This window comes from Clarias gariepinus, chromosome 20, assembly GCF_024256425.1.
Source record: "Clarias gariepinus isolate MV-2021 ecotype Netherlands chromosome 20, CGAR_prim_01v2, whole genome shotgun sequence".
Classification (NCBI taxonomy): Eukaryota; Metazoa; Chordata; class Actinopteri; order Siluriformes; family Clariidae; genus Clarias; species Clarias gariepinus.
This window is the reverse complement of record NC_071119.1, coordinates 27,394,395-27,466,483: the sequence shown is the minus strand read 5'-3', so window position 1 is coordinate 27,466,483 and position 72,089 is coordinate 27,394,395. Positions and strand designations below refer to the sequence as shown.

The following is a 72,089-nucleotide window of genomic DNA, read 5'->3' as shown; positions in this document are numbered from 1 at the left end:
TCATAAGAGTCTCATGCATCTCTGTGTCACTGCAACTCATAACAGAACCTGTGGCTAGCTGTATGTAGGGCAGTACGCTGGTGTGTATGAATGCGGTTTGTGCTGTTCGGTGGAACAAAAGTCTGTGTGAAAGTGTATGTGGTGTTTGGACTGTTTCTTCTCACATGCATAAAACTAGAACTCCAAAGTAGAACACACCACTGAGGTGAAAACACACTTGAGAATAAAACCGTGTTGGAATAAAAAGCCTCACCAACACCACAGAGCAGATCTAACCTCCATAAAACAATAAAATTTCAAGTTGAATTCATTTTTTTAAATAATTTTATTCATAGTGTTATTATTATAGTGTTAAAAAACACAGTTAACACTTTAATACCATTAACAAACAGAATAATCTGTTATTTTATTTCTATAATTTTACTAAATGTGCTGCTCAGAAATACTGTATGTTGTTGCCATAGTAACCATCCATCAGCATCATTTAACCTGTTTTAGATTAATATTTAACACAGGCAGAGATAACAAAGAAAGGCCTGACAGCACACACACACACACACACACACACACACCTAGTTGTTAACTAATAACAAAAGCATCATTATGTGATCAGTAATTACAGACCAGCTGCTTCTCAGTTCAAACATCTGGTTTGTGAGACATCTGGTCTTAATCCTGCACTAAACATGTTACTGAAGCTAAAAGGAGTCGGAGTTTAAAAAGGTTAGCTAGAGCAGTGACCTGGAAAAGTAAATGTAAATGAGGATGAAGTACAATCAATTATTTATATAAATTAGAGGCAAAAAAAAAAAAAAACACCTGAACTTCTATTTAATTGTTAATTTTTTTTAAGTATTAATAGAATACAGAACAAAATAAAACACACTGTGAACATTCAGGGTCTCGTGCATGTGATTGTTCGAAAGGAAGGACAGAGCGGGTCTTGCAGTCGGAGAGACAGGAAATGTAAAACACCACAACCCAAAATATCAACCAAGTCACGAACTCACACACATTTTCACACGAGACTAAAACATTCTACTAGACAACATGAAAATACGACACACTCAGAGATATTAATGTTAATCTGGACATTTAAATTCTGTATAAAATAAATACAAGACTCAAGGAGATCTGAGACATCAGGGCTTGTGCACATTTTATGTTGAAATGAAGTTTAGACTTTTCACAGTCACGTCACTGCAATCAGTCACTTCCTTTAGACTTCACATGAGTAAACACGAGCTGACCAGCGAAACTTCTTGTTTACTCAGTACGTGGGCGCACATGCCACTGAAAGATCCCCAAAGGATGAGTTAAGTCGTGGTTAAGTTGTTTTTAGTCGGATTCAGATCAATGTGAAAGATGATAACAGAAAACTCTACTGGAAGAGATTTTGTGGTGGATAAAAATAGAAATAAAATATATTTCTAATAATTTTTAATACATAACTGCATCCTTTCAGACATAACACATTTAGAGGGAGAAACTTTTAAACTTACTTAATTTACGTAAACTCAAAGACATACAGTATGACTATGATTATAAAGTGTTGTTGTGATTGACAGTTGAGAGAAAGTAAGCCCCTCCCACCCAGAGGACACTGACAAGTTTTACTCTCTTGGCTCCCGGGTGGCTGTTTCATCATCAGGATTTAAACTGGTGTCACTCAGGACCAAACACTTATATATCAAAACAATATACAGTATATCCAAACAACCTACATACATTCTAAACAAATACATTACAGATTATTCAGGAGAAACACAGTGAGGAAGGTAAATACAGTCATTATGGTGGTGATGAAAATTCAATAACACTGAGCTAAAGAGGAAGAAACACTGGAAAATATCAAGATTAGACCCAGAGTGTTTCTGACTGACTCTGTGAATCATGGACCAGATATATCTTATATCAGATGTTTTAAAAATATAGATTTAAAAAGAGATGATTATGGTCTAATACACATGAGTGATTATAATGAGAGTTATCTACACATGCAGACACACAGCTGAATGTTCAGTGTTACATTAATACTCTGCTGTCGAAGCGTCTTCTGCTTTCAGCTTCTTCTGACTTGCTCTTCCTGACATTCTGTGGTTTATGACGTGAGGTCTGAATGCCTTCCACATTACTGCACTGTAGATGATAAACTGATATTCTGTCTCAGAAACAGAACCTCCACTGATCCATCAGGGTGTGTGTGAAGCTTGACCATGTGACCTGTGCTATAATTCAGTAACAAAGCCACTGTGTATTAAAGAAGCTCTAATCATAAGTGTCTCTGCATGATGTGTCACATAACCCTGTTTTACAGGAGGACAAATCATCAGGAGTGTGTGGGTAAGATTAAAGAATATCACAGTATATTATGTATAAATATTAAACATTGTATTCTTTTAATCTTTTATGAGGAATTTCCTGTCTGACTCCATTTCCCAGAATGCACCTCTGATTAAAAACATGGCTGACATGACCTCCCAACCTGCGTTTCATTCTGAAGTGTACTTCACAAGGACACTCCCTAGTTCCTACTCCCTGCTCCACTACAGAGAAGGTCAGTGAAGTGAACTTCCCTCTATAAACTCCACCATTCAGATCACCCTGTATGGTCAGTTCTTCTTCCCTGATAATTGTCTCATCCTCTGAATACCTGTTTGAACATGACCCGCCCCTTTACCTGATTCTGTCTCTGATATTGTGCTTAGGATTTGTCTCTGCTTGTTATTTTGAATAAAAACATTCACCTTCATGCCACCTGCCCTGTCTCTGCACACGGCCCTGAACACCCGGATAAAAAACCAGTTCAGTGAGTTTCTCCCGCCTTTTTAACGACCTGCAAATTCTGTACAATCCAGTTGTTATTATCAGTTAATCCACATTAATATGGGCGTAGCTGCTGATCACGCTTCCCGTTACTGTACAATTATATTACAGAATGTGAAATGGACCACTGTTATAGTTTAAAGCATGAATGAGCAGACTATTGAAATATTCCCTGTTTTTAAATATAAATTAGGATTAGATTCCTGTTAAACTGTGGGATTTATGGGGACGTACAGGCAGACTGGAAACACACAACACTGTCCTCATCAACTACAAACTGATGTGTTTACTGATCCAACAAAGAGTTAATGTTACTCTGCATTAAAAATTATTTTTTGTGATTTTTTGCTTTAAGCGATAATTATCATGTTTTATACAATGTTCATTATAATCTCTGGGGAAATCATATGATCATGTGACTTATTTCTTAACTTCTAAAGTGAAATCAACAAGCCCAGACACACACTGAGTCTTACAGTCAGAACAGTGTGTTAGTGCAGGAACATTACAAACCGAAAGTATGAGACTGATGATGGGAAACACTCTCTCAACATGTTCCAGCCTGTGGCTGTTTGGGAAACAGGAAGCAGCTGGAAGCCTTTCGTCTTTGTCTCTAACTGAGACAATCTGCTGGAAATGTCTTTCGTTAGACCATTTATAGACGTGATAACCTGATAGAGGTATAGATCACCCTGTGACGTCTCTCTCTCTCTCTCTCTCTCTCTCTCTCTCACACACACACACACAGACACACACACACAGACACACACACACACATACACATACACACACACACACACACACATTAAAGGAGAAGTAGGGACAGACACCAGACTGCAGCAATCATCAACTTTACTCTTTTTTATTTTCCACAAGACCTGTAAAGTCCTCAAATTAGTCCTAAACTGATTTTGTTTACACAAACTTCTAAATCCAGACACCCAAGTCCAGTCTGGTATTGAACTTTCTACAAGACACTCTGTGCAGTGGCACTACAAATAGAATAATTACTGACAATCTGTAGATTGTAACAAATACAACACAATTACAGACTTTAAACATTATGTTATACACACTGACACATGCTGATTCACATTAAAAGATATAATAAATGATTACTAACTCGTCTGTTTGCTCAGTGCATTACTGACACGTCCTTTAATCTCTGTGGTGTGATTTATTTGGGTCAGAGCTCCTGTAGATTTCTTTTATTTCGACGTCTTCATGACACAACAACAGTTTAGTTCAGGAAATACAGTCACAAGGTTAAAACCAGAGACATTTCAACATAAAGGCCTGTAACACTCACAGTCAGAACTGTTCTCTGTTTTAGTCACGTGAAAAACATCACAATGGAATTATGTAAAGCATTTATATCACAGATTATTTAAATAAAGATAAAGATCATAACCAGTGGATTTGAAATGTAAATGATTTCTCACCAGGAGAGTTTTTAAAGGTGCAGCTGATGGCTGGATCTGAGTCACAGAAGCCTCTGAACACTAACCACCTAAAATTAATATCTACAGAAGCCCCATGTTCAATCATCTTGTCCTCAGTAACTTTGCTCTCAGTGAGGGAAAATCTCCATCCATCCCCTGAACTGCACTGCTGTATAATACAGGCTGGTTTTACTGTCCAGTTTTAAAGAATTGCATGAAGAGTTCATTGGTTTATCTGGTTTATTCTGGTCAGGATGGAGGTGGATCCCAGGAACACTGGACATGAATCAGGAATCCACTCTGGATGGGTCACCAGGACTCCACACACATTCACACACTCATTTACACCAAGAACCAGTTAATCTCAGCCACTGCACTCACTATCTAAGTTAAATGTATTTCATATCTGTTAGTGTTGAGCCTTTAGAGGGAAGTCGAGAATGATGTATTAATCATAACACTGGAGTGTGTGTGTTCATATCACAAGTCTAAAACTGATGAATAGAGACTAAATGACTTTAGGATGAGAATATTAGCTGTTCAAATTGTTACTGTTCTACGGCGATGGTTGGAACAGTGTTGTTTATGGACAGTAACACTGTTACTCAGGGCTGCTGTGTTTATAAGGAAATGTTTAGGATGTTGTAGATGGAATAATGTTCCACTCTGACAGTGACGTCTGAATTAACTCGTCCTCTCTTTAGGAATTGTTGGAGCTGGTATCATGTGATCAGGTGATATTTACAGAGTGACTGATGATGGTGTTTTTAATCCTCTTCTATAAGATCCTCCTCCTCTTCTATACACCTCCATATCTCCATTTATATATTCATTTTTATTTAATGCATTTTATATTATAATTCACACAGATTTACTGCATGGTTGTTTGACTGAAAATGAAATTAATGTCCTGTGTATTTCCCCTCTACACCCCCAAATAATTAACAATAAATACTAAATGACTATTTAATTAAAAACCAAAGGGTGCACTGACTTTTGCACAGACTGTTTTGTACTAAATAGTGTGAAGTGTTAGTGCTCCCACTAAACCCATGTGAGAGACATTTTATAAATGAATCCTGCCGTCCCCAGAGCTGAAGGGAAGCGTCACTGAGCATGTAGAGACTGAACACGCTGAGACAGGAGGGTTTCTACAGGAGGCTTCAGTTCTCTAAGCTAACAGTGTGAGGAAGGCTGTGTACTGCAGCTCCATACAGCATGGACTTTAACTGCTTTGTGCTCTGAATTCCTCACTCACACTGATGTTCGGGACAAAGGGGAAACGTCTGGCTGAGAAACGCTGACTATGGATTAGGAAATGATGAAGATTTTACCAGGAAACAGGATTCTCTGGACTTTTCTTCTCCTGCTGTGCTGTAAGTTTACACCTTTTCGTTCACAACAGAAGAAACTGGAAGTGTAAATATAAAGAGTTTATAAATGAGAAACTCAGGTTTAATACTTGGTGTGTTGGATGTAGTGAGTTTTGCTCAGTTTTGAGCTGAACAGCAGTTTAGAGCTGTGTGTTAATGAGTCCTCTAAAGATCACGCTACACACACTCTATTCCTCCATAAACACACACACACACACACACTTCTTTTGTTTCCTTTGTATTACACTAAACTCTACTTTTCCTGTCACTGTTTCCTCTCTACAGAACATCACGTATTCCTGTAGTTTATATCTCTTCTCTTGTTCTGTGAGTGAGTTTTACCCTGAACATGACTTCAACATCACAGGAAGCTTCAGGAAACACTTTAGATCCTTCCATTAGATGTATAGCCATAGTATAGGCACAGAAGGTTTATTGGAAAACGCTGTGCTGTAAATTTTAAATACAGTCTGTAACAATTTCCCCAGTGGTGTTTAATCCACTCACTGTCACTTTATTAGGAACTCCTTTATATCTGCAGATAAAAAGAACAGAATATAAAATATATAATATAGAAAAAATATATATTAAAAAAAACCTAGCTGTACAAAATATACACAGTAATGACTGTTTGGTGCTTGAGGGGTTTTGCAAATGGACTTGATACAATACTATTATTGCGAGAACTATTCCAGACCAGCTGATCTCCATGTCCTAAAATAATAACTGACTGTTGGTGTTATATAATTACCATTACAATAACGTGTTATTTTATAGTTTGAAATCCCCAGTATTGTTGCAGGATGTAGAAAATAAATCACTAAACTAAAACAAAGACATTTGCAAGTGATCCCAAACCTTTGAGCATTGATGAAGAACTTTGTTTCAGGTTCACATCAGATAGGAGGAAGAGTCTGACCTCTGTGACTTTGAGAATGGCATGATTGTAGGTTCTAGATGGGCTGGTTTGAATATTTCATCTTCTGCTGGGATTTTCACACAAAAATGCTTTTAATGTTTGTAAAGAATGTAATAAACAACAAATAACATTAATCAGGGCTGTAACACCTAGTTGATGACAGAGAGGAGAATGACCAAAGGAAGTCTATAGCAACTTAAATAGCACTTTATTATCAGTCTCCAGTGAATAATTAGTGCTTATGGTACCAACATCTGTACCCTGAACAAAGCAAGAGAGATCACACCGTTTCTTCATTTTGATGTTAAATGTAAACATTCAATGAAACTCCTGACCTGTACAGTATCTGTATGACTTTGGCTTTGTGCATACGGTTACTGAGTAGATGTACAGGTGTTCCCAAACAATAATATTTTTTGGGAACACCTTTTAATAAAAAGGACAGTGTATATTGTTAGCTTTAGTGTAACATCTGCCAATGCATGCAATGCTAAGCATTTCACTACATTTCATACTGTGTAAGACTGTGTATGTGACAAATAAAATTTGAATTTGAATGCACTATTATAATATAATGAAAATGTAAAACACTACAATACACTATTATCTTCTGGTTATATCAGAGTCATGGGTGGCTTTGTGCACAGAGGCATTGTCATGCTAGAGCAGGTTTGGCTCTTAGTGAAGGGAAACTGCAAAGCTACTGCACACAGAGACATTCTACACAATTGTGTCTTCAAGACTTTGTGATAACAGTTTGGGGAAGATCCAGACATGGGTGTGGAGTTTAGGGGTACACATACTTTTGGGCATTTAGTGTGTCATACTTTGGAAGTTTAAATAAGCATTGAGAGAACATCTGTATATCTGTATAGTTTGTATGTGATGATGTTTGTTGGTGAAATAATGAATCTGAATCTGTGGTGCAGGTTTACTGTGTGCAGCTGGAGACGAGACGGTCACACTGCAGGAAGTGGAAGGAACCACTATAACTCTCCATACTGGGATAACTGGGATTCAAAGTGATGCTCATATTGTCTGGTTTTATGGACCTGAAAAAGCAGAGGAGAAGATATTAAACAGTCAGGTGTTTAAAGGAGAAACTGTTACAGAAATCAGTGAGAGATTTAAAGAGCGACTGCAGCTGGACAGAATCAGTGGAGCTTTAACCATCAGGAACATCAGCAGGAATCATTCTGGAGTTTATTTATTACACGTCATCGCTGGACGTCTCTCATCTAAGACTTTCAGTGTCAGTGTTTATGGTGAGTAAAAGTGTGAGTGAAACGTGTTCCAGTGTCTCTATGTAACTTTAATCAATAAGGTATTATTGGAGGTTTATTATTAAATTTTAAACCACAGTGCTGTAAACACCTGAATGTGTGTTTGGTCAGAAGGTGTTGATTAATTCTCTATAACAGCAGCTCTGACAGTAGTGTAACTACACATCACAGGTTTATATTAATGCACTCCTGGTGTTGTGTAACACTGAGAGGAATTCATTACAGAACATCTGTTTATGTCTGTTTTGTGGATATTAAATATATAATGACTATAAATATTTGAATGACTTTTTATATTTATTGCTGTGGTGTAAGAGGAATAAACATGAAGATGTTCTAACAGTAACTCTGTTATTTTTAACTATTTCGTGGCTTCATCTGTCTTCTAAAGCTGTTGTTTCTAATCTTTTTTATATTTGTTTCTGTCTTTTAGCTCCAGTATCAACTCCAGTAATAAAAAATCTAAGAGAAAGACAAAGTGTTTCACCCACAGAGGAGTGTTTCCCCCTGTGCACTGTGGAGAATGGAGAAGATGTGACGTTATCCTGGTACAGAGGGACTGAGAGACTCAATATCACCAATAACACAGATCTCAGTGTTAACCTCAGTCTCACACTGCAAATACACAACCAGGACATTAACACTAACACTTACACCTGTGTGTCTGCAAACCCTGTCAGCAATAAAACAACTTCTCTCAGCATCACACAGCTCTGTGATCATCACCCAGGTACGGCAGAGTCTTTAACACACACAGTGGAGTATTAGTTCAGTGCAGTGTCATAGTACAGGGTTCATTAATATTATATATGAGAATCTCTGAGGGGTTTCAGTGTGTGTTTTATGTAAAGCTGGACAATATGAGATTATACTGATATCATTATAATTTATACCAGAATATTATTTTCTGAAATATTGTGATGTATTTAAACAACAATAAAAAACTTTCAAAATTGTGTACTGATTCTGTGAAAGTATAAAATGTTAAATTTAATCATGACTTTGTAGGACTTAATCATTTCTGTAGACACTGTGTGTATCATGAAATACTAAAAAGTACTACATTTCATTACATTTATAAATGTTTTGTCATTTTCAGATAAAAAAAGAGAGCGTTCCCGTTTTCTGCTTCCTGTCGTGATATCTGTTGGAGGTCTCATCCTGATATTAGTAATATTATCACCTCTGTTTATTCAGAGAATAAAAGAAAAGCAACAAGGTAAGAATGAGATCTCTTCTGTGTTTTGTAAACTCTTTATGTCTTCCATGTTTATTAGAATTAATCAGATGTTTCATGTATCTTTAGTTTCTGATAAATCTGAGGATCTGACTTACTCTGATGTGAAGAGAGTTAAAGCGGTAAGTGTTTAAATAAAACTTGTGTAAATGATCACGATGTGAAATGCATTAGAGGTTTTGGTGTAAAACTCACATTTGTTCCACAGGAGTGATAAAGTCTCACCCTGATTCAGATACTGAAATATACTGTTGTGTCTTACAGGAAGAAAACTGGAGTGTGACGTGTGTTGAAGAGAACGGCTCAGTGGTGTACTCAGAGGTGAAGAGATCCTAATAACTCCACACATCACTGGATCATTTTAACTCTATTGATATTATAAACATTATACTTTTTATTTCCTACATAATTGGTCCTAAATATTCACTGTATGTTTAACCATAAACCATTTCCATTAGTGTTTAAAATGTGATTCTGTATAATAACTATTAGTTTTATAGGAAATAGATTTCAGTCGTGATCTCGTGTCTAAACTTGTCCTCCTGCTGGTTAAACTCGTGTTTGTCTCGTCACGTCACAACTGTGTGTACAAACAGATTAATGTGTGTGATCTGAGCCGTGCTGAGAAACCCTGTAGGGGTTAGGGCGTGTCCTCAGGACTCAGTGTTTAATATCAGTTTAATATTTGCATCTGATCATTATATAAACCTGAATATCAGCTTTAAAGTTAGATGAAAACCAAGTGATAAAAACAGCAGGCGCATCAACAACGCTTTAGAGTTTTTACTGGAACATCAGTTTTATTTAGTGAATCAGCAGCTTCAGGTTTCATCTGTGTCTCAGTGTTCACGCGTCTCACATTACAGCCGTATTGTTCAGATCAGATACAGAGCGAGCTGTTAGAGAAGTGTGTGTGTGTGTGTGTGACTGTTTGTCTCTGTCCTCACATTTATATTGTAGTTGATAGTTTTTATTTATTTATTTATAATCAGATCCAGTAATCTGAGCTCAGGATTGAATTAGGCATCAAAGCTTCCTGCTGTATTTTACCTTTAAAACTAAACTCCAGCCTGTTAAAGCTCCTGACTGAGAGAGAGACAGATCTTATTTAAGCTCTTATTTACTGTTGCTGTTCATTTGTTTATTAAATTAACACGTGTACTGCAGTTCCTGAGAAACCTGATAGTCTGCTCTTCTTCCTGTAACACGGCTTGTTCTGGCTTAGTGTCGCTCCAACAAACAGAACTACAGCAGAGAGAAACTTCAGAGAGATTGTATTATATGTAAAAAGTGCAGTGTTTTAATAAAAATGTAAATGTGTAAATTTTCTTTTGGTATTTTTACTTTAAGGTTTATTAAAATGCTGAGCTCCAGTTTGTGAATTAATAATCAAATGAAACTTTTAGTGAGTAAGTCAACACTAAACCAGTCAGGCTGTAAAGTTCCTCTCAATAAAATAGAGTTTTTCATGGGTAAAGGTAAAAACTCAAAACTAAACAATAACATAAAATTCTATAACACACAACACTGCCCCCTGCTGTTCATGTACAGTACTGTGTAAAACCAACATTATTTATCTTTATACACACACAGTCTTAGCTGTTTATCTGTTGTTTTTGGGATTAAAATGTAATAAAAAGGAGAAACACCCAGATTTCCTAACTTTTATCTTTAAATGTTAAAGGGAATAAATGTTTTTTAGAAGTGATCAGTAATGGAAGAGTTTCCAGATAAACCCATAATGGAGGCTGATCTGGTTTAATAAACAGGAGTAAAGTGAGAATTAAAGTGTCCAGAGGAACTGTGTTAGATTCTCCAAGATACAGAAAAAAAACTCACAGCTGGTTTCTGTATAAAACTGTACAACAGTGAACCTGAGAGAAGTTTAGGATTAAAGTCAGAGTTACAACAAACACTGATTTACTTTATTATTCTTTAGTGTAAAGTAGCCTTTATGTAGAAACTTAATTTATTTAATTGATTTTAAAAACATGTACACAGAACTGTACAGACTTTTATATCTCAGGAAAAATCTCTTTAAAACATAGTTTTTCACCTGTATAAGGATTTTTTTAACTTAAATCCGTTAAGCAAACCACAAGTAAATACCTAAACTCACATAACTTTTAATTAGATTTAGACTTTAAATTATTTTTTTCTTTTTTAATGCTTTCTTTGTACCAGATAACAAGCAGAAAGAGTTTTTAAAATCATGTTTTGTAAATAAACATTGTAATGTAAATATTTTATAACACAAACTCTTATTATAACTCAGTAATTGTTATAATCAGGTATTTCACATGTATATTATTCTCAGTGTGTTTAATGTCATGACTGTAGATGTAAATACAGTAAAATAAAGAGTTTCTCTATGAGAAGAGAGAGAGCTGATAAACAGTGTGTCGTACCGTAAAGAGCTCAGTGCCGCCTCCAGCTCAGACCATGACGAGGTTCCTTTAAATCACATCCCTGGGAGGACACTGCTGTAGAAATGGTCAACAATTAGCATTGTTCTGTAGCAGAAAATCAGGTCTCTGGAATGTTTGAAGCGGTTTATCAACATGACTTTCATTCTTTCTCTACACTGAGAGAGTACGGAGCCCCCCAGGGGTCATGAGGGGGAAAAAAGAACAAACAGAGCACACGGATTAATAAATCATGCGCTCGGATTAATAAATCATGCGCTCGATTAATAAATCGTGTGCGCGGAATAATGAACCGAGAGCTCGGAATAAAATATCCGTGCGTGCGGACTAATAAACCTTGCGCGCGGAATAATAAAACCGTGTGCGCGGATTAATAAACTTTGAGCACTAAATAATAAACAGTGCGGGCGGAATAATAAACTGAGCGCGCTGATTGGTTTACACGTCTGGATTCGAAGTTATGACCTGGTCGGACATGAACGGAGAGGAAGGAGCTCATACAGCCAGCACAACAACTTTAAGGTATGTAACCAACTTTTAACGTAATATTTACCCATTTAACTTAATTTTAAAGGTTTGTGGATAAGTTTGCATGTTCCACACATTTTATGAGGCTTTCCTGTGCCCCATCTTTTGCTCCAGGCTATCTTTAAAATGCAAATATAGTGTAACAACACCATGCTTCCCCCGAACACACACACACACACACACACACACACACACACTATGATATTCTGCGATCTCATTTTCCATAAGGCTGTTGTTTACTTCAATCGGTTCCGGACCGCGCTGAAGTTGGTTTAAAGTTGGACCTTGGATATTCGCGCGCCGGCTTCCAGATCCTGATTTGCGGCGGAGAATAAATATTAATATAATATTTATAATATGAATATTATTCATATTCAGTCAGTAATTTACAGACAGTCATTAACTCGCGCAGTAGACGAGGTTCGGTCGCCGGACTCTGACAGCGAAGCCGGAGCGCGAATGTCCAACTTCATACCAACGTCACCGCGGGCTAGTCCGGTTTTGGTTATACTTTAACATTATGTATGCTGAATGTAACAATACACAGTCTGTCCTTGCGTTTCTCACAAAAAATATCATGTCACATATGCGGAGTGAATATTTTTTATATTATGTTTAATACCCCGATCTCACCTATGCGGTTTCGCGCAGTGGCCGTAAATACGGTTCATCATGATTACGTTTCATGCATCATGTCATTACATTTCCATCTTTCCACGCGAAAAACCCGGATACCACCGCGAGTCAACCAGTATACAGTAGGTGTATAAAGGGATGCACAGATTGGTCTAAAAGATGCATTCCGACAGACTGACTGAACAGTTCGTGCTTTTTTATGTGTGTATTTGCCGTTTTTGGACAGAATGGATCAGGGATTTCTAGACTTTCTGCAACAACAGCGTGAGTTGGATCAGGGCATCATCTCCGTGTTTGTAAATGAAAAGGTAAGTGCATCGCAATTAGAAGGTTTCACAAACAACTTTTTTTTTGTTTTTAGACTCTAGTATTGACCTTTTTATATTGCTCTATTCCCACATTATACTGTATAAACGTAGAATAGCATAGTAGTTATAATAGCATAAAAGTAGAAGGAAGGAATTTGGAGTAGGACATCACATCGTTAACTCTTTATTCTCTTGTCATCTGTATAAAAGTGCACTAGGGTGTATGGTTAATATTTAACATGTAGGACATCTAAATACTTGAATGAATGGGCAGTTGTAATGCTTTGGTCAGTGTAGACTTGCATAATATTCCTTGAATTATATCTATAATTAAGGATTTGACAAAATCACCTTTTCTTTGTTTATCTCATGTTAACAGGTGGCTGACCTTGGAGCAGAGTATTCCAACTGCAAATAATCGTTTTGCACCATAAATCATTCTTTCCTTTTGGTACTTCACTGACTGGTGAACAGTTACTGCCTTGCCTGGATATTCCCTGGCATGGATAAATCACAGCTAATTGAACTTTATTTTCTTTTGGGTCTTAAATATACAGACATTCTTCACATTCTAAGTGTAAGACATGGAATTATTGTGAGTCTGAAAACACTAAAGCGATTTCTCAAGAAGAATGGATTCTTTCGTCGTAAACACTTTGACAATCTTGAAAATGTTATTCAGTTCATAAAAGAAGAACTGGAGGGCTCAGGGGCCCTGCATGGCTACCGTTGGATGTACAGTAAATGTAAAGACAAGGGATTACATGTTCGAAAAGAAGATGTTCGTTTCATTCTTTCAAGTCTGGATCCAGTAGGCAGAGACTTGAGAAGGCAGAGGAGACTCAACAGAAGAGCTTACTTCGCGAAGGGTCCAAATTTTGTATGGCATGTTGATTCATACGACAAGTTAAAGCCTTTTGGCATATGTATAAACGGAGCCATAGATGGATTCTCAAGGATGATTTTGTGGCTCAATGCATACAACACAAACAGTGATCCCAAAGTTATTGGTGGATATTTTCTCGAGACAGTAAGAGAAACTGGTGGTTGTCCTCGTACTTTAAGAGCAGACATGGGAACCGAGAACAGCTCTATCCGAGACATTCAGCGGTCCTTGCGTCAAAATGATCTTGACTTACAAAGTGGTGAAAGAAGTTTCATCTATGGGCGAAGCACAAGTAACCAAAGAATTGAAAGTTGGTGGGGAATTCTTCGCAAAGAGTGTGTGGAGTTTTGGCTGGAGCAACTCCATAGCCTCAAAAATGAAGGTGTTTTCAATGGGGAATTCCTAGATAAAAATCTTATCATCTTCTGCTTTCTTGGTATCATACAAGTAAGTCATTCTCACACAAAATAATCTCCATTATAAAAACATATGTACATAAATATGTAAACATATTTTAATATTTATTTGTTCTGCATAGACTTCTGTTTTAATGTACTTTTACTCTCCTCTTTCTGTCTTCAGACTGAATTGGATGCTGTCAAAGAGTCATGGAATAGTCACCTTATTCGTCCGTCACGAAACCAGAGAGTTCCCCATGGACGCCCTGAAGTCATGTATTTATTACCAGAACTATACAACACACAGGACTACTTATGCCAGATTCCAGAGGATGAAGTCAACCATTATGAAAATGACTGTGTCCACCGATCCGACATCGTTTGTGATAACGACATCTTTACACTGTGCACCTCCATCATGGCTGAAAATAATCTTCATGTTCCTGGGGACACTTACATGGCATTGGACCTCTACCTTTTCCTACGACAAGAACTAACAAATCGTCTAGACATTGAAAGATAAAGTTTGTGTAAATGGGGCTGTGTTCATGCATGCCAATGTACTGTAAAATTAAAAGAAAATTTATCTTTTCCCTTTACTGGCTAAATGTAAAATTAAAAGTAAATGTCATATTGATCCTTCAGAGGTACGAAGATAGAAATATTTTGGCCCTATAGTCTGCAAAACCACAGATACTTATCTTAACTCATGTGACTTTGACAGACTGACGCCACATCTGGGACTCCACACTACTCAGAACTGAGGAAGCCATTCAGATAAAAGTAGACATTATTTTACAACTTCAAGTCATGTGTTTATGGTTTCTAACAATTCTTTTTTTTTTTTTTTTTTTTTTTTTTACAATGTTTCACAAGTGCTATGCTTTAATAAGCAACATTCAAATTATTAGAATAAAGTGTGAAAGCAGGTCATTGTTTTTATATTAAAGTGCTTAAATTATCATATTTACCTTTAAGGTTTAACAGCATTTTATTAATGTTCAAATCTAACAAAAATTATTAAAAGACAAACAGTAATTTGTGGTACAAAACACTTTATTTAAGACATTTATAATAAAACATAACCAATAAATGTTTTCTGTAAAAGTTTTTTTAAACATCATAGATACATGAACATCAATAACTACACTGAAGTGTTGGGAGTTACTCAAATAATTACCAACTTCTACTTAGAAATGTAGAATTCACTACAAAAATAGTAAACTCAGTAAAACACTTCAGAATAACAAACAACATAAAAAAGTGCATTGTATTTATCACAACAACTTTAACTAAAGAGTAAAAAAAACAAAAAATTCCTACGTGTTCTGAAATGCTTACTGTAGGTATGTTGTGAAAATACCCTATTCCAGAAAAATAAAATATTCATACTAACACATCCATAATTAAAACCCAAATACTAGAATGCTTTTTATATAATAAACTGTCCTTGCTCAAGTAAAGTGTTATTACTGTTTATTATCGTTTAAGCTGAAACCATCAATAGAAAACTATATATTTTTTTATTTATGAACATAAAAAGAGCTAATGAACAGATCTTAGTCAAATTGTGAGAACGTAAAATAATCCTAATCCATCCTAACCATATGTTGTCAGATTATATCTTATTCTGTCAAATTAATGCAGTTCGGTCAAATTTATTTTGCCCTATATCAATTTAAATTTAAAAGACCCTCCATCAAATCAAACATTGTATCAAACATTATATCTAGATATCGATGTGCAAATGAAATTCCCCAAATGTAATTATTCAGTAAAGAAAAACACTATTTGTAAACCTTATTTCACTTAGATAAGAAATCAAATACTGTGAAACACCACTAACATACCAATGTTTAAACTAGTCCAATAGTATTTATTAATCTAAAAATTGGGATGTCCCTGTCAACATTATGTTTGGAGTCCTAAAACCTAGGGAAGAAAAAAAGCAAATGCATATGAACATAAACACACTTCGGTACAAATTGGTCTAAGAAAAATAGATGAATAAATGGAAAAATAATAAATGAATGTAAATGTACTGTGCACCTGAAACTTACCTCTAAATAATGTCCATTACCCACATGTTGGCATCAAGTACACTTGTAAAATCTTCAGCAAGCTCAAGGTATGATCCGTAGTTGTTTGGCACTTCTAACACACAACCACATGTGTGTGACTGGGGGCTTCTGGTAAAGGTGCTCTTTGGCTCAGTGAAGCGCACATGGATGGACTGTGATACAAGTAGATCAGCACCTGTAAACGTGTACAAAAATGATTGTTAATTTGGAGGACAGCCTTTGCTACCTACTCAATACCTCCATGCCACATAAGAACACACTGTTTTCCTAATGGAAAGTGCCCATGTGATGCAATTTTGGTCAACCTTTTAGGAGTAGGAATAAGAACAATTCATTAACATTCTTAACATAGAAAATCACGCTTTTCTCCAGTCGTAAGCGCACATGGATTTCATAAAAGATATGTTTAGACAATTTTAAACCAATTTTAAACCAAGTTTTTTTTAAACCAATAACGTGTATGTAACTGCTCCATTAATGAACATGCTGTATGCTGTCTCTGCTACTGTTTTTTAGTAACAGCAAAGATGCAGCTTTGAAACAGTGACACAGACGGCAGTGTCGGAAATAATAAAATAAACTCTGTTCTTACAGCACCGCTGATCATGCGCAGATTCATACATTCCCACTATATAATGTGAAATCAAAGAAAAACAAGCTGCATTTATTGAGTTCAGGGCATCATTATAAATATATAAATTCAATTATATTTATATATACTATATATACTTAATTACATAATATACATATTAAATTATTTGAGTGTACATGACTGTTTCTTGACATTCTTTGTCATAAGCAGGACTTGCAAACTGAGAGGTGGAATTGAGGCTTTTAGAAGTTGACTACTCACTTTTTACCTTTAGAGGTAAGAGTAGGGCAGAATTTTACTTATTTAATTATTTCTTTACATTTTACTTCCTTTTTTGCAAACTAAACTGTCTGATGAGCACAATGCTTTTACATAACTGATGTTGATTTCATCATTTCGCTTTTCGACCATTTAAAACTACAAAAAACCTGTAAAAACTATAACACCCACTATAACGCGCAGCCTACTTTAAAAGCACGTGACATCACTCTTTAAGAGCAGCAAACTAGGCAACTAGGCAATTTGTGAAAGCATCAATACCATGTGTCAGTTTGCCGCACATACCATAAAGGAGTGTGAGAAATGGGGGTACACTTTGGTAATGAAGTGATGAAGTGTTGCTCAAAAAACATTTGTGTACACTGTCAAATAATTTAATACAGATATATAAAATACATAAAAATAAAATAAAATGAATCAATTTTTTAAAAATAACAGTATATATATATATATATATATATATATATTAGGACACCTTCTAAGTTTTCGTGGGGATAGAAGTGATTTCCTGTTTTAATAATGTTAAAAGCTTCTACAACTGAAAGCAGGACCAAAATTATATGACTCTTTTGACCACTTAGAAGAGATTTCTTACTCAGAGAGGCTTAGTAAATAAAGGCCCTGGGGTTTCCACAAAATCATGGCAAAAAGCTTAATATAACATCCATCCTTTTGCCTCTTTGGAAAAAGGTGAGCACTACCTCCAGGTATATGATTAGACAGAATACATTTAGAGAAGTTAAGAAGGCCTGGAGACTGATCAGTGTATAGCAGGTTTCCCAAAAATCCTGTATAGGAAGAAGTGGTTGGCATAAATGCAGGAAAATCTGGTGGAAAATCTGGTGGTGTTAGAGATATTTTTTTAATGTACATTATATATTTATAATGTTCCCCAGAACATTTATTTTCTGGTAGCCTAATCTTTAATTATTAGTTACACAAATATCAATTGTGTGAAAATACAAACAAAACCATTACCTGTGCAAAACCGGAGAAATTTTCTCAGGCGTATATCACTACAGGTCCTGATAAATTTTTTAAGGAAATCCAGAATCTGACACTCTCGTTTGTTGAGAGCTTCATGTTGCAACATTGCTACAACCTTCCTGGTTGTGGGAGTGAGACTAGACATCACTTCATCTAGTCCTCCTGGAGGAAGATGGAGTCCCTGCAGAATATTGCTCCAACACTCTGCTACATAGGCTGGGTCTTGCACCATTTCTTTGTGTGCAACTTCAAGCAGAGTTCTCCTCAAATTGTCCTCCGTGACATGTCTTTTAATGTCATGTGCCTCAAGGAATTCAAACCATTCCTCTTTTCCAAAAATGGATTTAAAATCTCTTATTGCCTGCTCTGCAATCTCCTTATCTTCACTTGGAATTGTTTCCAGGAATGCAGCAAGCAGTTCATCATCCTTGATTTCCTGGTGAAGGCAGTGAGAAAGAAAGGGCTTAGCCAAGGCCACAGGAAAGTACTTTGCCATGTTGTAGCCTAACACCATCACTTTGGCCACATTCTCCCACTCGTCTTTCATATCATGCCTGGTCATTGGAACTTTCAGCACATTCCCAGTTGTGCATTTTAGTATAAATGTTTCCCAGTACTCACTCAAGGCATCACGTAAGACCCCACCATTGTCCTCTCCCTTTTCAGCATTGCCATTTGGAAGGACCATCTCAATCTCCAGCAGCATGTCATCAACTGTTATCTGTCCATCTTTAAATGCAGCATTCAGTTCATAAAATATGTTTCCTCTTCGAAGTCTTAGTTTAACAACCTTATTTTCATGATAAAGTCCTATTGATGGAGGTTGTACTACAGCAGTCTCCACTGGAAGAGTGTCATCCAGGACATCATTGTCATATGGGAGGTAAACGTACCCTATTTGGATTTCCTCATCAACTGAAACTGATGTGTTTTGTTCTTGCAGCACGTCAATGCCGTTAAAATTTAACGGTGATGTATTTGACATTAATTTCTCATCATTAGCATCAATAAAAAGAAACCTTGTGTCTGTTGTTGATGTGCTTGCCATTACAGTGTCAGTGGTAAGTTTGATGGGAGTGCTTGTCAACATAGCAACTTCACTGGCATGCTCATCAACAACAATTCCTGTGCTTTTTGAGTGTGTGTGTAAAGATGAAGCTAAATGTGAATCTACTTGATTTGCAGTTAAGTCCTGTGCATTCATGAAAATCCTTTTGCATGACACATAAAGTCTAAGTAGTTTCACTTTTCTCAAATTGTACAGCTGACCAAGTGTCATGGATGAGTCCAGCTCAGCTTCAGTGAAGTCTCTTAGTGTAAATTCAAACTCGTTTATATTTCCAAGCTTGTTTTTTCCCTGCGGGAAAAAGAGATCTTTGCCAATGTTCAACAGCTCATTCACTGGAGTGTCCTTCGATGCCTTGAGATGTCTGACTCCACCTCCTTTTCTTTCTCTGACTTGAATAAATGAGCCTTCGACCTCTTCAAACAAGCCAATTTGATATGTACGGCTGTTTTTGAGGGCATTTAAATTGCCAGCTAATTTTTGAGAACGATCATCTGAATGAGCTCTTTTACCAGTCCTCCGTAGTTGAATTTTTTCTCGTAGACTTTGTGTAGCTTTTGACACAATCGAGGAACTCTTTTCAAATGCTGCCACTTCTCTTCTACAATACTGTCGAATGGCAATTCTGTCTCCAAATTTGGGAACATATTTCATTAGCTGCTCATCTGACATCCCGTTTACAGCATAACAGTCTATCTGCAGAGGAGAGTTGAGGGATTATTGTATATAATAAACAATAACAAGCACAAGAAATGGCACTATAGACTTAAGCCATATTTCAAATTGACACATATCTTTAACATATATTTATAATGCTAAATATTGTAGTATTTGACTAAAGACTGAAAAACGCTAATTGTCAGCCATGTAACCCACGTGCTTAATGTTACGTTTATCCACAAATACTATAAACACAAGATACTGGGATTTTGGCTAAACTACATGTACATAACCCATATACCATACACCCTAGTGCACTTTTATACAGATGACAAGAGAATAAAGAGTTAACGATGTGATGTCCTACTCCAAATTCCTTCCTTCTACTTTTATGCTATTATAACTACTATGCTATTCTACGTTTATACAGTATAATGTGGGAATAGAGCAATATAAAAAGGTCAATACTAGAGTCTAAAAACAAAAAAAAAGTTGTTTGTGAAACCTTCTAATTGCGATGCACTTACCTTTTCATTTACAAACACGGAGATGATGCCCTGATCCAACTCACGCTGTTGTTGCAGAAAGTCTAGAAATCCCTGATCCATTCTGTCCAAAAACGGCAAATACACACATAAAAAAGCACGAACTGTTCAGTCAGTCTGTCGGAATGCATCTTTTAGACCAATCTGTGCATCCCTTTATACACCTACTGTATACTGGTTGACTCGCGGTGGTATCCGGGTTTTTCGCGTGGAAAGATGGAAATGTAATGACATGATGCATGAAACGTAATCATGATGAACCGTATTTACGGCCACTGCGCGAAACCGCATAGGTGAGATCGGGGTATTAAACATAATATAAAAAATATTCACTCCGCATATGTGACATGATATTTTTTGTGAGAAACGCAAGGACAGACTGTGTATTGTTACATTCAGCATACATAATGTTAAAGTATAACCAAAACCGGACTAGCCCGCGGTGACGTTGGTATGAAGTTGGACATTCGCGCTCCGGCTTCGCTGTCAGAGTCCGGCGACCGAACCTCGTCTACTGCGCGAGTTAATGACTGTCTGTAAATTACTGACTGAATATGAATAATATTCATATTATAAATATTATATTAATATTTATTCTCCGCCGCAAATCAGGATCTGGAAGCCGGCGCGCGAATATCCAAGGTCCAACTTTAAACCAACTTCAGCGCGGTCCGGAACCGATTGAAGTAAACAACAGCCTTATGGAAAATGAGATCGCAGAATATCATAGTGTGTGTGTGTGTGTGTGTGTGTGTGTGTGTGTTCGGGGGAAGCATGGTGTTGTTACACTATATTTGCATTTTAAAGATAGCCTGGAGCAAAAGATGGGGCACAGGAAAGCCTCATAAAATGTGTGGAACATGCAAACTTATCCACAAACCTTTAAAATTAAGTTAAATGGGTAAATATTACGTTAAAAGTTGGTTACATACCTTAAAGTTGTTGTGCTGGCTGTATGAGCTCCTTCCTCTCCGTTCATGTCCGACCAGGTCATAACTTCGAATCCAGACGTGTAAACCAATCAGCGCGCTCAGTTTATTATTCCGCCCGCACTGTTTATTATTTAGTGCTCAAAGTTTATTAATCCGCGCACACGGTTTTATTATTCCGCGCGCAAGGTTTATTAGTCCGCACGCACGGATATTTTATTCCGAGCTCTCGGTTCATTATTCCGCGCACACGATTTATTAATCGAGCGCATGATTTATTAATCCGAGCGCATGATTTATTAATCCGTGTGCTCTGTTTGTTCTTTTTTCCCCCTCATGACCCCTGGGGGGCTCCGTAGGATCTGGAAGCCGGCGCGCGAATATCCAAGGTCCAACTTTAAACCAACTTCAGCGCGGTCCGGAACCGATTGAAGTAAACAACAGCCTTATGGAAAATGAGATCGCAGAATATCATAGTGTGTGTGTGTGTGTGTGTGTGTGTGTGTGTGTTCGGGGGAAGCATGGTGTTGTTACACTATATTTGCATTTTAAAGATAGCCTGGAGCAAAAGATGGGGCACAGGAAAGCCTCATAAAATGTGTGGAACATGCAAACTTATCCACAAACCTTTAAAATTAAGTTAAATGGGTAAATATTACGTTAAAAGTTGGTTACATACCTTAAAGTTGTTGTGCTGGCTGTATGAGCTCCTTCCTCTCCGTTCATGTCCGACCAGGTCATAACTTCGAATCCAGACGTGTAAACCAATCAGCGCGCTCAGTTTATTATTCCGCCCGCACTGTTTATTATTTAGTGCTCAAAGTTTATTAATCCGCGCACACGGTTTTATTATTCCGCGCGCAAGGTTTATTAGTCCGCACGCACGGATATTTTATTCCGAGCTCTCGGTTCATTATTCCGCGCACACGATTTATTAATCGAGCGCATGATTTATTAATCCGAGCGCATGATTTATTAATCCGTGTGCTCTGTTTGTTCTTTTTTCCCCCTCATGACCCCTGGGGGGCTCCGTAAGAGAGCGCTGACCGCCTGCGCTCTTCAACATGGTGGAGAGGAAGCGCACAGTTTTATATCCCACCTCTATACAGGGCGGCGTGAACACCGTGACGAAGACGTGACGATGTGACTGACGCTTTCGAGCTTATTTCCATGGACCAGCCCAAATCCTTCACACACTGAACACACTCGACATTAGCCATGGAGAAGCACAGAGTCGTACCTGTGTAGAAACTTCCAGAAGGTGAACGAGCTCTCTTTCAGAAGCCTGAGTGTAAAACTAGGAAGATGTTTCACCATCAGACAGGAAGTGTCCTGGACATTTTAATGGACCTGTTTCAGTTCCAGACATTCTGAATGTAAAGATGGACTTACAGGTTAAAAACTTTATATAATGAGTGTTAAAGCTCTGAGTTCAGAACAGATGAGGAAACTCAGAGTCCTGCTGATATTTCCATAAGTTTGCTTAGTGGATCATGTGAGGGATAAAACTGGCATTCAGTATAAAACAATGGCTCATTCACTTCTCCTTTCTCACATTTAACACATTCATAATGGAGGGAGTTTTATATCACCTTTAAGGTTTCATGAACATTAATATAATAAAGTTACTTATTTCATACAGTATTATTTCTGATCATTATTTGTAAGTGAGTGTAAACAGGTACAGTAGGTACAGAACATCACTACATCTTCATCAGTGAATTAAAAACCTCTCATTTGTGTTTATAACTTTCCTGATGGTCCTAAACAGATAAAAAGTATGAAGTAGTGGAATTTTTAATATTTATGTTAAAAAGGAGCTATTTTTATCTTCTTGGCTGGTTGTACATTTCTGAATAATGTTGTTGTGTGATCTGGTGTGTGTTTACTGTGAGATTTCAGTACCAGGAACTGTGTGTGCATGAATCACAAAATAAGAGGAAGCGTGTACACAATAATAGTGATTATTTATAATAAAATTATGTTCATATGCTGGTTACATTATCAGCCCTAATAAATTGGACATTATCAATAAAACTTTACTTAGTCAATAAACAGTTGTTGAATGTTTATTTTATTTATTGCTTTGTTTCTTTTGGTAAAATAAATGTTAAATTTGGATGCAGAGTTGATATTTCCATTAGTTTGCTTAATGGATTGTGTGAGAGAGAAAAGAAATATTCAGTATAAAACAACAGCTTAATCACTTCTCATTTCACCCATCGAACACATTCATAATGTGTAAGAGAATTATTGTATATAAAATAAGTCACTTCTACTCTCTTCCTCTCTGCCTCATAGATCTGATGTTAATGTTTTTAATCTTTCATGCTTTCATGCAAACTCCATGCAAACAGACCCAAAAGCAGGAATTGAACTCGGACCTTGCAGATGCAAGGCAACAGTGCTAACCACTCAGCCACAGTTCCACCTGATTTTAACAATGTTAATTTCATTGTCGCAAAGCCGCTTTACAAAATAAAAAAAATAAAAAGGAAATGTGTATCACAGTAAGGGGTTTACTTTGAATTTCCACTACCATGAACTGTGCACTGTATGTACTGTATAAATCACAAAATAAGAGGAAGTGTGTACACAATCAGATGAATTATTTATGGTTATATTAAGCTCATATGCGTGTTAAAGTTTCAAAAACTGAATAAAAAATCTCTACTAAGTCATAAATAGTTGTTGAATGTTTATATTATTTAATTTAATTATTCTTAATTTAAACACACTATTAAACTTCACTGAACACATGATTGTTTTACTGTTAAAGTTAAAATTTAAAGAAATTATATTTTTAAAAAAATAAAAACTTACTGTATATCTGATGCATTCCACACTACTGTTCATTAAATGAAACAATGAGACGAGTTTTATAAATGACGTCTGCACTGATTGCTCTGAAGCAGTAAATCAGGTCTCAGGTTTCTAAAACTGACCTTCAGCATTTTTTCCATTCTTCCGTACTGAGGTGTAGATTTATAAATGGATCTGTACACAACTCAAACCAGTAGAATGTTAATTGTTGGCTTGTGTGTGAACAGTTATAGAAATACATACATCTTATTTATTTTTATTGTTTTGTTGATATGTGTACTGTAAGATCTTCGCTTGGCCTGCACCACAGACATGAGGCGAGGTCTTACAGAAAAAATTGATATTTCTTGAAAAAATGTGGAAGGAGGGTTGAGGAGGGAGAGAGGAAAGAAGTGGAAGTAAGGAATGGGGATGTTTATGTGCAGGTCTGGTAGCAGTGCCCCAGCAGTGCCCCAGCAAAAGTGGCAGCAGAGTGGCAAAAAGGGGCCCGCAGAGACAGTGGTGCTCGCTGATTCTTTGCCATCACCTTCAACAGTCAGAAAGCCATCTTTTAGTGCATTCTCTTGCATGAGTCCAGCATGATGGTGTCGCAGCCCTTGGATTCTGAATACAAGGCAGAGAGTCTCCAACGGGTGCAATTGATTTTATTATTCTGCAACCAGCGTAAGCACCGTGAAAACTAAAAATGAACACAACATAGCTGGTTAAATAAGCCTCTGGCATAACACAAATTTACAAATAAAACCCCTACATCTTTACAGTACATCATCATGGATTTACAGTGGGAGAAACGTCAAACAGCCGCCTGGAGCATGATAGGTCCATGACAGGACTGTGACAGGACCATGATCGATCTGTGCACGAAATGTGATCCCCCGCGATGACGTAGTTAACGATGCCCCGCCCCATAAATGCCCCCATGCGCTTTCTAAAAAGATGGTTGCAATGCTGTATAATCCCGCCAGATGGAGCATTGACTGCTTCAGTTAACTGCAGTGTCCAAGCAGCCGGTTACTATATTTATTATATATAACATAACTTACGTCAACATAGTTTCATGAATAGATGATGTGCTAAAAAAGAGGGAAAAAACGATTAATAAAACATATTTAAATCACTCAATACACAACCCATGATGCTTATGCAATTTTTAATTAATTAAATAATAAAACTACTTATTGCAAAATTTTTCACAACATACTTAATAATACTTAAAGACACGGTAACATCTATAATTTATCTATACCAGTCGTTGTGGGTACGGAATACAAACGCGTGCTATGTACAGTATTTTACATTACGGTGTATTTTATCTATTTCCGTTTAATACACTGGTAGATAATATTTTGCTGCAAAGTAAAGCTTAAAATTTTACTTCTGCTTGAGTTTGTTTTCATTATATTTTTGATGTTTTCGCTGATGTTTTTTTTTTCGCTGATAGTCAATATAGCATAACGTGCCCACATCAAAGATCTGATGGGACATTAATCACTTATGACTACGGCGAATAGATGCGGAAGCAGAGACAGATTAAATCCCCATAAACATTCACACTTGAAAACAATACTAACAGAACTAAACAGTTCCAGAGGGTCAGCGCCTGTTATCAGGACAGGAATCACCTACAGGATACTACTGTAATTTTTACTGCTTATATATTTTTGCCATAGTTTCATTTGGTTTAACGCAATTTCATGTGTTATTTGTTTGTGTGTACAGTACGTGTGTGTGAGAGAGAGTGAGAGAGAGCGCGTGCACGAGAGAGAGCTTATATTGTGATTTATCCAGGGTTACTAAAGCCTGGCTTACTACTACTAATAAAAATATTTTAATGTAACCCATGAGTCTCAATCACAAAATCAGCCAACGCTGTAAACAGATGACACGACAAATTATATACTCTGAAACATTAATTTGAACATTTAAAAATATATATTTAAAAAAACATAAATATAAAAACAATCAACTATTATTGTCAGGGTCAAGTTTACGAGGCTTCTCAGTCTTTGGTTAATTTTACCTCTAACCCGAAACCAATGTGGCTTATTAAAGATGCACTGTTTTATTGGACATGGCTGTTTTGTAATGTTCAGCAAAATAAACACTGTCTATGGTTTGAATATACTGTGAACGTCTCAAGATCACGTCTCTTCAGATCCTTCTGCACTAATGTTATCGTGGTGTAAATTATTAACGTATCGATGTATTTCACTTGCGGACAAAATAGACCATGTCTACTAACGAAAGTAACTAATTTTTCATTACTCTTCTCTTACGCAGCACGCCTAAAAAGATAATAAAAATTACACCAATCCTGCCATGATGCTACCCTGCCCATACACAACACTGGCTGGGGAGATGAACTCAGACTTTCCAAAACTTACTATTATTTCTTGAGATGAAATTAAGCTAGGATGAAGACAACCGAAAACAAACTCCCCTCTGTGCAATATCTACTGTATTAGAGTATAACTGGAGCAGCCACAAAATGCCCCCCGTCTAACTCTGATTAGGAAAAGCTCACGGACACCAAACCTGCAGCACTTTGGTGGAATTTTTAGTATCTTTTTAGCTGTGCTGCATAGGAAAAGAGTAGGTACAAATTCGTTACTTTTAATAACGTGATGTTTGATTGGATGTTATATCATTTCCAAGTTTAATAGTGTTGAATTTAGAGTGCATTATACGTGGGATTTTAGAGTGCAGTATACGTATACATTATACAATGAGAAAAGGAAGTAAATAAACACGTAGCAATGCAAAGAGGACAGAGCTGCGAAATATTTAAGCAATATAAATTCAACAAAGTGTGATCATAATGGTTGTTGTTGCTGCTGTTTAGGTAATTGGTTCCATCGTGTTACTGAACGCAACTGTGTTTACAAAACTGAGCGTAGGGAAAGAAAAACACTCGCTAACGCATTTGAATGAAAAGGGGCAGCGGCTTTTCTTTGAAGATAGCGATTGTGTAATGAGGGGGCAATCCGTGGCAGGGGGCGTTTTAGGGCATAACACACCTCTGAACGTCTTTTGTCTTGTAAATGATTATCTTTGTTCATCTTCCAATCCCCCACAGCGCACACACTCTCTACACTGTTGCTATGTTTGTTGGGGCACTTGGTTATACAAAGCACTTTAATGTATGAAACACTTACTTCCTGGTTTGTTTTATTTTAAATATTGCTTATTACCTTTTCCGGAAAAATAAACATTAAACATAAATATGTTATCATTGTGTATTAAATTGTTGGTTCAAGTAAATGTATTTTTAAATACCCAAACAATCCCCCAACGATTAAAACACGCACACATGACTTTAAAAATAAAATGTATTCTTCCAAAACTAGTCAAAGGTAAAACAGTAATTTGTATAAAACAAGTGAATACATGTTTAATTTTTGCTTAAAGGTCATTAAAATACCCGGATAACACCAGCTGCATATCAGTCTCTATCTGGTTCTTTTATATTAAAATATCATTTTTTTTTATATTAAAGATGGAACTGTTTAATTCTTTGTTTTCCCGCTAAAGTATCAAACGTTTTGCAATTCTGTGTTCAGAATATACCGTAGACCTGACCAAACATCATTCTGAAGGTTTTGCACTGTGACGTCATCCCTCCTACAGCTCCCTCAACAGCTTGTTCAGGCTCCTCCAGTAGCTCCAAAAGGCCAACCGTCATCCGTCTGACCCCCCAATCCTCCACAGCAGAGCTCTGATTAAAGAAAACAGGAGAATTTAGTGAAGACAAAGATAAATAAACTTTACAGAATATCTTGTTGTAATAAATATAAAAGATATTAGTAAACCTACACCACAGAGTGTGTAAAATACTGTTTTGGGGAATTCTGGAATGTAAATAAACTGCCTGTGCTAACTTTAACCAGTGAACTTTGTTAACGTTAACCACTTTCTGTCTGTATTATCATCTGCATTAAATTAACCGAGAATTTACTTAATGTGTTTTTTCATACAAATAAGTTAAGCGATATAACACCCGTATATATTAGTTTATCTCTGAGGCCAAACTATAACTTCCCAATTACTGAAGACCCCCCCACACTCCCTCCCCCCCACTCCTTAACTGATAAACACTTAACTAAGCGCTCGCGTCACGGCCAAATTGAGAAAAATTTAAACCCGGTTATGAGCATTTAGCTCGCAAGCTCCTGTACATCTATCCTCAGCTTGTGTCCTTCATAAACTGCATCACATTATATTCACAGAAATAACCTGCAGATTAACTCTTACCCAAAGAATAAATAAATGCTGAATTTATCCAGGCAACACGCGGTCAGATTCTAAAGGCATTTTTATAAAGCACAAACACTCTTCATCCGGTAGTGCAGCTTTTGTAATAGGGACATTAATAGTATTTTCGAAGCTTTATTGTCTTTTTTAGTTTAAGATGAGTGACATTGTGAGTTTGTGACACTGACAGTAAGTTGTAATGTTAACTCCAGACTTGGTAAACAGATCATTAAGTTATCTAGTTAGCACGCTGCTGGTGCTGCCATTGATTTTCGGCCAATAAAAAACTAAGCTGGGAAATAAACTGTAAACTAATTCCAAACAAATTTTATAAATTAAAACACCACTTACTGCGAATAGTCCATTAAGCCGCCATCTTCATCTCTAGTGCAGTTTGGTAGCGTCAGTTCGGTGGGGGTGGGTTGTTAAAATCACGTGATTGCAACTCAGCGCAGCTAAATTGCTGGATTGTGTTAACGTGTCCTTGAGAACGAGACATCTAGTGGTGGAACCAGGTAAATGCATAAATAGGGCTTAAATGGGTGTGTTTACTGTGAAATCTTGACACGCCTTTCTCGAAGAAAAAGGAGTGGGGACTACGGCGTGCATGGGGCAGCTGTACGCCATTCGCACGCCATTCACACGGTCGCGGCTATTTGACATGGCTCTATCTGTATACATATGCTATGCAACCTTAAAGCTACAGTATTTAAACAATATAAACACACAAAACTTTCTTGTAAGAGATACACAACAAAACAAAATTCCAAAAACATCCCTGTCTTAAACATGGAATCATATCCAGAGCAACTTACAAAAAGTGCTTTAAAGTTTACATCATCATTGGATACATACTTACATTGGGTTAACTAGGTTAATAACTAAGTGCTATTAGTCCAAAACAAATGGGGAGAGTTTTTTTTAAAGAGCTTTAAAGGATCTGTGCTAAACAGCACACAAATGTGAACATGAGGCAGAGCAACTTTAAACAATTTTAAAAGGCACAACACTAGAATTACACAAACTAAGTTTACATACATTTGTGCTGAGCTTCTTGGACAAAGGAAATCTGAACCGTTAACACTAGAAGCGCAGAGAAGCAGTCATTTGACCGCAATGGGGTAAAAAAAAAAAATACTTGACACTTGATCAAAATCCAGAATCCTCCTTTTATGACTTTCCTAGATCTTTGAGCTTAATTACCCTGCATGCTTAAATTTTCAAAATCGCACCACTAAAATCTAGTATAAAGCCATTTTGCTCTTATTTACGTTAAATCGCTGACAGCTGTGCACCGGTTATGCCGTTTCCTGCCTTTTCCAACCTGCAATTCGTCTCGGGTCACTTTGCTGTAACCCTGTTCCAAGAAAAGACGGGAACGAAATGCTGCGTAAAAATGCTATGGGAACATCTTTTTGTGTTGCCGGTTGGGAAGCATGTGTGTATCAAACACGCCAAATTTTGGGCTTATATAACCTCGGTAGGGTAAACTCATCTGATGAGACGCACCTGCAGGTTATAAATAGGAGAGAGCCGGAAACATTCTCCAGATTGATTTGTCTGAACGGACGTTCGGTCACGTGGCAGTGCGGTATTGGGATGCAGTGTCTGGACCCCCAGGTTGTGTAGTGTGTGCGCACAAGGCCGAGAGGTCTCAGAACTATGTCTGGGAAGCTGACTCGAGGAGTCGTGAGCCCGGAGTGGCATGACCATCCAGACTATAAAATCTAACAAATGTGTACGGAGAGGACCAGCCTGCTGTGTCACGCACTTGCTGCAGGGGGATACCTCTTGCTAGTGCAATAGATGAAGTGATCCCCCTGGTTGACTGAGCCCTGATTCCTAGAGGTGAAGTGAGCCCACGCGCCTCATAGGAGAGAGCAATAGCATCTCTCACCCAATGTGACAAGGTCTGTGTAGTGGCGGCCGCCCCCCGGATGCGGCCTCCATAGCATATAAATAGCTGCTCTGATTTATGCCACTGGCTGGTGCTGTGGACGTAGATCTGAAGAGTACGTACTGGACACAGTAGGTGAAGTTTCTCCTGCTCCGAAACTGTGAAAGGCCAGAAGGCTTCAAAAACAACAGGGTGCATGGTTGGGTGTAAAATGGCCTTGAGTAGCCCAGGGGCAATGTTCAGGCGGAATGGGGAGACTGACAAGGCGCGCAGATCTCCAATCCTCTTCAGAGAGATAATGGCCATAAGAAAAACCATCTTAAGGGTCAGAAACCTGTCAGGCGCTGACTCTAGTGGTTCGAAAGGAGTGTCAATTAGACCTTTAAGCACGATAGATAAATCCCACGAAGGGACAGTGGCTCTAGTGGGTGGCCTCAACCGTTTAGCTCCATGAATGAAACGGGCAGCTAAAGGGTGTTTTTCCACAGTAACCCCCTCAATCGGAACGTGGCAGGCTGAAATAGCGGCCACGTACGTCCTAAGCGTACTAGGGCACAACCCCGAGGACAACTTTTCTTGCAGGAACAATGGACAATTACACGCACACCTTCCTTCATATCTACACTACATGTTGTACGTTTACATCCTGGACCATTGCACAAAGACACTTTAATAACTTTGCACACCTACCTTTACAACTACACTACATGTTTACGTTTACATCCTGGACCAGTGCACAAAGACACTTTAATAACCTTTGCACAAAGACACTTTGTTCTATGCATATTTGCACACCCAGTACAGTATATTTCAATTTGTACAGTATATTTCTATTTTTATGTACATCATATTTCTATTTTTATTTTTAGTTCTATTTTTCCTAGCATATTTCTATTTTTATTTTTAGTTCTATTTTTCTTAGTTTAATTTAATTTTTCTATTGAATTTTTCTATCGTATTTATTTTATTCATATTTATTTCTTATTTGTAAACTTTAATTCTCTTTTAGGGTCAATGGCAGTCGTATAAGAATTTCACTACATTTCGTACTGTGTATGACTGTGTATGTGACAAATAAAATTTGAATTTAGAACTCCAGCACTGAAACAATTTGGCAGTGGTCTGAGTCTACCTGCTTCATCATGCAGCAACCTTTAAATACATTCTATTTGAGGGCATAAGCTCTTCTAGTGGAGGGAGCCCTAGCGTTTAGGATAGTGTCAATTACGCTGGCTGGAAGACCAGCATTACTTATTTGGTCCCTATCAGGGGCCAAACGTGAAGGTTCCAAAGCTCGGGCCGGGGATGAAATATTGTCCCCTGCGCCTGAGACAGAAGATTCCCCCTCACTGGAATCATCCAAGGTGAGCCGTCGAGGAGAGATGGCCGGCCAACAGTGTGCTATCACTAAGAGGTGCAAACCGTGTTGACGGACCCTCGCCAGGACTCCCGGGAGCAGAGCTATCGGAGGAAACACAAAAGGCGTAAATTGGGCCATGTATGGGCCATCGCTTCCAGACCCAGGGGAGCTGGATGAGTCAAGGAGTAGTAGAGGGGAGATTACGCTGTCTCTTGAGAGGCAAAGAGGTCCACCTCTGCTGTAAAGAATCTTCCCCAGATTCGACTCACTACTTCAGGGTGCAGTCTCAACTCACCGTGTGTCACAGCTTGTCTGGACAGTTAATCTGCTCCCACATTCATGTGCCCCGGAATGTAAATCGCCCTGAGGAAGAGGAACTTGTCTTGTGCCCAGAGCAGGACATGATGCGCTAGCTTGTTCAAGCGGCGTGAGTGGAGTCCGTCCTGGCGATTTATGTAGAAGACTACCAATGTGTTGTCCACCCGCACTAGAACATGGTAGCCTCTCAGCTGCTGGAGGAAGTGCTGTAGGGCCAAAAATAGAGCCATCATTTTGAGGCAATTGATGTTCCATGCAAGAAGATGGCCTCTTCAGCTCCCCTGGGCTGGACGGCCATCCAAGACCGCACCCCAGACGGTAAGGAAAGCATCTGTCATTAGCATCTTGCGATGACAAGACGGACACAGAGTGCGACCCAAAGTCAGGAACCGGGGTCTGAACCACATAGAAAGGGTACGAAGTCCTTTGTGCATAACCCTTATTTGCCTTCGGGAATTGGCCCTCATTTGAAATCCCCTGCCTCTTAGCCACAACTAAAAAGCTCTCATGTGCAAAAGGCCCAAAGTTATCATCGTGGATGCAGCCGCCATGAGGCCTAAACATTTTTTAAAGTGATGTACAGTCACTTTGTGGTCTAGTCTGATTTCTTTCAGGGCGCTAAGGATGGATTCGACACGAGCGGGAGACAATTGTGCCTGCATAGTGATCAAATCCCACCTGACATCCAAGTATGTGTTCTCTGAGCCGGAAAGAGAACACTTTTCGTAGCATTAAGTCTCAATCCCAGCGAATGGAGATGAGCTAAAACGACATCCCAATGTCGAAGCGCGAGCTGCTTAGACAAGGCATGGATCAGCCAGTCGTCTATGTAATTGAGAATACGGATGCCCTGGAGTCGCAAGGGAGCCAGGACTGCATCCATACATTTTGGGTATGTGCGGGGTGACAGAACTAGACCAAGCGGGGCTCGGCTGCTAACACTCTCCTTCTTATTCTTGATGCCTGTCAGATTTAACCATAGGTGTCTTTCAGCAGTCACCAAGGAGGCCATAGAGCATGGGCTGTCCGTTTAGTCACGTGAAGGGATAAATCAGTAGCCTGGCGTAATTCTGTGAATGCTTCATGATTCACAGTGCCGCTCGTGCTCAAATCCTTCAGCAGATCAGCCAGGTACGCCTTCAAGACCGCCATGGTGTGCAAAGAAGCACCGGCCTGACCTGCTGCTTGGAACGCCTTCCCTACCAGGGTAGAAGAAGTTCTACACGGTGTGGAGGGAAGAGTTGGCTTCTTTAATGAGAATGATGTCCCAGGAGAGAGAGAGAGCCCGCAAGCGTCTCTTCTATCTGGGGCATCACCATATAATCTCGTGCTTTTGCATCATCGATGTTTAAATAAAACGAAGTCGATGGTACAAAAATACGGGATGGAAAAGGACTACTCCAAGAAACAAAGGGGAGAGAGTTGCGCTGTGGCTCCATCTCCTGGCCACCCGACAGAAATCTGTTGTCTAATTTTGACTGTTTTGGCTGAGCTTGCTCCTGTGGCCAATCAATGTGCAGTTGTTCGACTGCTCACGTTATAATCTCAAGCAACTCCTCATACTCTCTATCATCTTTAAAGGAGCATTCTGAGGTACTGTAGCTACTTCCATTTCCACAGAGGCAGGAGAGTGAGTCTCTTCTACACACCTACGAGAAGCACCAAAGTGCGCTCGTGAACTGAAAGGGGAGACTTCGGGATCGGAGGTGCGGGCGAGAGAAAGGAGGGACTCCGTCTCTCGCACCTCGGCCAGGTCGGCTTGTGATCCCCAGGAGTGCAGCGCGGCTCGTGGTTCCTTAAAGAACCAGGGGCATGTGCAAAGCACCTTCATGGGAAGAAGATCACAATGCTCACACTCTCCATTAAGCTCTTCGAGAGCGTGCTTTACACCCAAACATTCAAAGTAGAAAGTATGTGGATCGCCCTCCGAAAGGAAATTTTTGTCATCGACATCTAGCTCTAAACTCTGCCAATATTGTTGGTGAGTTTTATATGCTTTTATCTGCTTTTTAAAACGTTTCCGGCTCACTCCTATTTATAACCTGCAGGTGCGTCTCATCAGATGTCGTCACCCTACCGAGGTTATATAAACCAGAGTTTGGCGGGTTTGATACACACATGCTTCACAACCGGCCACACGGAAATATGTTCCCATAGCGTTTTTACGCAGCATCAAGTGTAGCCTTTAAAAGGGAACTCAAAGGCCAAAGAGTTGGCCTTTGTCTACTGAAGCTGGCACAATTTCCAGATGGAAAAAAGTACAGAATAGATGGAGAGAATTAGCGTAGTTGCCATTCAGGATAGATGTACTGAAGTATGAAGTTATGGGATGAGTTACACGTATGCCAGAGCTTTGGAGCTATATATGAAAAAGCCCTACCCCCTTTTGTAGATTTTGAAATTCTGGGAATTACAAAAAGTCCAGAGTTTGTGATCTTGAGGAGCTCTCAAGGTCTGGAGGTCATCTCCTACAGCAGAACCTCAGGACCTTTCCTTCCCTCCTTTAGCAGAATTTTCCAACCTGTCATCTGATGAGATTCAACAGATCATTTCGTCATCTAACCCCACCACTTGTTCATTAGACCCAATCCCTTCCACAATGCTCCAGGCCATCTCACGGGATCTCCTTCCCTTCACCACAGCCATCATCATGCAATCCATATCATCTGGTCATGTTGCTGCCGCTTTTAAGAAGGCGAGGGTTATTCCCATCCTCAAGAAACCCTGCCTGGACCCATCAGAAGTTAACAACTATCGCCCGGTATCACTGCTCTCTTTTATTTCCAAAATTCTTGAAAGAGCCGTTTATAATCAAATGTCTCTTTATCTCTCACAGAACAACCTTAATGACCCAAACCAATCTGGATTCAAAGTGGCACATTCCACAGAGACTGCCCTTCTGTCAGTCACTGAGAAGCTCCATGCTGCTAGATCTGCTAAACTGTCATCTGTCCTCATCCTCCTGGACCTGTCAGCTGCATTTGACACGGTGAACCACAAGATTCTATTATCTATTCTTACAAGCCTTGGAATTTGTGGAACAGCGTGGCAATGGTTTGCTTCTTACCTAAAAGATAGGTCATATGAGGTAACATGGAGGGGATCTACATCTGCCCCACGTAGACTCTCTACTGGTGTCCCGCAGGGCTCAGTACTTGGTCCTCTTCTGTTCTCCCTCTATACCCGGTCTCTTGGTAAGGTCATATCATCGCATGGATTCTCATACCACTGTTATGCAGACGACACCCAACTTGTTCTCTCCTTTCCTCCCTCTGACACTCAGGTTTCCACCCGAATCTCAGCATGTCTGGCAGACATCTCATTTTGGATGGCTGCTCATCAGCTGAAGCTCAATCTCAGTAAAACTGAACTGTTGTTTATTCCTTTCTGACTCATCTCCAGGTCAAGACCTTGTGATATCCATGGACAACAACCAAATCACTCCTTCAGCCACCGCCCGCAATCTTGGGGTAACCGTGGACAATCATTTGTCATTTTCCCCACACATCGCTAACCTTACTCGCTCTTGTCGATTTCTTCTTTACAATATCAGAAGAATTCGCCTATTTCTTTCTTCACAGGCTACTCAGGTGCTTGTTCAGTCCCTTGTTATTTCAAAACTTGACTACTGCAACTCACTCCTGGCAGGCCTGCCTCTGTCCACGATTCGTCCTCTGCAACTGATCCAGAATGCAGCAGCACGTCTCGTTTTTAACCTCCCCAAGTTCTCCCACACCACCCCACTCCTCCGTTCCCTGCACTGGCTTCCTGTAGCCACCCACATCAAATTCAAAACACTGATGCTTGCCTACAAAGCTAAAAATGGCCCAGCACCCACTTACCTCTCTGCGCTAATTACACCAGGCACTGCACCACATTCCCTCCGATCCTCCAGCACTGCTCGCCTCATCCCACCATCTCTCAGGGATCGAGGGCGGCATTCATCCAGGCTCTTTTCTGTTCTGGCACCTAGGTGGTGAAATGAACTTCCTCTAGATGTCCGTACATCAGAGACTTTGACTATCTTTAAACGACGACTCAAGACTCATCTGTTTCTCCAGTACTTGGACTAACCCCCCCGAAAAAAAAAAAATAATAAAAATCTTCTTAGTTGTGTTGGACTAATGGCACTTAGTTATTAACCTAGTTAACCCAGTGTAAGTATGTATCCAATTATGTAAACATTAAAGCACTTTTTGTAAGTCGCTCTGGATAAGAGCGTCTGCCAAATGCCTAAATGTAAATGTAAATGTAAATGAATGCATGAACTAGCTTTTCTACATCAGATACGGATAAGATGCTCCTAAGTTTGGCAATATTTCTAAGATGGAAAAAGGCTGTTTTTTTTATATTGAAAATATAATTTTTAAAGAACAAGTTACTGTCTAATATTACGCCCAGGTCTTTTACTGTTAAGCTAGTAGTAACAGTACATCCGTCTAAACGCAGGCTGAATTGTGAAATCTGTTGTGTGCTGGTTTTTAAGCCGATGAGTAATATCTCTGTCTTGTCTGAGTTTAGTAAAAAAAGTTATTGGTCATCCAATCTTTTATGTCCTGGACACACTCGGTTAATTTAGACAACTTAGGTATTTTGTCTGGTTTTGTTGAGATATATAATTGGGTATCATCAGCATAACAATGGAAACTAATCCCATGTCTTCTAATGATGTTACCCAAGGGAAGCATGTATATTGAGAACAGCAGAGGTCCTAAAACTGACCCATGTGGGAACCCATATTTCACTGGCATTACATCAGACGGTTCTCCATTTAGATCTACAAAATGGTATCAATCAGACAGGTATGATCTAAACCATTTTAATGCCCAGTTTCTGTACAATGATGGGGCCTGAAACCTGACTGAAATTGTTCAAGGATGTTGTTTACCTGCAAGAATGTGCATATTTAAGCTGATACTACTATTTTATTTTTTATTTTTATTTTTTTTCCCGGCCTGTGAGTATCACAGATAACACATAGCAGAGTGTATGTGTAGCTGTTCTATCATCATTTACAGCCATTTATTTTTATTTTTATTTTGTTTGTTTCCCATATTATAACAGACAAGACCGGGGGACCAAAAAAAGAGAAGAGAGAGTAAAAAAGGAAAAAAAAAAAATCAACCAAAAAAATAATAATAAATAAATAATAATAATAATAAAAAAAAAGAATAAAAACAAATAAACAAACAAACATTTAAGGGAAAAAAAAATGGGAAAAGAGAAAAAAAAAGGAGGGGGGGTGGGAGGGGGGAGAAATACAGTCAGAATTCGCTTCCGCACCTGCCGAAGAAAAAGAGAAAAAACAACAGAAGACACAACAGCAGAGAAACCGCAGCCACAACCAACACCTGCACGACTCGCGGCAAACCACAAATCCCAAAACCTGTTGAGCCGCGCACATAATAAAATATTTTGAAATAAACATTTTGCTTTGAAGCAACAGCAAAGACAGTGTGTGTGTGAGCACCTGTTTGTACACCAGTGTGAACTTTTGTGTGCACACCTGTGTGTGTGAGCGCGCTTGTGTTCATAGGGCTCCTCCATGTAAATGTTTAATAGTGTGTGTGGGGGACCACAGTCCCGTCCCGCGAGGCATGGAGCAGATACGGCGGAGACACGGGTCCCAGACATCCAGAGGCCCCCCAGAGCACAGGAGTCTCAGGAGAACCACCGCAGGGACAGCCCCCCCACCCCGAAAGGGGCAGCGGAGAGCCCAGAGGGGGGTCATCTAGCAGCCCCAGTGCAGACGCCCCAGGGGGCCGTGGTGACAGGACCGCAGGCTCCGCCGGTGGTCGTCCACTCCGAGGCAGTCCGGTCACTGGGGTCACCAGGGTCTCACCCGAGCGCCCCGCCCCGGAGCGAGAAACCAACAACCCACCAGCGGCTGGGGGCACCCCACAGCTGTGTGTGGTGGCAGAGCAGGGGGGGCCTGGGATGTTAAGAGAGGTGAAGTCTAGGACCTGACCTGACACCTAAACGTAGACAGCCAGGCACACACATACACAAACAGACATTCCCACCCTCATACACACAAACAAATATTCACACACTCACACATGTAGACACACAAAAATAGACAGTATACACACTCACACTCCCCATATACCCACTTCCCTCCGCCGTGGGGACAGAAAAGACCCCCCCGGTCCCCGCAGCAGCGGAAAGGACCACCAGCCCAGACCCCGACCGAACAGCCAGCTCCTCCTCTCAGCCCCCGGCCCTGGACCGCGGATAGAGAACGGGGGTGTGGAAAAAAGGAAGACCCCCGCTTCGCTCCTCCCGCTCTAATGTAGTGTTGGTGTGTGTTGTTCTAAAGTGCTTTAAAACAAGGGAGGGGCAAGACACTAACCACCCTCCGGCAGCTTGTGTCAGCTCTGCCCCTCCCAAGAACCCTAAATGTCTACATGCCACTTAAAATTGGGAAGTGGGCACTGGCACCAGAGGTAAGGCTGATTAAACAGCCCGCCCTCTGGACGCCATTCAGTGTGCCCACCCCCAAGGCCCTATATGTATGTGTAACATGACAGTAAGTAATGAGAGTGTCTAAGATGTGATATAAAATTGAGATGCAGGTGGTCACAAGGAGACAGGGAAGGAAAACCTCCCCTGCATCCCAGCAACACCCCTGCACCCCAAAGCCCTACCTGTATGGTGTTGTGATGGAGCGGGAAGAGGGAAGCATCGGGGATGGGGAGAAAATAATCAGAGGGGGCAAGTACCCCACCCCTTGGGACCACTGCCACCGCAGAGCCCGGGGCAGCCCACCAGGCCCCACAACAGAGGGGAAGAAGAAAGAAAAAAAAAAAAATACTCCCACCCCCACATTCAGTCGACTCCCAGACTACATAGAACAATAGACACCCAAGTAAGGCCCGTCCTCCTCCTGTAATGGACCCCCCCTGCAAAGAGGACACTTGCAGATGGTAGAAACACACCCACCAGCTGAAGAGGCCCCCCAGCTCCACCGATGCGCCAAAGGTCCCCGCCCAGGGCCGGGCACCAGGGCAAGCACCAACCCACATCCCGGCAGCACACCAGCCAGGACCCAGGCCCCCCAGGCCCAGCCGGAACCCCAGCCCAGAGGTAGAGCGCCCCCAGGACCCCAAACCCCCCCGGACCTATCTCGGAGCGGTACGGCCCCCAGGCCGGCAACCTACGTCCGCCGACACGGGCCTCCCCAGCAGCGCCGCGTGCGGACGGTGGGGGGGGGGGGAATTATAATAAATAAATAAATAAAAAAAAACACCGCCCAGGAGCCACCCGCGCCCCCTCCAGGCAGGGACCGCAGCCCCAGCGCCGGACCCCCCAAGAAACCCACCCCCCGAGAATGCTTAGACGCCCCAGGCCAGCATGCCCCCGCCGCATCAGCAACCAGGACCAAAACCGGACAGAACTGCGGCCCCCAGCCACACTAGGTAATGGAGCCGATCAAAGGAGCCCAGAGAGATTGATCTAATGTGGCAGCAGACGCCGTGTCAAGACTAATATAGTCTAACAAACGATCTCTATATTGGTTGATATTAAGATTATTTCTATTTTTCCAGTTCATGAGGACAGTCTTCTTAGTAATGCATAAGGCGGTGAAAGCCATGTGGATTGTGTTGACCTCTGTAGTGACACCCTCTAGGTCACCCAACAAGCAAACTGAAGGAGAGGCTAGAATGGAACATTTAAGACACTTTGATAAGTCTTCACAAATCTCATACCAGAATTTCTGAACAGGTGGACAGAACCATAGAGCATGTATGTAATTGTCAGGTGTGTTGTTTTGGCAGTGTGAGCAGTTGTTAGAAGCTGTAAGACCCATCCGGAACATCCGATGACCTGTGTAGTGCACTCTATGCAGAATTTTGTATTGTATTAATTGTAAACTGGGATTTCTTATCAGTTCAAAAGGTTTTAAACATATCTGAGACCAGAAATTGTGGTCCCAGCTGACTGATAAATCTGCCTCCCATTTTGCAATAGGAATCGATACTGATTCATCTATTTTGGATAGTGTCCTGTATATTTTAGATAATAATTTGGGGGTCCTGAGGTTAAGGAATTCTGCCACTCTTGGTGGTATTTGTAATTTGATACGATCGGAATTAAATTTCTTTTTTATTATAGATTTAACTTGTTGATATTCTAAAAATCTGTTCTTGTTAATCCCATATTGATTGACCAATATATCAAAAGGAATAAAATCTGTCCCTTCGAATATATGTTCCAAGTATTTAATACCTTTACCACCCCAGTCCCTGAAGTTTATCATATTATTGTTTTGTACTATGTCAGGGTTGTTCCATATGGGAGTGCGTTTGCATGGGATTAGTGAAGACTCAGTCATTTTAAGAAACTCCCACCATGCTGTCAGAGAGGAGCTGATACTGATGCTTTTGAAGCAAACATGTCGTTTGATGTTTGAGCTAATGAATGGTAGATCTGAAATCTCTATATTATTGCATAGTGCCTGTTCTACATCTAGCCAAGGCTCATCTAAGAGGGTGTGTTTTAACCACCCTGATATGTGTTGAAGCCTGTTGGCTAAGAAATAGTGGTAAAAGTTCGGCAGATCTAGTCCTCCTTTGTCCTTGGTCTTTTGTAGTGTTTTTAAGCTAATACGCGGGGGTTTACCTTTCCAAAGGAATTTAGAGATGGAGGAGTCTAGAGATCTAAAACAGTCAGTTGACGGTTTGCTTGGGATCATTGCAAATAAGTAATTAATTCTTGGCAAAACCATCATTTTTATTGAAGCTACCCTTCCCATGAGTGATATGGGTAGAGACTTCCATCTGGTTAGATCATCTTCTATCGTCTTTGAAAGTGGGATGTGGTTTAATTTTGTTAAATCTGCGAGCCTAGGTGAGACATTAATACCTAAATACTTAATATTTCCAGATTGTAGTGGAGTGGAGGAGGAGGACTGAAAGGAGCAGTTAATCGGAAGAACAGTAGATTTTAACCAGTTTATTGAATAATCTGAGATTCTTGAGAAAGAGTTTATTAATGTAATTACCTCAGAGAGAGTGGTTTGTGAATGCTGGAGAAAAAGTAACACATCATCTGCGTAAAGACTAACTTTATGTTCTATATTCTTGCATTTAATGCCTTTAATCGCTATAGTCTGTCTAATAGCTGCTGCTAGTGGTTCAATAAAAATTGCAAAAAGTGAAGGGGAGAGAGGGCATCCCTGCCTGGTGCCCCTCTTAAGACGGAAACTGGAGAATGTTTGGTCATTTGTCCTGACACATGCTGTTGGAGAATTATATAATATTTTTAACCAGTTTATGAAGGAGTTTCCAAAACCAAATTTGTGTAAAGTTGCAAATAAAAAATTCCAATTAACCATATCAAAAGCCTTTTCTGCATCTAGAGACAATATTGTAATTTGAAGGTTTTTATTACATGAATAGTCTATCAGGTTAAGTAATCTGCGCGTATTTGTTGAGGAGTGCCTTTCTTTTATGAAACCAGTTTGGTCTGGATGGATTATGAGAGGGGTTACCTTCTCTATTCTTTTTGAGAGCGCTTTGCAGATTATTTTAATGTCAACATTAATAAGTGATATTGGACGGTAGCTGTTAGGCAGTACCGGATCTTTACCTGGTTTTAGTAAGAGACTAATGTTAGCAGAATTCATATTTGGCGGGAGTCTACCATTTTCCTTAGATTCCTGCAACATTCTGTTGAATGTTGGTGATACTACTATTTCTAATATTTTTTATATAAAGGGAAGGTTTGAAATCTGTAGTTTGTTATTTCATTCATGTCCAAATTAGATTTTTTAAGAAGCGGCTTAATAACAGCCAACTTAAAAGGTTTAGGGACGTGACCTAGATATAATGAGGAATTAATAATGTTTAAAAGTGGCTCTCCAACCGTATGCATCACTTCTTTTAAAAATCTGGTTGGGATTGGGTCTAACAGGCACGTTGTTGATTTAGCTGAGGTGATAGCTTTATAAAGCTCTTTCTGTCTTATATCTGTAAAGCACTGAAAAACTAAATGTGAAGCTTTAAGCTGAACTAGATCATAAGATGCTATTAGAGGTCAAACCTACATTATTTTCTTTCTGATGCTATCGTTTTTTTCATTAAAGAAGTCCATAAAGTCTTCACTACTGAAATGTTATGGAGTACTCTCTGCAGGCATCTTACTGTAGGTTTTGTTAGGCAAGCCACTGTACTAATTCAATAAGAATTTGGGATTGTTTTGGTTTCTTGCTATCAGTTGGCTAAGATGCTCGGTCCTAGCAGTTTTTAGAGCCTGTCTATAGCTGCACATACTGTCTTTAAACGCAATTCGAAAAACTTCTAATTTAGTTTTTCTCCATTTTCGCTCGAGGTTACGGGTTGCTCTCTTTGGGGCGCGAGTATGACTATTGTACCAAGGAGCAAGTGTTTTATCTCTGACCTTTTTTAATCTGATGAGAGCAACAGTGTCTAATGTACTGGTAAAAATAGTGGCCATGCTGCTAGTCACTTCATCTAGATCGTCTGCATTTAGGGGTCTAATAAGAAATTGGGACAGATCCAGCAGATTACTTGTGAATCTGTCTTTAGTAGTCGGATTCATATTTCTAACAAATTGATAACTTGGGTAGACACACCTAATTTGTTCTACGGGTAGAGTATATATCAGGAGGTTATGATTTGTGATATCATCACTTTGAGGTAAAATCTCCATATTAGAGACATCTATACCATGGGATATAATTAAATCTAGCGTATGATTACAGCGGTGAGTTGCTCTATTTATATTTTGTTTAACCCTAAAGCAATTTAGTAAGTCCATAATGGCGAGGGCTAAAGCGCCGTTAGCATCATCTACATGAATGTTAAAGTCTCCTACTATCAACACTTTGTCAGAGTTAACCAATAGGTCTGTTAGCAGATGTCTAAATTCTTAAAAAAAATCGACATATGGCCCTAGGGGTCTGTACACGGTGGCCAGGGTAAAATGTAGCAAGGGTTTATTATGTATTTCATTGAGTGCAACATTAATAATGAGCACTTCAAATGAGTTAAACCTGGGCCTTTTCTGAGTAACAGTGAGTTCATCATTGTAGATAGTGGCGACACCACCACCGCGACCAATTAGACGGGGCTCGTGCTTATAAAAATATCCTGACGGATTAGACTCATTCAGACCAATATATATTTATTTGGTTTAAGCCAGGTTTCGGTGAGGCAGAGTGCGTCAAGGCAATAATCTGATATCATTCCATTACCAATAAGTGCTTTAGGCGCAAGGGATCTAATGTTAAGAAGTCCAAACTTTAGCGGTAGATTTCGATTACTTATTTGGCCTTTTTCTGGTTTTAAGGTTATCAGATTGTTTCAGCTGGATTTAACGAATTTATTCTTTTTTCTTACTATTCGGGAAACAGACACAATTTCTATAGGAGAAGCTATGTGTGTGCGTCTATTAGTATGGTGACTTGTATTGTGGCTAATATTCAAAGAATCTAAGGTATGACTTACCGCCAGTCAGATGGTCCGTAGTGTCCTGGAGATGATAGTGTCGTAGGGTCCTCAGAGAGGACCGCTGCTCCAGCTCTGCTAGGGTGCAGGCCATCGGTGTGGTAGAGCCTAGGACGCCCCCAGAAAACATTCCAGTTATTAACAAAGGGAATCTCTGTTGTTGACACCAAGATTGTAACCATTCATTAAAGGCAAATAATCTACTGAACCTCTCGATTCCTCGCTGAAATGTGGGTAGCAGTCCAGATATGATGATCTTTGTCGTGGGTGCCTTCTCGACTAGGCTCCTGAAGTAGTCTTCGAATGTTCTTCCTTAGAGCCGCAGGCACCTGTGCAGCAACATCAAAAAACACGTGCACCAGGTATACAGCCTACAGGAGTGTTCGCCTTAGCTTTAGCCATGGTAGCACACACATGCCGGACGATGGAGTGTGCCGTCTCACGGAGAGGAAACACGTGGGGTTGAGGTTGTCGGGGAAATTTTGTTCTGGTTGGAAGTTGTTATTTATGTATTTATTCTCTACAAGGGCACTAACTACACAGACCAAACTGTTACCTCCTTGTACTCTTATAAAAATTCTAAATATAAACAAACAAAATGATGTTGGATGTTTGGATGTTGACCGAGGGCTCAGGGAAGGTGTGTGTGTGTGTGTGTGTGTGCGCGCGGATTTCTTGTACTATTATAAAAATTCTAAATATAAACAAACAAATTACAGCTTTTTTTTAGAGGTAAATGGAAAAGTGAAGTTGTTCAGCTGTTTAGTGTCACCATGCAGATGTTACACCCAGTGTAGTTACCGAAATCTTTGGCCACTTCTCTATTTTCCTCGCTTTCATTACATGATTCTTATGTGAGCATAAGCAGTGAAACATTCCACAGGTTTATAATACACCGTGGCCAAGTGAACAACGTTCCCGCCGATTAGGCGCGTGGTCCGTTGCCTAGCAACACTAAACGAAATGAGGCATAATCGTGGTGTTTGCTTCGGGTTATGATATAGCATAGTTTATTATCTGCTGTGGTAGATCTGATTTATTTAAATTCAATATTGTTTTAGCGATAATTTCATGAAAGCGAGTTCAGAAATAAAACGCTGCTCCTGCTCCATCCAAGACGTTCAGAAGCTTTAAATAGAATGAACAAACGAATACATTTTCTCCATACTATATAAAATTAAATAGAACTTTCCTTCTCCTTATAGTACGAAGCCCCTAGATGGACAAAGGAGAAGAAAAAACAGCAGAAAAAAGTAATGCCAAAAACTTTAGGTTATAATGCAAAACATGACTTGTTTTTTTTTTTTGCTGTTTTTTTACTCCTCCTTTGTCCCCTTAGAGACTCTGTAGTAGGTTTTCTCAGTTAAATATGAAAAAAATACCACTGATTATCAATGCGGGAATGAATGGCGCATTGTCCTAGTCCAAGTTGATCTTGGAGCTAAACTATTTGCTTTGGGTGAAAGCGCCACCTAGCGATCATTGTGTGTCAGCAACAGCTTCCCGTTCAAAACAATAGTAGACAAGACAGAGTAGACATGCTCTTGCAAACTTCTAAGCACTGTGCTTTGCAGTTGTGGCTAGCCAGCTCTCCTGACTGGGAACGGAGGCCTTCTAAATAAAAGTGAAAGTGCCAGTACACTCCTTCCACTGTCTTTTTCCCAGTGATCAAATACATGCCTGCAGTCTGTCTGCCTTTAAAGTCCAAAGGACAACATCACTCACACACCACTTGCTGCGTTAACATGCTGTACGGTTTCTCTTTTTAAAGGAAGAAGCAAGCCCAAGGTCCATTGATTAACATTTTCCTCCTGCTGTGCCGGTTTTAGTGACCCCACCACAGAAGGGGACGTGGCCTACTGTAAGTAATGGCTGACTAAGTTATGTGCCCTTGTGAGTGAGCAAGGGGCGAGTAAAGATTCTGTGACAATATGTATAAAGTACACATTTTAAACCCAGTAATAATTAAATTTCATGTATTTTGGTGATTGAGATGAGCTGAAAAAACATTGCATTTGTGTATTTTATTTTATTTTCCTTAAAATAAAAAATTGGCATTGAAAAAACAGATAACACATAAAAACAGATCAAAAGGAACATAAGAATGGAGTATGAAGAGGACACAGGACCTAAGGGAAGGACAAACTACTTACTAAAATTTACATTATGAACTGAACACTGTTAAAATGTATTAAATAATGGAAACAGATAAACTGATAAACAATATGTCAGTTAAAATCAGTAAAACTAATTAACACATAAAAGTCTATTTTAAATATAAAATATAAGTATAAACCACTGCCATTTCCACCCTTTTTGCAAAATCTAAAATAATCAATCCTTCCACATTTCTCTTCTGTTCCCCATACTGTACCTACCCATCATCATCTTATCACCTCTGTTCACTTCTTCAACATCCCCATTAAGCTCAGATTCAATCACTACCACTGGTTATTACCTACCACATTACATCCCGATCCACGCATTATAGACTGCGCATGCTGGGCAATCCAGCAGGCCCAGGAACAGATCCTGGAGGGGGAACAGATATGTCTTGAGTTGTTGTTTAAAGGTTTCCAGAGACCCAGCGAAGTGAAATTTAATTCCACCACCTAGGTGCTAGAACAGAAAAGAGTCTAGGCATGTCTTCCTTAATCTATGAGGGATGATGGGACAAGCCGAGCAGTGCTGGAGGTTTGGAGGAAACATAGTGTGATTAGAAATAAGAAGTATTTATATATATGCTGGGCTTTTGCCTTGTAGGCAAGCATCAGGATTAGAATTTGATGTGGGCAGCTAAAGGAAGCCAGTGTAGGAAGAAGTGTGGTGGTGTGGGATAACTTGGGAAGGATGAAAATGAGATGTGCAGCTGCGATCTGGATCCAAAGCCTCTGCTTACGAGCAGCTGCTGGTTTCTCTGATGTTAGAATTTCAGTTAATTTGAACAACAATTCTGTATTGTAGGTTTGATCCAGTCTTTGCATCTTCACGACAAAAATGATCTAATTGTAGATTAATGGCCCACTAGATGTCGCTGTTTGTTGCTAAAAGGCATTGTGTTCATTTACCTTCACCTCAGCAACAAATGTGTTAGCGCTCAGCACTATTGTTTAATTCCCAGCATGCTTTGCACTAACATGTCCTGGGGCAGTTTGGTGGTTATTTGTGGTGTGTGTATCATGAGAAGCAGCAGTGCTACAGTATAAAGTGTCTCCTTAGTCATTTCTGGTGAAGGTTTTCTTTTTAAGACTTTATCATTTAAGCTCTTATCTTTGAGTTTGTGTTATTGATTATAGTAATAACGTTGATTTAATTACTCGCCTCTGACCACTGATAAAATAATATTAATAATAATAATAATAATAATAATAATAATAATAATTAAATTTACTGTTACTATTATAGCAAAAGTTGAGAATAAAGAAAATGTATGATCCGTGCGACTTTATCCATGTCATGATTGTTAGTGCGAGGGCTAGTTGGAGTATTTCTGAAACTACTGATCTCCTGGTAGTTTCACACACAACTAGAATTTACACAGAATGGTGTAAAAAAAAAGTGCAAGCTACAGTTTTTTGGGCAGAAATCTCTTAGTAAGAAGGGACTGAGAAAAAATGGACAAATTTGGCAGATACAGTGTAGAAGATCACACATGCTACTTATGTTAGCCAATAGCAGGAGTCTTTAGAAAATGTTTCCAGTCTTCAACTGTCCAGATTCTTTGACCCTCTGCCATAATTCCCTGTCTGGGTCTTGGCTAACAGGAGTACAACTTAATGGGGACTTGTGCTCTTGTAGCTCAATATGAAACATGTATTGTTCCCTGATGAGTCCACCTTCACTGTCCTTCCCACATCCAGGAGAGTTACGGGGTGGAGAAGCCCAAAGAAGCGTACCACTGTTGTATGCACAGAGTGAAGTGGTTTAATGAACATAAAAGTAAAGTTAAACATCTCCCATGCACAGTCACCAGATCTAAATATTATTGAGCCACTTTGGGGTGTTTTGGAGGAGCGAGTCAGGAAACGTTTTCCTCCACCGGCATCATGTACAGTAGTGACCTGGCCACTATTCTGCAAGAAGAATGGGTCAACATCCTTCGGGCCACTGTTCAAGACTTGTATCTGTCATCCCAAGACGAACTGATGCTGTATTGGCTGCAAAAGGAGGCCCTACACCGTAGTAATGAAATATTGTGGTCTAAACCCAGGCGTTTCAGTTACATTGTCCAACCCCTTTATATGATGACATTAATATTTACTGCAGAGTTGTTGTGGGTGGTTTCGAGGTATCTGATGCTACCAGTTTTGTTAATGAACTTTTGGTCCCCTTTTTATTCTATAATTAATCTTTGCAGCTCTGATGACTGAAGCTCTTGGTCTTGTGGTTTATCTGGTTTTCCAGCGTGGAAGCGGCTTTTTAAGTAAATCATATCAGATCACACACCTCTTTTCAAGTAGTGTTTCTGTCACCTCTCTAAAGGAAGTGGTGAGGAACCAGTGGGCAAAAGTGTGAAAGAATTAAAAGAAGGTGTGAAAAGATGCTGAGAAGGTTTTTGTGTTTGAGGTTGTTCTGTAGAAAGTTCTGTGTGTCGTGTCAATGGATCTTAACCTCAGTGTGATGTAGGTAAACAGAGAGTAAAGTCAATGACAGGCCCTCATAAACATGTGTTTTGGAATCATGTGTAATGGATAACAGTTGACTCAGTCGCATGTGTCATTACTTTTGCAGGTTTTCATAAGAGTCTCATGCATCTCTGTGTCACTGCAACTCATAACAGAACCTGTGGCTAGCTGTATGTAGGGCAGTACGCTGGTGTGTATGAATGCGGTTTGTGCTGTTCGGTGGAACAAAAGTCTGTGTGAAAGTGTATGTGGTGTTTGGACTGTTTCTTCTCACATGCATAAAACTAGAACTCTAAAAGTAGAACACAGCACTGAGGTGAAAACACACTTGAGAATAAAACCGTGTTGGCATAAAAAGCCTCACCAACACCACAGAGCAGATCTAACCTCCATAAAACAATAAAATTTCAAGTTGAATTCATTTTTTTTAATAATTTTATTTATAGTGTTATTATTATAGTGTTAAAAAACACAGTTAACAGTTTAATACCATTAACAGCTTTAACTAAAAAATGAATAAACAGAATAATCTGTTATTTTATTTCTATAATTTTACTAAATGTGCTGCTCAGAAATATGTTGTTGCCATAGTAACCATCCATCAGCATCATTTAACCTGTTTTTGATTAATATTTAACACAGGCAGAGATAACAAAGAAAGGCCTGACAGCAAATACACACACACACACACACACACACACACACACCTAGTTGTTAACTAATAACAAAACCATCATTATGTGATCAGTAATTACAGACCAGCTGCTTCTCAGTTTAAACATCTGGTTTGTGAGGCGTCTGGTCCTAATCCTGCACTAAACATGTTACTGAAGCTTAAAGGAGTCAGAGTTTAAAAAGGTTAGCCAGAGCAATGACCTGGAAAAGATGTGTGATGTACATGAGGATAAATTACCATAAATTATTTATATAAATTTGAGGCAATACAAATTAAACTGACACATGAAAATGTATTAAATTGTCAATTTATTTTAAAGTATTAATAGAATACAAAACAAAATAAAACACACTGTGAACATTCAGGGTCTCGTGCATGTGATTCTTCAACAGGAAGAACAAAGCGGGTCTTGCAGTCGGAGAGACAGGAAATGTAAAACACCACAACCCAAAATATCAACCAAGTCACGAACTCACACACATTTTCACACAAGATTAAAACATTCCACCAGACAACATGAAAAATACGACACACTCAGAGATATTAATGTGAATCTGGACATTTAAGTTCTGTATAGAATAAATACAAGAATCGAGGAGATCTGAGACATCAGGGCTTGTGCACATTTTATGTTGAAATAAAGTTTAGACTTTTTAAAGTCACGTCACTGTAATCAGTCACTTCCTTTAGACTTCACATGAGTAAACACGAGCTGACCATCGAAATTACCTGTTTACTCAGTACGTGGGCGCACATGCCACTGAAAGATCCCCAAAGGATGAGTTTAGTAGTGGTTAAGCTGTTTTTAGTCAGATTCAGATCAATGTGAAAGATGATAACAGAAAACCCTACAGGAAGAGATTTTGTGGTGGATAAAAATAGAAATAAAATGTATTTCTAATAATTTTTAATACATAACTGCATCCTTTCAGGCATAACACATTTAGAGGGAGAAACTTTTGAACATACTTAATTTACATAAGCTTAAAGACATCTTTATTATTAAGTGTTGTTGTGATTGACAGTTGAGAGATAGTAAGCCCCTCCCACCCAGAGGACACTGACAAGTTTTACTCTCTTGGCTCCCGAGTGGCTGTTTCACCATCAGGATTTAAACTGGTGTCACTCAGGACCAAAAACATATATATCAAAACAAGATACAGTATATCCAAACAACCTACATACATTCTAAACAAATACATTACAGATTATTAAGGAGAAACACAGTGAGGAAGGTAAATACAGTCATTATGGTGGTAATGAAAATCCAATAACACTGAGCTTAAGAGGAAGAAACACTGGAGAATATCAAGATTAGACCCAGAGTGTTTCTGACTGACTCTGTGAATCATGGGCCAGATATATCTTATATCAGATGTTTTCTAAAAATATAGATTTAAAAAGAGATGATTACACTCTAAAAAATAAAACTGTGCTGTACTCAATTTTTTTGGTGAAACATTTTTACACTTAAAAATATTGAGTAAATATAAAAAAATATAAAAATCATGTAAAATATACTTCATGAATTGAGTACAAGTCAGTAAAAAAATTAAGTAGACCTGAATAACTATATTTAGTACAAATATATATGTACTAAATTGAGTAAATGTAATGAAAATTAGAAGTTAATGAAAAGTGAAAATGAGTAAAATAATTGAGTAGATATAATTGAAATGGAAGGTAGAAGATACTGAAAATTATACTATTATTTAATAAACAAATGTGCTACACTTACTAAATATTTTAACTGAATGAAAGAAACAATACACACATTTTCATTTTAATTAAACATTTATTTGCCAAATTTGACAAGACATGAAGTCTAAACTCAACCTGGTTTACTTTGCAAATGACATGTAACAAGATCATAAACAAAGAGCTGAATTTATGTTATTAGTAAACAGTTTCAGAAACAATACTTCTGCCACAAGTATTATACAGTTAACACATGGAAAGTAAACTTTTGTATTAGAATCTAATGAGTCACATTTTACATCTGAAAGATTGCACACCTTCACACTTCAGTTTCCTGCAAACTGTGGGATCCAAACAATTGTGTGTGCAGACCTTCTCAGGTCTTAAAGAAGCAATGACAGTCTAAATGAAGACAGGACACTAAATATCCATGCTTCACTCGGTAATGATCGAAATTCCTTTTGATGATACGACAAATGTGCAGAGCTTACACCGCCATCCCATAAACTGGCACCTGAAAAAGGAACAATAGTATACAAGTAAGTACAAGTGTGACTGTTACTATAAAGTCTACCAGACTGGTAAAATAGTACTTCCGTTCAAATACATACTTTTTGGACTAATAGTCTATTTCTATCTTTGATTCAATGGTTACACATTTAATACTTCTGTAACATTTTAAAAAGTTGACATTTACCTCCTGTTTTATCTCCATTCAACTTCTCTTCATTAGTGGTGTTGGTGCTGTGAAAGAGATATAGAAAATATATAACATGTTTCACACAAACACACAAAATCAATCAGTTTTAGGTTCTTTTACTTACATATCAGAACGTACATAATGTTTCACTTCAGTATTTTAATTTCATATTACTTTCTCCCAATTCGAATTCTGAGAATGTTGTATTTTCACTAAATCTTTATATTTCATAGCTTTAGTTACTAGTACAGAACTTAGCACTTTTATTTTATAACATCTGCTGCTGCGTGCTCAGTGTTTAATCATGTTAAAAATACTCATATACAGTAACGGATAAAACAGTACCAGAGTCCGGACACTGCACCTCATTTCTGCTGTTTAAACCGGATTTGTTCTGAGTTTCTTTCTTAAAGTGTCGGAATGACCGAGCAGACCCGCGGTTCAGTGTGTGAGGTGGACCGTTACAAATGCGTTAATTACTGTATTTGAACATGCTAGTTTTATATCCTCTCCACAATGGCGGTAGGCTGCGCAAAATCACCGCATTTGGCGGGAGAAATTCAAATATTGCGGCACAACCGCCGCCGTTTACACCGAGAAACCCGGAAAAAAACCGGACATGCACGCGCTGCTCGGTGTTAAATCTCTCCTTTTACACCAGAGTTTAAGTGTCTGTATTAAACGCGCTTTAGCTGAGCAGTTTGGTGGTTGGAACAAACAAGCTAAATCACACTGAACCCCAGGACTGGCCTGTTGCTAGCTATCGTTAGCTCTGGAGCTCGGCTGTGACAGGATTCAGAACAGTAACTCACACCCTATAAAGTTGTGTGTGCAGGCAGACAGAGTCATTATTACAGTAACTTGTGTTAGCTGTTTACTCACCAGGATTTGTAAGGAATGTTCCAGAATGTTCCAGGTGCTTCATGTCCATTCTCACATCCTCACAGCCTTCTTGTCTCTGATGTTACACCAGACTTCCCATGAGCACTTGCACAGGGCAATTTACTCAATTATTTAAGTTTTTGTTGTTAAAAATAAAGAATATTGAGTTGGAATAATTTATAATTGTAGTTCTTGAAACTAATCAGTACAATTACTCCATTAACAGATATTTTGATTGAAATGTATCAAACAATATTAAGTGCATGTTAAAAATATAATTCAGTTAGTCAAATACTGATTTTTACTAGTGAAGTAAACTTAAATTATAGTGTAAATTTAGGACAAAATGAATAATTGTTTTTTTAGGCATTTATTTTGATTTGTCTAACTCAAACAATTATGTATGTGACTTTTAGAGATTTTATTAAGGTAACATAACGTTTTTATAACTGTGAAATTTACAAGGCCACAGAATCATTTTTTAGAGTGTATGGTCTAATACACATGAGTGATTATAATGAGAGTTATCTACACATGCAGACACACAGCTGAATGTTCAGTGTTACATTAATACTCTGCTGTCGAAGCGTCTTCTGCTTTCAGCTTCTTCTGACTTGCTCTTCCTGACATTCTGTGGTTTATGACGTGAGGTCTGAATGCCTTCGACATTACTGCACTGTAGATGAAGTAAACTGATATTCTGTCTCAGAAACAGAACCTCCACTGATCCATCAGGGTGTGTGTAAAGCTTGACCATGTGACCTGTGCTATAATTCAGTAACATAGCCACTGTGTATTAAAGAAGCTCTAATCATAAGTGTCTCTGCATGATGTGTCACATAACACTGTTTTACAGGAGGACAAATCATCAGGAGTGTGTGGGTGAGATTATAGAATATCACAGTTGTGTAAATATTAAACATAATAGTCTTTTAATCTTTTATGAAGAATTCCTTGTCTGACTCCATTTCCCAGAATGCACCTCTGATTAAAAACATGGCTGACATGACCTCTCAACCTGAGTTTCATTCTGAAGTGTACTTCACAAGGACACTCCCTAGTCCCTACTCCCTGCTCCACTACAGAGAAGGTCAGTCAAGTGAACTTCCCTCTATAAACTCCACCATTCAGATCACCCTGTATTGTCAGTTCTTCTTCCCTGATAGTTATCTCATCCTCTGAATACCTGTTTGAACATGACCCGCCCCTTTACCTGATTCTATCTCTGATATTCTGCTCAGGATTTGTCTCTGCTTGTTATTTTGAATAAAAACATTCACCTTCATGCCACCTGCCCTGTCTCTGCACACGGCTCTGAACACCCGGATGAAAAACCAGTTCAGTGAGTTTCTCCCGCCTTTTTAACATCCTGCAAATTCTGTACAATCCAGTTGTTATGATCAGTTAATCCACATTAGTATGGGTGTAGCTGCTGATCACGCTTCCCGTTACTGTACAATTATATTACAGAATGTGAACTGGACCACTGTTATAGTTTTAAAGCATGAATGAGCAGACTATTGACATATTCCCTGTTTGCAAATATAAATTAGGATTAGATTTCTGTTAAACTGTGGGATTTATGGGGACGTATAGAATGACTGGAAACACACAACACTGTCCTCATCAACTGGAAACAATGTGTTTACTGATCCAACAAAGAGTTAATGTTACTGTGCATGAAAAATGTTTTTTTGTGATTTTTTGCATTTAGTAATAATTATCATGTTTTATATAATGTTCATTATAATCTTTGGGTAAATCATATGGTCATGTGACTTATTTCTTAACTTCTAAAGTGAAATCAACAAGCCCAGACACACACTGAGTCTTACAGTCAGAACAGTGTGTTAGTGCAGGAACATTACAAACCGAAAGTATGAGACTGATGATGGGAAACACTCTCTCAACATGTTCCAGCCTGTGGCTGTTTGGGAAACAGGAAGCAGCTGGAAGCCTTTAGTCTTTGTCTCTAACTGAGACAATCTGCTGGAAATGTCTTTCGTTAGACCATTTATAGACGTGATAACCTGACAGAGGTATAGATCACCCTGTGACTGCTCTCTCTCTCTCTCTCTCTCTCTCTCTCTGTGGGATTAAATAAATCATAAGGATCTACACACTCCTGCATCAGGAGAGAGAATATTACAGGGTGTGGTCATGCAGAAGTGTTTAAATAAAATGTTTGTTCAGACCTGCTCTCTCTCTCTCTCTCTCTCTCTCTCTCTGATATCTTCTGAATAAACCCTGAATAACATGTTGATGTGACTGTCTGAAAAGGAGATGTGTGTTTTGGTTCAATATGAAATTTATTTAAAAAAAATGTAAATAACAGAATTATAAGCATATTAAAAGCTTAAACACCTTGTCTTGTGTTGTGCTAACTAGCTCTTTAGCTAAATACAGTTATTCTGAGTGTTTCATGGCTTCGAGCCACACAGACCTTTAGATGCTAAAAGCATTAGATATCTTGTCTGTATTGATTTGAGGATGATGGGGAATGGAGAGATGTGCATTAGGTTCTTCAGTTCAACAGGAACCACAGAGGAAATGAAAACTGCCTGTGAGTCTCAGATACTCAGCTGGGGAATCTACTGACTCTCTGATTGTTCTCTCAGTTTCTGTGTTCTTACTGAGCAAAGAGTTAAACTCTTCACATCTTCAGCTTTAATACTGATATAATAATGTCTGTGTCTTTGGGTCTGTACGCTGCTTAACTACTTTAACACAGACACACATTTATTCCTGATTCTCAGCTCATGAGACACAAATCTACTGAACTGAGTCGAGCTTTTGCCTTCAACAAGCATCAGGTAGCAAAATGTTTCACATAAACACTGACAAACCTTCATTATCTCTATCTTATAATACACACACTCTAAAACATTTAATGAACAATTAAAGTGCTCCTATTATGCTTTTTTAAATATGATATTTCATGCAGTGTGTCATGTAGCTGTATGTGAACATAAGGGGCGGGTCATGTCCAAACAGGTATTTAGAGGATGAGACAATTATCAGGGAAGAAGAACTGACAATACAGGGTCATCTGAATGGTGGAGTTTTTGTCTATTAAAAAAATGAGTCGGTTCACATTCGCCTAAACGAGTCGTTAGCAAATCGATTTTTTCTCTGTTACGGATCCACGTCACCATGTAATATATTTGCATAATGTCCGCCCACGTTCTACGTCACAAACAACTTGCCCGCCATCTTACAATTAACGTTACCACACTCTCGTTAATGTGACTGAGCATTAAACACTTTGTAATATAAAAAAGAATTTTTTTTTTAACTGTTTATTCTCCACTATTCACAAAAACTGAATTCGTAACACTTGCGATGTGCGCATGCCCCTTGCCCTTCTACGGCAAGCCCCGAGGGGAAAACTGCATCACACACATATGCACATCACGAGCGCCCGTGCATTAATATATGATACTTACCACTGAGAAACGTCCTGCTAGCGAAACAGTTTTTTGTCGATGTGCCACTTCAACCGTTTCATCGTCAGACTCCAGCTCGAATTGATACAGTAAAACCGACGCCATCTTTTCTATGTATTGACGGGTCCCCGGAGCTGTCACTCAGTTAAGGTAACAGGCGTTTTTTTTTCCAACACACGCTGTAGCGGTAGACCAATCATAACGGGCATATTCTGACCAATCACAGCAGTGAGGGCTTTTATTAAGTGTTTTATCTATAAAGTGTTTTTTGACCTTGCATACATGTAAAACTGTTTTAAGACACTCAAAATTAGCAACCTTTTAAATGGCATAATAGGGACACTTTAATAAAGAAAGAAATGACAAAACAGTGACATTTGTCATAGTGAGTGTAGAGGTTTGTGGTTCAGTGTTCAGCTCTCCATCTCACACACACATGAAAGCGGAAGTGGGGACGGACGCCAGACTGCAGAAATCATCAACTTTACTCTTTATTTTCCACAAGATCTGTAAAGTTCTCAAATTAGTCCTGAAGTGATTATTTTGTTTATTGTTCTACACAAAGTGTTTGTGTTTACTGAAAAATTAAATGAGTAATTTTCTTTTTTTATTGCATTCACATAATAAAAAAAAAGCAAAAATTATTAATTATATAAATGTTTTTTATTAATTTGTTTTTGTAAACATGATCATGGTGTTTCTGGTTATAAATACAGACTGAAGTGACATCATCATGTTACCTGCACATAATGTAACGTCTACCTGAGGGGGCACAAACTTCTAAATCCAGTCCAGTGTTGAACTTCCAACAAAACACTCAAAAGAATAATTACTGACAATCTGTAGATTGTAACAAATACAACACAATTACAGACTTTAAACATTATGTTATACACACTGACACATGCTGATTCACATTAAAAGATATAATAAATGATTACTAACTCGTCTGTTTGCTCAGTGCATTACTGACACGTCCTTTAATCTCTGTGGTGTGATTTATTTGGGTCAGAGCTCCTGTAGATTTCTTTTATTTCGACGTCTTCATGACACAACAACAGTTTAGTTCAGGAAATACAGTCACAAGGTTAAAACCAGAGACATTTCAACATAAAGGCCTGTAACACTCACAGTCAGAACTGTTCTCTGTTTTAGTCACATGAAAAACATCACAATGGAATTATGTAAAGCATTTATATCACAGATTATTTAAATAAAGGATAAAGATCATAACCAGTGGATTTGAAATGTAAATGATTTCTCACCAGCAGAGTTTTTAAAGGTGCAGCTGATGGCTGGATCTGAGTCACAGAAGCCTCTGAACACTAACCACCTAAAATTAATATCTACAGAAGCCCCATGTTCAATCATCTTGTCCTCAGTAACTTTGCTCTCAGTGAGGGAAAATCTCCATCCATCCCCTGAACTGCACTGCTGTATAATACAGGCTGGTTTTACTGTCTAGTTTTAAAGAACTGCAGAAAGAGTTTATTGGTTTAACTGGTTTATTTTGGTCAGGATGGAGGTGGATCCCAGGAACACTGGACATGAATCAGGAATCCACTCTGGATGGGTCACCAGGACTCCACACACATTCACACACTCATTCACACCAAGAACCAGTTAATCTCAGCCACTGCACTCACTATCTAAGTTAAATGTATTTCAGATCTGTTAGTGTTGAGCCTTTAGAGGGAAGTCGAGAATGATGTATTAATCATAATACAGGAGTGTGTGTGTCAATATCACAAGTCTAAAACTGATGAATAGAGACTAAATGACTTTAGGATGAGAATATTAGCTGTTCAGATTGTTACTGCTCCATGGTGATGGTTGGAACAGTGTTGTTTATGGACAGTAACACTGTTACTCAGGGCTGCTGTGTTTATAAGGAAATGTTTAGGATGTTGTAGATGGAATAATGTTCCACTCTGACAGTGACGTCTAAATTAACTCGTCCTCTCTTTAGGATTTGTTGGAGCTGGTATCATGTGATCAGGTGATATTTACAGAGTGACTGATGATGGTGTTTTTAATCCTCTTCTATAAGATCCTCCTCCTCTTCTATACACCTCCATATCTCCATTTATATATTCATTTTTATTTAATGCATTTTATATTATAATTCACACAAATTTACTGCATGGCTATTTGACTAGAAATTATGTTAATGTCCTGTATATTTCCCCTCTACACCCCCAAATAATTAACAATAAATACTAAATGACTATTTAACTAAAAACCAAAGGGTGCACTGACTTTTGCACAGACTGTGCTGTACTAAATAGTGTGGAGTGTTAGTGCTCCCACTAAACCCATGTGAGAGACATTTTATAAATGAATCCTGCCGTCCCCAGAGCTGAAGGGAAGCGTCACTGAGCATGTAGAGACTGAACACGCTGAGACAGGAGGGCTTCTACAGGAGGCTTCAGTTCTCTAAGCTAACAGTGTGAGGAAGGCTGTGTACTGCAGCTCCATACAGCATGGACTTTAACTGCTTTGTGCTCTGAATTCCTCACTCACACTGATGTTCGGGACAAAGGGGAAACGTCTGGCTGAGAAACGCTGACTATGGATTAGGAAATGATGAAGATTTTACCAGGAAACAGGATTCTCTGGACTTTTCTTCTCCTGCTGTGCTGTAAGTTTACACCTTTCCTTCACAACAGAAGAAACTGGAAGTGTAAATATAAAGAGTTTATAAATGAGAAACTCAGGTTTAATACTTGGTGTGTTGGATGTAGTGAGTTTTGCTCAGTGTTGAGCTGAACAGTGATACAGCAGTTTAGAGCTGTGTGTTAATGAGTCCTCTAAAGATCACGCTACACACACTCTATTCCTCCATAAACACACACACACACACACACACACACACACACACATACACTTCTTTTGTTTCCTTTGTATTACACTCTCTCAGAAATAAACACTAAACTCTACTTTTCCTCTCACTGTTTCCTCTCTACAGAACATCTACAGTATTACTGCTGTAGTTTATATCTATTCTGTTGTTCTGTGAGTAAGTTTTACCCTGAACATGACTTTAAGAAGACTTAAGCCTTTACTTTTTATAAACAAAGCTACAGAGATCACACTTTTTCTTTTCACTAATGTTGAATGTAAATATTTAATACTCCTGACCTGTATCTGCATAACATTGGTCTTTTGTATACAGTAAATGAGCAGATATACAGGTGTTCCCAATAATGAGGAATATACTGTACAGTATATTGTTAGTTTTACTGTAATATCTGGTAATACATGCACTTCTAACATTATAATTTATTGAAAGAGTAAAATAAAAAATAATAATATTATAATTTAATATAAAAATCTTACATTTTAATGGAATATTATCAGCAATGATTTAAAATTTCAGCGTTATACTATAATACACTATACAACACTACACTATACTAAACTAAACTATACTATACTACATTACAATTCAATAAAATACAATCCACATCACTATGCTATACTACACTACGCTACAATATACTACACTATACTATACTACATTACAATACAATAAACTATACTATACCATACTATACTACACTGTACTATACTACATTATACTACATTATATAAAACATCTTACATTTAATGGCATATTATCAGCAATGTTTTTAAATTTCAGTGTTATACTAAAATACACTATACAACACTACACTATACAACACTACACTATACTACATTACAATTAAATAAAATACAATACACTATACTAAACTACACTATATATACTACACTATACTATACTGCACTGCACTATACTACACTACAATATATTACACTATACTATTCTACAATACAATACACTATACTTTACTATACTACACTAAACTACACTATACTAAACTACACTATACTACAATACAATACCCTATACTATACTACATTACAATATAATATACTATACTACACTACATTACAATATATTACACTATGCTATACTACAATACAATACACTGTACTACACTGGATTACAATACAATACACCATACTATACTACATTACAATACAATATACCATACAATGCTACACTACATTAATAATATTATAATTAAATATAAAACATCTTATATTTTAATGGGATATTATCAGCAATGTTATTATGTATTAATGTATTAAATTTCAGTGTTTTACTATAATACACTATACAACACTACACTACACTATACTACATTACAATACAATAAAATACAATACACTACACTATACTACACTAAAATATATTACACTATACTACACTATACTTAACTACACTACAATACAATGCACTATACTACATAACAATACACTATACTATACTTTACTATACTACACTACACTACACTAAACTACACTCTAATTCAATACACTATGCTATACTACATTACAATACAAAATACTATACTACACTACATTACAGTAAACTATGCTATACTACACTACATTATAGTATAATATACTACACTACACTGTACCACATTACAATACGCTATACTACACTATACTATTTTACACTATACTACATTACAATACAATAGACTATACTATACTATACTAGATTACAATACACCATACTATTCTACACTATACAATACTACATTACAATACACTATACTACATTATACTATACAATACTATACTCTATGACACTACACTTTACTACACTATACAATACTATCCTACAATACAATATACTGCACTACACTATACAATACTATGCTACAATACACTACATTACACTACATTACACTATACTATACTATACGATACTATACTACACTATACTACACTACACTACACTAAATTACACTATTCTGGGAGCCATGTCCTCATGGACCAGGCTTTGTGCACAGGGGCATTGCCATGCTAGAGCAGGTTTGGCTCTCAGTGAAGGGAAACTGTAAAGCTATTGCACACAGAGACATTCTACACAATTGTGTTTTCAGGACTTTGTGGTAACAGTTTGGGAAAGAATCACATATGGATGTAGGGTTCAGGAGTCCACATACTTTTAGGCATTCAGTGTGTCAGGGTCATATTGTAGAATTTTAATAATCATGGTGTGAACAGCATTAATATTTATCACAGTATAGTTTACATGTATATGTAATGATGTTTGTTGGTGAAATAATGAATCTGTGGTGCAGGTTTACTGTGTGCAGCTGGAGACGAGACGGTCACACTGCAGGAAGTGGAAGGAACCACTATAACTCTCCATACTGGGATAACTAGAATTCAGAGTGATGCTCAGATTCTGTGGTTTTATGGACCTGAGAAAGCAGAAGAGAAGATATTAAACAGTCAGGTGTTTGAAGGAAGAAATGTTACACAAATCAGTGAGAGATTTAAAAAGCGACTGCAGCTGGACAGAATCAGTGGAGCTTTAACCATCAGGAACATCAGCAGGAATCATTCTGGAGTTTATTTACTACACGTCATCAATGGAGGTCTCTCATCTAGGACGTTCAGTGTCAGTGTTTATGGTGAGTAAAAGTGTGAGTGAAACGTGTTCCAGTGTCTCTTTTTAACTTTAATCAATAAGGTATTATTAGAGGTTTTAAATTTTAAACCACAGTGCTGTAGACATGTGAATGTGTGTTTGGTCAGAAGGTGTTGATTAATTCTCTATAACAGCAGCTCTGACAGTAGTGTAACTACACATCACAGGTTTATATTAATGCACTCCTGGTGTTGTGTAACACTGAGAGGAATTCATTACAGAACATCTGTTTATGTCTGTTTTGTGGATGTTAAATATATAATGACTATAAATATTTGAATGACTTTTTATATTTATTGCTGTGGTGTAAGAGGAATAAACATGAAGATGTTCTAACAGTAACTCTGTTATTTTTAACTATTTCGTGGCTTCATCTGTCTTCTAAAGCTGTTGTTTCTAATCTTTTTTATATTTGTTTCTGTCTTTTAGCTCCAGTATCAACTCCAGTAATAAAAAATCTAAGAGAAAGACAAAGTGTTTCACCCACAGAGGAGTGTTTCCCCCTGTGCACTGTGGAGAATGGAGAAGATGTGACGTTATCCTGGTACAGAGGGACTGAGAGACTCAATATCACCAATAACACAGATCTCAGTGTTAACCTCAGTCTCACACTGCAAATACACAACCAGGACATTAACACTAACACTTACACCTGTGTGTCTGCAAACCCTGTCAGCAATAAAACAACTTCTCTCAGCATCACACAGCTCTGTGATCATCACCCAGGTACGGCAGAGTCTTTAACACACACAGTGGAGTATTAGTTCAGTGCAGTGTCATAGTACAGGGTTCATTAATATTATATATGAGAATCTCTGAGGGGTTTCAGTGTGTGTTTTATGTAAAGCTGGACAATATGAGATTATACTCATATCATTATAATTTATACCAGAATATTATTTTCTGAAATATTGTGATGTATTTAAACAACAATAAAAAACTTTCAAAATTGTGTACTGATTCTGTAAAAGTATAAAATGTTAATTTTTTATCATGACTTTACAGGACTTAATCATTTATTTGTGTAGACACTGTGTGTATCATGAAATACTAAAATGTTTTACATTTTATTACATTTATAAATGTTTTGTCATTTTCAGATAAAGAAAGAGAGCGTTCCCGTTTTCTGCTTCCTGTCGTGATATCTGTTGGAGGTCTCATCCTGATATTAGTAATATTATCACCTCTGTTTATTCAGAGAATAAAAGAAAAGCAACAAGGTAAGAATGAGATCTCTTCTGTGTTTTGTAAACTCTTTATGTCTTCCATGTTTATTAGAATTAATCAGATGTTTCATGTATCTTTAGTTTCTGATAAATCTGAGGATCTGACTTACTCTGATGTGAAGAGAGTTAAAGCGGTAAGTGTTTAAATAAAACTTGTGTAAATGATCACGATGTGAAATGCATTAGAGGTTTTGGTGTAAAACTCACATTTGTTCCACAGGAGTGATAAAGTCTCACCCTGATTCAGATACTGAAATATACTGTTGTGTCTTACAGGAAGAAAACTGGAGTGTGACGTGTGTTGAAGAGAACGGCTCAGTGGTGTACTCAGAGGTGAAGAGATCCTAATAACTCCACACATCACTGGATCATTTTAACTCTATTGATATTATAAACATTATACTTTTTATTTCCTACATAATTGGTCCTAAATATTCACTGTATCTTTAACCATAAACCATTTCCATTAATGTTTAAAATGTGGTTCTGTATAATAACTATTAGTTTTATAGGAAATAGATTTCAGACTTGATCTCGTGTCTGAACTTGTCCTCCTGCTGGTTAAACTCGTGTTTGTCTCGTCACGTCACAACTGTGTGTATAAACAGATTAATGTGTGTGATCTGAGCCGTGCTGAGAAACCCTGTAGGGGTTAGGGCGTGTCCTCAGGACTCAGTGTTTAATATCAGTTTAATATTTGCATCATTATATAATCCTGAATATCAGCTTTAAAGTTAGATAAAAACCAAGTGATAAAAACAGCAGGCGCATCAACAACGCTTTAGAGTTTTTACTGGAACATCAGTTTTATTTAGTGAATCAGCAGCTTCAGGTTTCATCTGTGTCGCAGTGTTCACGCGTCTCACATTACAGCCGTATTGTTCAGATCAGATACAGAGCGAGCTGTTAGAGAAGTGTGTGTGTGTGTGTGTGTGTGTGTGTGACTGTTTGTCTCTGTCCTCACATTTATATTGTAGTTGATGGTTTTTATTTATTTATTTATAATCAGATCCAGTAATCTGAGCTCAGGATTGAATTAGGCATCAAAACTTCCTGCTGTATTTTACCTTTAAAACTAAACTCCAGCCTGTTAAAGCTCCTGACTGAGAGAGAGACAGATCTTATTTAAGCTCTTATTTACTGTTGCTGTTCATTTGTTTATTAAATTAACACGTGTACTGCAGTTCCTGAAAATCCTGATAGTCTGCTCTTCTTCCTGGAACACGGCTTGTTCTGGCTTAGTGTCGCTCCAACAAACAGAACTACAGCAGAGAGAAACTTCAGAGAGATTGTATTATATGTAAAAAGTGCAGTGTTTTAATAAAAATGTAAATGTGTAAATTCTCTTTTGGTATTTTTACTTTAAGGTTTATTAAAACGCTGAGCTCCAGTTTGTGGATTAATAATCAAATGAAACTTTCAGTGAGTGAGTGAGTGAGTTAACACTAAACCAGTCAGGCTGTAAAGATCTTCTCAATAAAATAACAGTAATTACATTATTGTGTATTTGACACACAGCAGGTCTGATCCAATCATCATTAGTTAGTTTCCTATTTATGACCTCGGAGATCTGTATTTCTGAGTTTTAATGGGAGTCATTAAACAATAACATAAAATTCTATAACACACAACACTGCCCCCTGCTGTTCATGTACAGTACTGTGTAAAACCAACATTATTTATCTTTATACACACACAGTCTTAGCTGTTTATCTGTTGTTTTTGGGATTAAAATGTAATGAAAAGAAGAAACACCCAGATTTCCCAACTTTTATCTTTAAATGTTAGAGGGAATAAATGTTTTTAGAAGTGATCAGTAATGGAGCAGTTTCCAGATAAACCCATAATGGAGGCTGATCTGGTTTAATAAACAGGAGTAAAGTGAGAATTAAAGTGTCCAGAGGAACTGTGTTAGATTCTCAAAGATACAGAAAAAAAACTCACAGCTGGTTTCTGTATAAAACTGTACAACAGTGAACCTGAGAGAAGTTTAGGATTAAAGTCAGAGTTACAACAAACACTGATTTACTTTATTATTGTTTAGTGTAAATTAACCTTTATGTAGAAACTTAATTTATTTAATTGATTTTAAAAACATGTACACAGAACTGTACAGACTATTATATCTCAGTAAAAATCTCAACCTGAGTCTTTAAAACATAGTTTTCACCTGTATAAGGATTTTTTTAACTTAAATTCTTTAAACAAACCACAAGTAAATACCTAAACTCACATAACTTTTAATTGGATTTAGATTTTAAATTATTTTTTTCTTTTTTAATGCTTTCTTTGTACCAGATACCAAGCAGAAAGAGTCTTTAAAAGCATGTTTTGTAAATAAACATTGTAATGTAAATATTTTATAACACAAACTCTTATTATAACTCAGTAATTGTTATAATCAGGTATTTCACATGTATATTATTCTCAGTGTGTTTAATGTCATGACTGTAGATGTAAATACAGTAAAATAAAGAGTTTCTCTATGAGAAGAGAGAGCTGATAAACAGTGTGTCGTACCGTAAAGAGCTCAGTGCCGCCTCCAGCTCAGACCATGACGAGGTTCCTTTAGATCACATCCCTGGGAGGACACTGCTGTAGAAATGGTCAACAATTAGCATTGTTCTGTAGCAGAAAATCAGGTCTCTGGAATGTTTGAAGCGGTTTATCAACATGACTTTCATTCTTTCTCTACACTGAGAGAGCGCTGACCGCCTGCGCTCTTCAACATGGTGGAGAGGAAGCGCACAGTTTTATATCCCACCTCTATACAGGGCGGCGTGAACACCGTGACGAAGACGTGACGATGTGACTGACGCTTTCGAGCTTATTTCCATGGACCAGCCCAAATCCTTCACACACTGAACACACTCGACATTAGCCATGGAGAAGCACAGAGTCGTACCTGTGTAGAAACTTCCAGAAGGTGAACGAGCTCTCTTTCAGAAGCCTGAGTGTAAAACCAGGAAGATGTTTCACCATCAGACAGGAAGTGTCCTGGACATTTTAATGGACCTGTTTCAGTTCCAGACATTCTGAATGTAAAGATGGACTTACAGGTTAAAAACTTTATATAATGAGTGTTAAAGCTCTGAGTTCAGAACAGATGAGGAAACTCAGAGTCCTGCTGATATTTCCATAAGTTTGCTTAGTGGATCATGTGAGGGATAAAACTGGCATTCAGTATAAAACAATGGCTCATTCACTTCTCCTTTCTCACATTTAACACATTCATAATGGAGGGAGTTTTATATCACTTTTGAGTTTTATAAACATTAATATAATAAAGTTACTTATTTTATACAGTATTATTTCTGATCATTATTTGTAAGTGAGTGTAAACAGGTACAGTAGGTACAGAACATCACTACATCTCCACCAGTGATTTAAAAATCTCTTATTTATGTGTTTATAACTTTCCAGATGGTCCTAAACAGATAAAAATTATGATGTAGTGGAATTCTTGGTATTTATGTTAAAAAGGAGCTATTTTTATCTTCTTGGCTGGTTGTACATTTCTGAATAATGTTGTTGTGTGATCTGGTGTGTGTTTACTGTGAGATTTCAGTACCAGGAACTGTGTGTGCATGAATCACAAAATAAGAGGAAGTGTGTACACAATAATAGTGATCATTTATAATAAAATTATGTTCATATGCTGGTTACATTATCAGCCCTAATAAATTGGACATTATCAATAAAACTTTACTGAGTCAATGAACAGTTGTTGAATGTTTATATTATTTATTGCTTTGTTTCTTTTGGTAAAATAAATGTTAAATTTGGATGCAGAGTTGATATTTCCATTAGTTTGCTTAATGGATTATGTGAGAGAGAAAAGAAATATTCAGTATAAAACAACAGCTTAATCACTTCTCATTTCACCCATCTAACACATTCATAATGTGTAAGAGAATTATTGTAGATAAAATAAGTCACTTCTACTCTCTTCCTCTCTGCCTCATAGATCTGATGTTAATATTTTTAATCTTTCATGCATCAGACCCAAAAGCAGGAATCGAACCAGGACCTTGCAGATGCAAGGCAACAGTGCTAACCACTCAGCCACAGTTCCACCTTTAATTTAATTCACTTTGACTTGTACCGTGATTTTAACAACGTTAATGTCATTGTCGCAAAGCTGCTTTACAAAATAAAAAAATTAAAAAGGAAATATGTATCACAGTAAGGGTTTACTTTGAATTTCCACTATCATGAACTGTGCACTGTATGTACTGTATAAATCACAAAATAAGAGGAAGTGTGTACACAATCAGATGAATTATTTATGGTTATATTAAGCTCATATGCTTGTTAAATTTCAAAAACTGAATAAAAAATCTCTACTAAGTCATAAATAGTTGTTGAATGTTTATATTATTTAATTTAATTATTCTTAATTTAAACACACCATTAAACTTCACTGAACACATGATTGTTTTACTGTTAAAGGTAAAATTTAATTTAAAGAAATTATATTTTAAAAGTTTTAAAACTTACTGTATATCTGCTGCATTCCACACTACTGTTCATTAAATGAAACAATGAGACGAGTTCCAGTCATAACTACTGTATAAATGACGTCTGCACTGATTGCTCTGAAGCAGTAAATCAGGTCTCAGGTTTCTAAAACTGACCTTCAGCATTTTTTCCATTCTTCCGTACTGAGGTGTAGATTTATAAATGGATCTGTACACAACTCAAACCAGTAGAATGTTAATTGTTAGCTTGACTGTGTGTGAACAGTTATAGAACTACATAAATTTTATTTATTTTTATTGTTTTGTTGATATGTGTACTGTAAGATCTTCGCTTGGCCTGCACCACAGACATGAGGCGAGGTCTTACAGAAAAGAGTAATTTCTTGAAAAAATGTGGAAGGAGGGTTGAGAAGGGAGAGAGGAAAGAAGTGGAAGTAAGGAATGAGGATGTTTATGTGCAGGTCTGGTAGCAGTGCCCCAGCAGTGCCCCAGCAAAAGTGGCAGCAGAGTGGCAAAAAGGGGCCCGCAGAGACAGTGTGCTCGCTGATTCTTTGCCATCACCTTCAACAGTCAGAAAGCCATCTTTTAGGGCATTCTCTTGCATGAGTCAAGCATGATGGTTGTCGCAGCCCTTAGATTCTGAATATAAGTGTGGCAATGTGGACAGTGGGGTCTTCCCCTTCGGTTCACAGGTAGGTGATTAGTTATTAATGGTAGCCAATCAGAATGGTCCCCAATGGTATTTAAGGCTGGTTTTTGTCCCACCTGGCGTACGTCACAAACGATACCGCTCTCATGATGTGTGTATGGACCGAAGGTGTGGGTGAGTGTCATTTGTAGCTAGGTGGCTAATGAACAGATGGGCCTGTACCTTTTAATGTGAGGGTTTATTCTTCCATTAGTGTGTCTGTGGGATAAGTGTCATCTGGTCGAGCTTCTCCATTAGCGTGTCCATTGGATTATTGCCACTCGGCAGAGTCAGACTGTTCACTTGTTGCTAGGTAGGTACATGCTCCTTACGCGCTGTATGTTCGGCCGTTGGGTGGTGCTAATCGGTATTTGTTTACCATTTAGCCACAGAGTTTCTTTTGGGCTGGCGTTACCCTGCATGGCTTACTGCGAACTGTGGGCGGCGTTACAACTCGCGCGGCACAACGGATCATCTGGGTAAGTGAGTTTCGCTTCCTCTGGCTCATAATAAGAAATGTGGGATGGTTATGTCTCTTTTCTTTTAGTAAGCTACGAACACTTGAGTGTTGATGCGCCTTGTGAGAGCGGAGGTATTAACTTTCCGCCTTGACTGAGGACGGCGCTGCTGTCTCTTCTCCGTTGGTTCTTCTTCGTCGTCTCTTCTTTGTTTTGTCTTCGGTGGTTCTTCTTCGGTGGTTTTTGTGAACTGACTTTTTGTTATTTCATTCGCCGTGACAGCAGTAATGGTTCAGGGCTGCCCTCTGGTGGTCTGAAGTCACGGTGGAAGATGCCATAATATAGCGTTGGGAGAACTCTGACCTTTGTGTGGTATTTTGGTGAGCTGTCCGAACTGTGTTAATTTATATCTGTTTTGTTTTTCTTTATTTCCTTTATTGGTTAAATTGTAATAGTTGTTGTTGTTGTTGTTGTTTCTTTGTCTGTTTGTCTTTGTGTTTAAGGCAACCAGAATAGTCTTTATCTGTTGCATTTGTTTTTGTTTATATATATATATATATGTCTGTTTATTTTGGGTTGGGTTGGGAGGCTAGCTTCTAAATACTGGTGAGTAGTGTAACTGTTTGAAGTGCAGCGCAGCTGGTGTTCACGGTTTTTCCTTTGCGTGAAGGTGTGGATATGTATGAAGTGCACTGGTAAGGTTGATACCTCCTTTAGTCGGCTTTGGCCGATCCGAAGCCTGTGCCCGAATTTATTGTTCTTGTTTGTGTTTTCTTTCATTTCTATTGTGTGTGTGTGTGTGTGTGTATACAGAGTGCCGTGTTCGTGTCTTATGGTATGTGACGATTCTCCGGATATTCGGTATTGCATGCTATGGAGTGATATTTGGCATTGCATGCTATGGAGTGCTGGTTTCCTTTAAACTGTTTTTAAATAGTAAATTATAATAAAGTTTGTACATTTGTACCCTTGTCTCTCATTTATTAGCCTAGCGAATCTCTGTTTCTTATGGGTGTTATTTCCCCGGTTAACTTCGGGGTGGCGTAATCGGGTCTACCAAATTTTACATTCATTTGCCCTACCACGGCGTTGCCACATAAGGCAGAGAGTCTCTAACGGGTGCAATTGATTTTATTATTCTGCAACCAGCGTAAGCACCGTGAAAACTAAAAATGAACACAAAATAGCTGGTTAAATAAGCCTCTGGCATAACACAAATTTACAAATAAAACCCCTACATCTTTACAGTACATCATGCATTTACAGTGGTAGAAACGTCAAACAGCCGCTTGGAGCATGATAGGTCCATGACAGGACCGTGACAGGACCATGATCGATCCGTGCACGGAATGTGATCCCCCGCGATGACGTAGTTAACGATGCCCCGCCTCATAAGTGCCCCCATGCGCTTTCTAAAAAGATGGTTGCAATGCTGTATAATCCCGCCAGATGGAGCATTGACTGCTTCAGTTAACTGCAGTGTCCAAGCAGCCGGTTACTATATTTAATATATATAACATAACTTACGTCAACATAGTTTCATGAATAGATGATGTGCTAAAAAAGAGGGAAAAAACGATTAATAAAACATATTTAAATCACTCAATACACAACCCATGATGCTTATGCAATTTTTAATTAATTAAATAATAAAACTACTTATTGCAATATTTTTCACAACATACTTATTAATACTTAAAGACACGGTAACATCTGTAATTTATCTATACCAGTCGTTGTGGGTACGGAATACAAACGCGTGCTATGTACAGTATTTTACATTACGGTGTATTTTATCTATTTCCGTTTAATACACTGGTGGATAATATTTTGCTGCAAAGTAAAGCTTAAAATGTAACTTCTGCTTGAGTTTGTTTTTCATTATATTTTTGATGTTTTCGCTGATGTTTTTTTTCTGATAGTCAATATAGCATAACGTGCCCACATCAAAGATCTGATGGGACATTAATCACTTATCACTATGGTGAATAGATGCGGAAGCAGAGACACATTAAATCCCCATAAACATTCACACTTGAAAACAATACTAACAGAACTAAACAGTTCCAGAGGGTTAGCGCCTGTTATCGCAGGACAGGAATCACCTACAGGATACTACTGTATTTTTTACTGCATATATATATTTTTGCCATAGTTTCATTTGGTTTAACGCGATTTCATGTGTTATTTGTTTGTGTGTACATGTGTGTGTGAGAGAGAGAGAGTGAGAGAGAGAGCGCGTGCGCGAGAGAGAGCTTATATTGTGATTTATCCAGGGTTACTAAAGCCTGGCTTACTACTACTAATAAAAATATTTTAATGTAACCCATGGGTCTCAATCACAAAATCAGCCAACGCTGTAAACAGATGACACGACAAATTATATACTCTGAAACATTAATTTAAACATTTAAAGATATATATTTAAAAAAACATAAATATAAAAACAATCGACTATTATTGTCAGGGTCAAGTTTACGAGGCTTCCAGTCTTTGGTTAATTTTACTTCTAACTCGAAACCAATGTGGCTTATTAAAGATGCACTGTTTTATTGGACATGGCTGTTTTGTAATGTTCAGCAGAATAAACACTGTCTATGGTTCGAATATACTGTGAACGTCTCAGGGTCACGTCTCTCCAGATCCTTCTGCACTAATGTTATCGTGGTGTAAATTATTAACGTATCGATGTATTTCACTTGCGGACAAAATAGACCATGTCTAGTAACAAAAGTAACTAATTTTTCACTACTCTTCTCTTACGCAGCACGGCTAAAAAGATAATAAAAATTACACCAATCCTGCCATGATGCTACCCTGCCCAGACACAACACTGGCTGGGGAGATGAACTCAGACTTTCCAAAACTTACTATTATTTCTTGAGATGAAATTAAGCTAGGATGAAGAAAACAGAAATGAACTCCCCTCTGTGCAACATCTAAGTAGAGTGTAACTGGATCAGCCACAAAATGCCGTTACTTTTAATAACGTGATGTTTGATTGGATGTTATATAATTTCCAAGTTTAATAGTGTCGATTTTAGAGTGCATTATACGTGGGATTTTAAAGTGCAGTATACGTATACATTATACAATGCGAAAAGGAAGTAAATAAACACGTAGCAATGCAAAGAGGACAGAGATGCGAAATATTTACTGTAAGCAATATAAATTTAACAAAGTGTGATCATAATGGTTGTTGTTGCTGCTGTTTAGGTAATTGGTTTCATCGTGTTACTGAACGCAACTGTGTTCACAAAAAGGGGGCAATCCGTGGCAGGGGGCGTTTTAGGGCATAACACACCTCTGAACGTCTTTTGTCTTGTAAATTATTATCTTTGTTCATCTTCTAATCCCCCACAGCGCACACACTCTCTACACTGTTGCTATGTTTGTTGGGGCACTTGGTTATACAAAGCACTTTAATGTATGAAACACTTACTTCCTGGTTTGTTTTATTTTAAATATTGCTTATTACCTTTTCCGGAAAAATAAACATTAAACATAAATATGTTATCATTGTGTATTTAATTGTTGGTTCAAATAAATGTATTTTTAAATACCCAAACAATCCCCCAACGATTAAAACACGTACACATGACTTTAAAAATAAAATGTATTCTTCCAAAACTAGTCAAAGGTAAAACAGTAATTTGTATAAAACAAGTGAATACATGTTTAATTTTCCCCCTAAAGTATCAGACGTTTTGCAATTCTGTGTTCAGAATAGACCTGACCAAACATCATTCTAAAGCTGTTGCACTGTGACGTCATCCCTTCTACAGCTCCCTCAACAGCTTGTTCAGGCTCCTCCAGTAGCTTCAAAAGGCCAACCGTCATCCGTCTGACCCCCCAATCCTCCACAGCAGCTCTGTGATTAAAGAAAACAGGAGAATTTAGTAAAGACAAAGATAAGTAAACTTTACAGAATATCTAGTTGTAATAAATATAAAATATATTAGTAAACCTACACCACAGAGTTTGTAAAATACTGTTTTGGGGAATTCTGGAATGTAAATAAACTGCCTGTGCTAACTTTAACCAGTGAACTTTGTTAACGTTAACCACTGTCTGTCTGTATTATCATCTGCATTAAATTAACCGAGAATTTACTTAATGTGCTTTTCATACAAATAAGTTAAGCGATATAACTGATAAACACTTCAGAGTTTCTATCCAGCTCGTTAACTA

General features: G+C 38.2%; 4 protein-coding genes and 1 long non-coding RNA gene across 6 annotated transcripts; 3 read left to right on the top strand and 2 right to left on the bottom strand.

Moving 5' to 3' along the window:
• Nucleotides 1-5,371: 5,371 nt before the first annotated feature.
• On the top strand, nucleotides 5,372-10,404 carry LOC128508438 (CD48 antigen-like). Of its 2 annotated transcripts, none has more exons than XM_053479783.1 (6): nucleotides 5,372-5,644; nucleotides 7,490-7,825; nucleotides 8,337-8,573; nucleotides 8,943-9,062; nucleotides 9,150-9,202; nucleotides 9,345-10,404. In XM_053479783.1, the coding sequence occupies exons 1-6, from the start codon at nucleotides 5,587-5,589 to the stop codon at nucleotides 9,414-9,416; spliced, it is 876 nt and encodes a 291-aa protein (XP_053335758.1). In that variant the 5' UTR covers nucleotides 5,372-5,586; the 3' UTR covers nucleotides 9,417-10,404. The 2 variants fall into 2 exon arrangements, with proteins under 2 accessions (XP_053335758.1, XP_053335757.1); XM_053479782.1 differs by having other exon boundaries at nucleotides 8,277-8,573.
• Nucleotides 10,405-13,842: 3,438 nt separating this feature from the next.
• Nucleotides 13,843-14,792, top strand: LOC128508441 (uncharacterized). Its single transcript, XM_053479786.1, has 2 exons — nucleotides 13,843-14,311; nucleotides 14,447-14,792. Exons 1-2 carry the CDS (start codon nucleotides 13,937-13,939, stop codon nucleotides 14,783-14,785), a joined length of 714 nt encoding a protein of 237 aa, XP_053335761.1. The 5' UTR covers nucleotides 13,843-13,936; the 3' UTR covers nucleotides 14,786-14,792.
• A 1,114-nt stretch (nucleotides 14,793-15,906) lies between these two features.
• Nucleotides 15,907-19,135, bottom strand: LOC128508442 (uncharacterized). The gene is made up of 3 exons (XM_053479787.1): nucleotides 18,193-19,135; nucleotides 16,323-16,518; nucleotides 15,907-16,194 (listed from the first exon to the last, which is right to left on the bottom strand). The coding sequence occupies exons 1-2, from the start codon at nucleotides 18,905-18,907 to the stop codon at nucleotides 16,325-16,327; spliced, it is 909 nt and encodes a 302-aa protein (XP_053335762.1). The 5' UTR covers nucleotides 18,908-19,135; the 3' UTR covers nucleotides 15,907-16,194; nucleotides 16,323-16,324.
• A 31,796-nt stretch (nucleotides 19,136-50,931) lies between these two features.
• LOC128508443 (uncharacterized) lies at nucleotides 50,932-52,313 on the bottom strand. Its single transcript, XR_008355916.1, has 3 exons — nucleotides 52,103-52,313; nucleotides 51,218-51,264; nucleotides 50,932-51,034 (listed from the first exon to the last, which is right to left on the bottom strand). It is a non-coding gene; the product is annotated as an uncharacterized LOC128508443 (long non-coding RNA).
• Nucleotides 52,314-57,807: 5,494 nt separating this feature from the next.
• On the top strand, nucleotides 57,808-63,612 carry LOC128508452 (CD48 antigen-like). Its single transcript, XM_053479796.1, has 6 exons — nucleotides 57,808-58,189; nucleotides 60,693-61,028; nucleotides 61,475-61,771; nucleotides 62,146-62,265; nucleotides 62,353-62,405; nucleotides 62,548-63,612. Exons 1-6 carry the CDS (start codon nucleotides 58,132-58,134, stop codon nucleotides 62,617-62,619), a joined length of 936 nt encoding a protein of 311 aa, XP_053335771.1. The 5' UTR covers nucleotides 57,808-58,131; the 3' UTR covers nucleotides 62,620-63,612.
• The last annotated feature ends 8,477 nt before the right edge of the window (nucleotides 63,613-72,089 follow it).

Bases quoted from the DNA above. Each gene is read 5' to 3' on its own strand.
- LOC128508438 (XM_053479782.1), top strand. From the start codon at position 5,587: ATGATGAAGATTTTACCAGGAAACAGGATTCTCTGGACTTTTCTTCTC. The intron at 9,063-9,149 runs GTAAGAATGAGA...ATGTATCTTTAG, and splicing joins AATAAAAGAAAAGCAACAAG to TTTCTGATAAATCTGAGGAT. The intron at 9,203-9,344 runs GTAAGTGTTTAA...TGTGTCTTACAG, and splicing joins ATGTGAAGAGAGTTAAAGCG to GAAGAAAACTGGAGTGTGAC.
- LOC128508441 (XM_053479786.1), top strand. From the start codon at position 13,937: ATGATTTTGTGGCTCAATGCATACAACACAAACAGTGATCCCAAAGTT. The intron at 14,312-14,446 runs GTAAGTCATTCT...TTCTGTCTTCAG, and splicing joins GCTTTCTTGGTATCATACAA to ACTGAATTGGATGCTGTCAA.
- LOC128508442 (XM_053479787.1), bottom strand. From the start codon at position 18,907: ATGCTGCTGGAGATTGAGATGGTCCTTCCAAATGGCAATGCTGAAAAG. The intron at 16,519-18,192 runs GTAATGGTTTTG...ACACGTTTACAG, and splicing joins ATTTCTCCGGTTTTGCACAG to GTGCTGATCTACTTGTATCA.
- LOC128508452 (XM_053479796.1), top strand. From the start codon at position 58,132: ATGATGAAGATTTTACCAGGAAACAGGATTCTCTGGACTTTTCTTCTC. The intron at 61,029-61,474 runs GTGAGTAAAAGT...TCTGTCTTTTAG, and splicing joins GTTCAGTGTCAGTGTTTATG to CTCCAGTATCAACTCCAGTA. The intron at 62,266-62,352 runs GTAAGAATGAGA...ATGTATCTTTAG, and splicing joins AATAAAAGAAAAGCAACAAG to TTTCTGATAAATCTGAGGAT.